Below are 72,089 nucleotides of genomic sequence, written 5' to 3' on the forward strand. Positions count from 1 at the left end.
AATGATATATGTGTATGTGTTGTGTGTATACACACATATACATCTATACATATATAAGGATTATTCACCTAAGAGCTAGCCAAACATTTTCTTTACTTCAATTTCATCTTACCTAGAAGATAAAATGATGATGTTTGCTTTTAGGACCTTCCTCCACCATTCTTGTCACAGCCCTTCTTCTGGATGAAGGATAAAATTGCTCCTCCCCCTTTCTTCAGCCTGTGAAAATCAGTATTATCTCAGTTCTCAGAGTGATCTGATAAAATAATTCACACAAGTGTTAGTCACTCTCTTCCAGGTTTAACGCATTACCTGCTGGGTGGTTTTTTCCTTGCATTTTAAAAGAACACAAGGAGAACTTATTACTCATAGACACTGATGCTAATGGTGAAATCTTCAAATGCCACTTAGAAGTGGGTGGGAAGTTATACGGGAAAGGGAGCCTTTTCAATGGTCTTTATTTCAAATCAACCACAAATAATTACTCCTAGTTTTAACAGGAACTAGCAAAGTGAAGTTGTCACCTAAATCTGTCTCGTGATGTAGTCATTGTATTTCCTTGGATCTAATTTTATTCCTCAGTAAAATGAAGGGGTTGTACTACTGTCTCTGAAGTCCCTTCCAAGTAAAATCTATAATTTTTTGAATCTACAAACTGCCTATTTAATTTACATATAATCTGATCCTATCTGGAGTTGAATTAGTAAAATGTATATTTGGATAGGGAGAAAAATTCCTTAAATACAACAAATCTCCAATCCCAGGGATGCATGGTTTACTCCTGGTCATATTCCTTTATGGTGAACAAATCTGCAGAGAAAATATGGATACACATAGAGAATACAGATTCTCTCTCCTTGAGAATCTACCCATGTGGGGCAGCTAGGTGACTCAGTGGATAGAGCACCAGCCCTGAAGTCAGGAGGATCTGAATTCAAATTTGATCTCAGACAATTAACACTTAACCTAGCTTGTGTGACCCCTGAGCAAGTCACTTAATCCTAACTGCCTCAGCAAAAGAGAGAGAAAGAGAGAGAGAGAGAGAGAGAGAGAGAGAGAGAGAGAGAGAGAGAGAGAGAGAGAGAGAGAGAGAGAGAGAGAATCTACCCATGTGTCCAGGGGCAGAACAAAAAGAAAAGGAAAATGTATATGAGAGAACAGGAGTCTCTTCCGTTAAGATTGTCCCCAGACACTATTAAGAGACTGATGTTTTTTTTTTTTTTTTCCTGGTGGCTACTTCCTTTCTCCCTGTCCAATTGGGATATCCAGGTGGGCTTTAGCCAGAAGCACTGATAAAATTATAATACTCCCTGGGCAAGCAGGGCACTGATAGGATCTTAGCCTCAAGGGGGCCTTTTGTTCTTAAAGTAAGCCTTTTGTTCAACTGGACTGCCCAGTCCCAGATAGAGGTATCTAATAATCACCATTACTGTATTCAATCAGAAATTCAAGTTATGATGTAACAACCCTCCTGCCCCCCCAATTATACTTCCTCTATAAAATGCATTGGATTCATAGGATAGTTCCTCTCTAACATCTCTTGGAATTTAGCCTATACTTAGCAGCATAAGTTGCTACTTGATTTGTTCTTTTATTTGGAGGTCTATGTTTACAAATTCTTTTGGTATGACTTGAAATATCAACCAATAATTTCAATGTACTTTTGAAATCTCATCCCATTCTCCATTATTTTGGTGGGTTGATATGGAAAGAGTCTGATTATACCATCCCTCAAATCTTATATCTGCCCTCATAGTTCCCACAATGAGCAACAGACTGCCCAGTCTTCTCAGGTGCACCAAAACTATCAAAGGCAGCAAAAATAGATCAGATACAGCTGGGTATAATTAAACATTTAGAAATATTATGCTTACAATAGAGTCTAGCTTTCTTAGTCTAAAATTCTCTGTCCAGACCACTTTTAATTCTTTGCTTCTTTTGCCCATATATTTTAATCCCAGTTGGTTTCTGCTCTAGGTCCATAATTCCTCTGCTTATCTGCTAAATATGTAGTTCCTAGTTTTTAGTTTCTACATTTCTTTTCCTCTAACTGCCCTTGGCCTCCCAGATTGCTGAGATTCCCCTTTGATCTGTTGATTTCTCACTCAAAACTACTTGATTTCTGCTGCCTAAGATAGACTTTTCTTATTTACCTATTAACAATTAACCATGTACACATAGAAGACCTTAGTATGATTACACAAATGATATCTTAACATTCAGACATGTGCCCTGCTGGTTGATTTTCAACAGGAATAAAAAAAAAATTACGGTAACATTGCAAAATCAAGAAAAGTTCCTCCAAATTACAAAATGCCTTTAAAAAAAAGATATGATTATATATTTTTACCATGTTTAACATATATTTGATTACTTCCCATCTAGGGGAAGGGGTGGGAGGAAGGTGAGGAAGATTGGAACACAACTTTTTGCAAAGTCAATGTTGAAAAATTATCCTTGCATATGTTTTGAAAATAAAAAGTTTCCATTAAGAAAATAAAGATATGATTAGATCTCCATGGGCAAAGTAAATTTAGAGTAAGGCAATAGTCCAGATTGTCTGCCTACAATGTACCACCTCACTCATCATTTCATATAATATGATACAGAAGTTTATCCAAAAAATAAGTCACTTGCCAAAATTTGTCCAGATTTAGAGAGAAGCATGATATCACCAATGTTGCTATTGTCCATCTTGTCTATTGGTGTCATTTTTTGAAATGCTGTCATATTTTCATATATATACATATTTATACATGTGTGTATATGTATAATGTATTTTATATATATATATACACAATAAAATACATTATACATATACACACATGTATATATATATATATATATGAGAGAGAGAGGAAAATAGATGGTGGAAACATTTCTTTAAGTTTCCTACTTGAGCTTTGGTAACTTGATGCTTCTTCCAGTTTTTGATTCTGGCCTTGAATTCCAATTGAATTAAAATCTATATTGATATACTTTCTTCAGAACTTTTCACATAGGCTTATCAATCAATCAACATTGTCTACTATGTAGGTATTATGCTAAACATAGGAATACTGAAAGATAGCCTTTGTCCTCAAGTTGCTTATAATCTAATGAGTGACAAAAGGGCTATCAAATTGTGCATGTCCTTTGATCCAACAGTGTCTCTACTAGGTCTGTATCCCAAAGAGATCATAAAAAAATGGAAAAAAGATCCACCTGTGCAAAAATGTTTGTAGCAATCTTTTTTGTAGTGGTAAGAAACTGAAAACAATTGAAGCCCATTAGTTGGGGAATGGCTGAATAAGTTATGGTATATGAATGTGATAGAATATATTGTTCTATAAAAAGGCAGGAAGATTTCTGAAAGGTCTTGAAAGACTTACATGAACTAATGCTAAGTGAAGTGAGTATAATCAAGAGAACATTGTAAACAGCAAAAATAAGATTATGTGATGGTCAGCTGTGCATACTTGGCTCTTTTCAATGATGAGGTGATTCAGGCTAATAGATTTGTGATGGAGAAAGCCATCTGCATCCAGAAAAGAGGAGTAGGGGGACTGAATATGGATACAACATAGTATTTTCACCTTTTTTGTTATTTGCTTGCTTTTTTTTTTTTTTCTACTTTCTGATTTTTTTTTCCTTTTTGATCTGATTTTTCTTGTGCAGCATGATAAATGTAGAAATATGTTTAGAAGAATTGCACATGTTTAACCTCTACTGGATTACTTGCTGACTAGGGGAGGGAATGTGAGGGAGAGAAATTTGGAACACAAAGTTATGCAGACTATTTTTTCATGTATTTTGACAATAAAAGGCTATTATTATAAAAAAATCCAATCTAATGAGGAAGACAAACAAATAAATATATTAAAATGAACTATATACAGAATAACAAGGTAAGAATTAAAATAGGATAGGCACTGGAATTAAGGATTGGGGGAAGTTTCCTCTTAAATGTTTTAACAGCTTAATGTTTTGGAAAGTGTCAGAGTGGGAGTTCTATAGTCTTCTTAACACATTGTTTGGTACTGGAAAAGTCATTCTTTAAATCTTTCTATGTCTGTAAAATGAACATATTCATACTTGCATTAAATTCTTCATTAGTTTGTTACAAGGAAAGTGCATTATAAATCTTAAAGCTTTTAGAAATGTAAGTTGGTATTGTCAATATTAAAAGTTGTGTTGAGGCAGTCATTGAAGTTTCCTTTATATTGTCAAGAAATTCTTGTCTTGCAACTTTGAGATACCACTACACACCTGTCAGATTGGCTAGAATGACAGGGAAAGATAATGCAGAATGTTGGAGGGGATGTGGGAAAACAGGGACACTGATACATTGTTGGTGGAATTGTGGAATACATCTAGCCATTCTGGAGAGCAATTTGGAACTATGATAAAAAAGCTATCAAACTGTGCATACCCTTTGGTCCAGCAGTGTTACTCCTGGGCTTATACCCCAAAGAGATTTTAAAGAAGGAAAAGGGACCTGTGTGTGCCAAAATGTTTGTGGCAGCCCTTTTGTAGTGTCTAGAAACTGGAAACTGAGTGGATGTCCGTCAATTGGAGAATGGCTGAACAAATTGTGGTATATGAATATTATGGAATATTATTGTTCTGTAAAAAATGACCAACAGCATTATTTCAGAAAGACCTGGAGAGACTTACATGAACTGATGCTGAGTGAAATGAGCAGGACCAGGAGATCATTATTTACTTCAGCAACAGTATTATATGATGATCAATTCTGATGGACGTGGCCCTCTTCAACAATGAGATGAACCAAATCAGTTCCAATAGAGCAGTAATGACTTGAATCAACTACACCCAACGAAAGAACTCTGGGAGATGACTGTGAACCACAACATAGAATTCCCAATCTCTCTATTTTTGTCCGCCTGCATTTTTTATTTCCTTCACAGGCTAATTGTACACTATTTCAAAGTCCGACTCTTTTTATACAGCAAAATAACTGTTTGGACATGAATACATATATTGTATTTAACTTATACTTTAACATATTTAACATGTATTGGTCAACCTGCCATCTGGGGGAAGGGGTGAGGGGAAGGAGGAAAAAAGTTGGAACAAAAGGATTTGCAACTGTCAATGCTGAAAAATTACCTATGCATATATTTGTAAATAAAAGTTTACAAAATTTACCAAAAAAGCTATTAAAAAAAAATTCTTGTCTTGGATGAAGAGTCATCTATTTCAAATCTTCCTTCAGAAGTATCTTGATGATATATATGGGTATAACTAGCTAAACACATGTCTATTTTTTTCTTTTTTGAACTATTTTTTTAAATTAAAATTTTTTATTTACAAAACATGCATGGGTAAGTTTTCAACACTGACCCTTGCAAAACCTTCTGTTCCAAGTTTTCCCCTCCTCCTCACCCCCTCCCCTAGCTGGCAGGTAGTACCATACATGTTAAATATGCTAAAATATATAATAAATCATATACATATATATATATGTATATGTATATATATATATGATGTTCTCTTCTTTTTTATAATATGATTGTTCTCTCTGGGAGCAGGTTTCTTGGGGAGGTTTTCTGGAGGCAGCCTTAGTTTCTCTTCCAAGTCTTGTCTCTTTCCTTGGGCCTGGGCAACTTTCTTAGAGGCCTATCTCTCTGCTTGGTTCCAAAAGCTCTTGCAGCTTGTCCTTTGCCTCTGTTTTCTTCTGCCTCCAGCCAGCACAAAGGTGGAAAATGGAATGAATCTGACTCTGCCTCGGAGAGTGGGCTTGTGGGCTTCTGTGTTTCCCAGAGTGCTCTCTGGCCCTGAGAGCTTCTTGCTTATATGCTGTTCACTGAATACACACCAATCATTATATCACCGGAAAACCATTATTTGTTATATGATTAAATCAATGCTAAATTAGATTTAACCATTGTCTCCTCAATTACACGTAGTACTTTGTTTCAAGTTCTGGCCCATAATATCTCCTCATACTATCAGATCAATCATACTGAACCATGCTAAATTAGATAATTATTGTCTCTATCAACTCTAATGAGTTAACATTTTGTAAGGATTCCAACACATATACAGTTATCTTGCTGCACAAGAAAAATTGGATGAAGAAGGAAAAAAAAAAAAAAAACCTGAGAAAGAAAACAAACAACAGAAAGAGTGAAAATGTCATATTATGGTCCACAGTCCTCTCTCTGGATCTAGATGGCTCTCTTCATCACTGAACAATTGGAGATGGTCTGAATCATCTTACTGTTGAAAAGATCCATGTCCATCAGAATTGATCTTCGTATAGTCTTGTTGCTGTGTATGTATAACGATCTCCTAGTGCTGCCTATTTCACTTAGCATCAGTTCATTTAAGTCTCTCCAATCCTCTCTGAAATCATCCTGTTGGTTGTTTCTTACAGAACAATAATATTCCATAACATTCATATGCCATAATTTATTCAGCCATTCTCCAACTGATGGGCATCCATTCAATTTCAAGTTTCTTACCACTACAAAATGGGCTGCCACAAACATATTTGCACATGTGGGTCCCTTTCCTCCTTTAAAATCTCTTTGGAACATATAGGCCCAGTAGAAACACTGCTTGATCAAAGAGTATGCACAGTTTGACAACTTCTTGAGCCTAGTTCCAAATTGTTCTCCAGAATGCTTGGATCCATTCACAGCTCCACCAACAATGTATCAGTGTCTCAGTTTTCCCACTTCCCCTCCAACATTTGTCACTGTCTTTTCCTGTCATCTTAGTCAATCTGAGAGGTGTGTAGTGGTACAGACAGAGCTCATCTCTGCAAGATCATTTGCTACTATGACTGGGTGACAGTCACATGCAGAGAGCTAGAGTATGAACTAAAATGGCCCAGGACAATCATCATTACAGAATGCTTTTAGATGGAAATCAAAGGAGAACTAAGTAATACTTGGAATGTCAATTGAGTAAGACAAAAAGGAATCTTTAGGGTTTAATGCTTTCAAGAGAGAATCTTCCCACAAGAAGACTAAATCTCATGTCTGAGAAGTATTAATCCTCAGTTTTACATGATTTTTTTGGTGTATATTATTTCCATCCTACATGCTAGAAGCCTGGACTTCTCCCAGATAAAAGAACTGTCATATGGTCATGTGACTTAATTGGCAAGTTTCAACAAGAAAGTTTGGCAGATTCTTAGAACAGAATTAACATATGTTTTATATATGTGTGGGTAGGTATATATATAGCTATCCATCTACATCCATATATGTATATTATTTATTTATAACCTTGAGTTAAAGCTTTAAAATTAATTTAGATGCATTTAGGTAAGTTATGCAAATTAGCATTGGTTTAAAGGAAACTACTGACAGATTATCTGGCAGTGGAGAGAAAGCTGACCTTAAAGTCTGTCCAGACTGAATTCACGTCCACTTCTGATTCATGCCAGCTTTGTGATTCACCCAATCTCTGGGTGGCCCCTGATAACTCTCTGAAGCTGGAGGAAATGTTCCTCTGCTTATGTAGAGGGAATTTCTTCTCAAAGAGCTCTCTATACCAAAAGACATCACAGATATTTTTCTCTAAAAGAAAAGAAACTGATTATTTAAATTTCATTTGCTGTTCCTCTCTCACTAAAGACAGTCACGGACACCGATTGGGCTTTTGTTTCTGTGAATCTGAATTGGTCATAAGATCATATGATCTAATGGATTTAGAGTTTAGTGATTTAGCTTAACCTTCCCTCATTTTGAAGATGAGGATTTAGGTTTATTGACTGTCACTTCCACTTCACATCTCCCCTCACCTCCACCCCCCCTTTTCTTTGAGGCAATTGGGGTTAAGTGATTTACCAGGATCATACAGTTAAGTGAGACTGAATTTGAACTCAAGTCTTGTATAACTCCAGGACTGGTAAGCTATCCACTGCCCCATCTACCCACTGTTCTATACTACACAGAAGTTTTAAGGTAGCTGTTTTGTGTGTGTGTGTGTGTGTGTGTGTGTGTGTGTGTGTGTGTGTGTGTGTTGTTTTGTTTTAGATCAGAGAGTGGATCTCGCGATAGTGTATGTTGTTTTTGTTATCAGGATTTTTAAAAGTCATAGGATTTTAGAACTAGAAAGGACCTTGGAGACCATCAAGCCTGATCCTCTGATTTTATAGGTAGGGAAACCGAGACTCAGAGAAATTGAGTTTTAAATATTAGCAAATCTAACCTACTAAACACATAGATTGAAAAATTGAGGCCGAGATCATGTGACTTGCTTGCGGTCACACTTAGGGTCAATGGAAGAATAGGGACTGGAACCTGGTTTTCTGATTCCTAATCCAGTTCTTTTATTATTAATATATCAGATTTTTTTAATGCTTCTATTACTCTCTTGAACTAAACCTGATGTCTACTTTAAAAAAAAATTAACTTTTTTAGATACTGGAATATAATTTTGTGCACTTCATTAGTAAATGAAAGTACCTAATTTGCTTCTTGGTAGTAAGTACTGGCAAGTTGGTTTGCTATTTATCACTTGTTAGAGTCCAATTACATGGGATATTAATGAGCCACGGACCTTGCTTTCATAGAGATTGTGTTCTTGGCCTTCAATCTATGACCACTCCAAAAGGTAAAGGTTTAATTCAATTACATGCTATATTATGTATCATTAGCAACCAAATTAACCTATTTCCATTCAATTCCAAAACACTTTTTAAATGTCTTTTTTCCCCCACTGCTTTATCCTTGTAGGGAAAAGGTTTTTGTTTATTTGTTTGTTTGTTTTTTGGTGACTAAAGGTGACATTTTGCTGCTCATAAAACAAGGATGAACCCTACAGTTGTGATCAGAAAAAACTCACAGCTATGGAATAAATTATAAACTGATAATGACACAAATACATTTTCAACAGGATGTCATTCAATCCCATTGTTTAATAAATGGTCATTGAACAGTGGATGAATGATGCACACAAGGAAAGAAAGAAGATGGAAAGAAGTGTAAAACAGTGTAATCCCCTAAAAGTGTTAGCCTTTAAACATTCATGTCTCTCTCCATTAGTGATTTTTGAAATCTTTCTCTTCCTTTAAGCTCCTTTGTGAAGTTTTCTCTGATCACTCCAATTAAAAGTGCTTTATTTTTGTGTTTTTCACATTTTCCCATAGGAATTGGAATCTCTTCTTTCCATCTACTACTATTACTTGTGCACATTATCAAATCACAGAATCTTTGATGTAGGAAGTATTTCAAAAGCTCCACATCATACTTCAATAAAAATTTTCCCTCACAAACAGACTTATCAAGAAGTTGGTTGTACAGAATTTTCTTATCCTTATTTTCAATTGTAAACTCTCAGAAAGGAGTATCTGGATTGTTTTCATTTCACATTCCAAGGCCTAATAAGATGCCTTACATATAGTAGGCACTTAATATATACTTGTTAAGTGTAATTATTAACTTATGCATATTACTTTTCTTTTTAGTTCACTTGAGGGAAGAATAGAAAATGAGGAAGTGAAAGATAATAAATACTTGTTAATTTAAAACTTAAAAAAATTTATTGTTAAATCTTGGACCACTTCTACTTGAGCTTTCCCTGTTCTGACACCTATTCTCTTTACTTACTCTAATGTCTAGTCATTCCAGGTCTCCCTGATTTCCCAGGCCCTGCCCTTACTTTTCTTGCTTTAAAATCTCCAATTCGTAATTAATCAGATCAACTTTATGTTGTTCTTGACCCTTGAACCTCTTGCCTCTTTGTCTCAGTTTAGTTCATTACTTTTCAGACTCTAAATTTGGTCTTTGTGACCCTGTGGACCATAGCATAACAATACTAACCATGGGCTTTTCTTGGCAAAACCACAAGCATGTTCTGCTCTTTCCTTCTCCAGTAGATTCAGGGACTTCCCTGACATCAAGATCCTCTTCAAAAATGAAGAACAGATTAACAACGAATCTGGCCTCAGATATTTATTGTGTGACCCTGGGCAAGTTACTTAACCCTGTTTGTTTCCTCATCTGTAAAATGAACTAAAGGAGATGGAAAAACAGTTCAATATCTTTGCTAAGAAAACCCCAAATGGGGGTCATAAAGAGTTAGACAAAACACAACCACCAATTCTTGATTTTATCTCTATTGCTATATCTCTTGGAGCCACCTAGCTGCCTCAGAAAAAACCTGGTTGGCTCCAATTAATTAACTCTCTATCACTCCCCATAGCAACTGTTTCAAAATTCTTGTCAAACCACCTGCACTATCATCTGCCTTTCAACAGAGGACCTCACCTCATACTTCACTGAAAAAAAAAATGTGGCCATCTGTCCATAATTCCTTCTCCTCCAATTCTATATTTCAAAATTCCTCAGCACCATCCCTATCCTTTTAAAATCCTTTTTTTTTTGCTCCAGGTTCCAAAGATGAGATGATCCTTTTCCTTGCCAATGACAACCTTCTTACTTGTGCTTTATTTCATCCCTTCTTGCTTCCTCCAGGAGCTTACCCATTTAAAGATTTCCTTTTCCTCTCTAGTTTTCTTTCCCTCAAGAAACTAGAATAGTATTATTTACTCTATCCTTAAACAGAAATAACTTAGACCCAGGCTGTGGAAAGTTGAGACATTCACTTTCCTCCTCACAACTTCCTAAAAGATTATCCATTGAGTCTCTTTGATTCATAGTACTTTGTGCAGCTCTGCCTCACTCAAATTCAATTTATGTGCAAGTAAGGCAGGCTCCAAATGCCATTGGACAAACAACAACAAGAAATTATAAAGGCAATTAAGTACTAGGCCTGGAGTTAAGAAGACTCATCTTTCTGAGTTCAAATATGAGCTCATATATTTAGTAGCAATGTGACCCTGAGGAAGTCACTTAACCCTTTTTGCCTCAGTTTATTCATCTGTAAAATGAACTAGAGAAGGAAATGGCAAACCACTCCATTATCTTTGCCAGGAAAACCCCAAATGGATTATGAAGAGTCAGACACAACTGAAATTTATACTGCTCCCATGGGTGGGACCCCAGTAAGGAGAAAGACTTTTAGTTCACCACGTACTTAGATCAACTGTATTTCATTGCTCTTCCCCCCCCCCCAATTTTAAACCTTTCCTTATCCACTAAATCCTTTTTTGCTATCTAAAAACATGCCTATACTTTTCTATTCTTAAAAACCTTGTCTTGATTCTGCTATACCTTCAAGCCACTTTAATTTTTGAAATCAAATTTGTACAAAAAATCTGTATTCTCAATTTAGACTTCTTCGCAATCTGGTTTTTCCTCTATTCATCTGAACCTAGTTTATTCAGAGTAACCTGTGATCTCTTTATTGTTGGACCCAGTGGTTTTTTGGTCAGGACTTGTTCTTCCTGACTTTTACAGAATTTAGCACTTTGATCACTTGCTCCTTTGGCATAATATCTCCTAATTTTTATTATGATACTCTTCCATTCTGGTTTCTGTGGAGAGTACCTTCATTTTTCTAGTTACCCAAGATTACAACCTAAGAACCATCCTTTATTGTTTACTCTATTCTTTCTCCCTCCTTCATATCTGATCAAATGCCTTTGGTCCAGTTAAGTGATTCTATTTCTTAACATCTCTTGTCCAACTCCAATCTTCTCTGGAGAGAAGATTGCTAAATTTTCAAGGTGAGCATTTATCCCTTGAAAATTGATAAACACTGCCAGTCAGGACCTAATCTACTATTTGATTGTCTAGATTAAGAAATTAGTGGAGAAACTGTTAATGCAGATTAAATTTATAAATGACATATAATTCCCCCATGCTCGCTCTCTCCCCAAATCAGTTGTTAAACTTACCAGCATACCCATGTTAGGTTTCTCAACTCACATAATCACTAACACTAATGGATTATTGCAATAGCCTCTGAATTGGTCTCACTGTAGCTGTTCTCATGTCTTTAATCCAATATTCACACTGCCAAATTAATATTCTTTTGAACACATCACTCTTCTGCCCAAGAAATTTCATAGGCTTCCTTTTTCCTTTATAAGATACAAGATTCTCTCTTTGGCATTTAAAACCTTGTATGATCTGGGTCCAATTTATGCTTTCAGGATTATACATTATTCTCTCTCACTCAATCAAGTATTCAGACAAACAAAATCCAGACAAAATACATGTCCATGTTCCTTGGACATCTATCTATTCTATATTTTATCTCTGCGTCTTTTCACAGGCAATCTCTCATACGTAAATGGATATAACCAGGGGAATCCCATTTTCTTTGTGGATCAGGTATCTAGTTTCCTTCCAGTGACCCTTCTGGTGACATATTTACCATGGCCCTTCTCTGTGGGCCTCTTGATAAAGACATAAAAAATCAAATATTTGTTTGGTTTCCATATGTCCCTTTGCAACGTCCATGAGGAAAGCCAATTCAAAGGGGCATCAGATTGGTCTTCAAAGACCTTAACTTATAAAGGCCAAGGTCTTTCATTTCATCCAGGGCTATCTCCAATCGTTTTGATCTATATCTTTCCACTGAGCCTAGATGGCTCTGGAAGGGAAAGTGAGGCAAGTGACCTTGCACAGGTCTCCCTCACTTAAATCCAATTCATTTGCATGTTATGGCATCACTTCTCTGATGTTAGGGTCCTCTTTGAGAATGAAAGATAAACAACAACCACCACCACCACATTATAAATTTTCAAAAGAGTAATTGCTTTGTTGCTCTTTTTTCTTCCACTCTCATGAATGTGTGGCTTGGAGCCCTATAGAAATGGTAAATGCTCAAAATTTGCAACTAGAACTCATGTGTTCATCCACATGAATCAGAATTTCAAGACTCTCAATGCCTTTTTAGCTTTCTGTTTCTTTGCTTGAATCCAGGTGACCAAAACATCCATCCTGAGATGTTAACAGAAACTCATGAATTCTAGAGGCAATGAGCTCTTGTATCCTCAAAAAAGAAGATCACTGACCAGTACTAAGAGGAGATTTCTGAAGCTACACACTTCTTGGAAAAGATCACTGACAGAAGGAGGGACTCAACTCCTGGCCTGACATTCCTAGAAGATATGGACTGAGAGAGCTGTTCATTCAGTGCTTTGTTGAAGTGAAGGTGAAAACCCAATTCAATGGTCCCCCAAAATGTTCTTTTTCTTTTTTGTGCTGAGGCAATTGGAGTTAAGTGACTTGCCCAGGTCACACAGCTAGGAAGTGTTACGTGTCTGAGGGCAAATTTGAACTCAAGTCCTCCTGATTTCAGGGTTGGTACTCTATCCACTGTGCCACCTAGCTGTCCCCCATACCTTCTTTTAATTTAAAAGTAGTTTTAAAAATTCAATTTTATTTTTAGTTCCAAATTCTCTCCTTCTCCTCTTCTTCTTATACCCATTGAGAAAGCAAGGAAAACCAAGTCCATTACAAATATGTACAAATAATGTATAATGTATAATACAATGCAAATTACAAATATTTATAATCATATAAAACAAATTGCTATTTTAGCCTTGTCCAAAAAAAGAAAGAATAAGAAAGAGAAGGAAAAGAATATACACTTCAATCTGTACTATAACTTATCACTTCTTTATGTGGGAGTGGATAATATATATATATATATTTCATTGAAAGTACTTTAGAATTATGGTTGATCATTATGTTGATCAGGGTTCCTAAGTCTTTTAAAGCTGATTGTTTTAAAATATTTTTGTTATTGTATAAATTATTCTCCTAGCTTTGCTTATTTCATTTTGCATCAGTTCAGACAAGTCTTCCTAGATTTTTCTGAAACCATCACTTCTTCATCATTTCTTATAGCACAATAGTATTTCACTGCATTTATATAGCACAATTTGTTCAGGCATTGCCCAATTGATGAGAATCCTCTTAGTTTCCAATTCTTTGCTGCCACAAAAAGAACTGCTATAAATATTTTTGTTTATTAGACCCTTTTCCTTTTTCTTTTATTTCTTTGAGGGACAGACTTAGCAGTGGTATTGCTTAGTCACAAAGTATGCGTGTTTTAACAGTTTTTGGAGCATAGTGAATACTTCATCCATTCCTTTCCTCATATCTAGATTGATTTCTTAGAAATTATGAAGGCTTTCCTAATGCCCCAAATACTAATGCCTTTTCTCCCAAATTCCTTTCTAACTTTTTGTTTTTCTTAATTCACTTTAAGTTTTATTAGTTTCTTCCTGCTTTCCCCCTCTTCCCCATTTAAATGTATCATCTTTGTACACAGGGATTGCTTTAATCTTTGTGTTTTTATCCGCAGCATATAACCCAGTGTGTGGGACACAGAAGTAGGAGCTTAATAAAAAGCTTGTTAACTGATTAAAGAAAGAGGCCTTTCCTGATCTTCAAATTATTAGTGATTTTCTTCCAAGCATTGATTTTTTTTTACATCACTTATCAGTATGTTATATCCCTCTAGTAGAATAAAAAAGTACTTGAGAAAAAGGATAGTTTCATTTTGCTATTTGTATCTCCAGTACCCAACAATGTCTGATATAGCAGCTTTTTAATATATTATCATGAATTGTTTGATTAATAATGTACTGAACCAGTTTCTCATCAATGAAAAGTAAGGAGAAGGCCTCTTTTTTTCTCTCCTTCCCCTGCCAGCTTCCCCTCACTCCCTCAGTCCCTAACAGGAAAGAATATGTTATTAAAAGCAGTGGCTGTCCTTTAATGTGTCGATGAGAACCTCAGCATTACTGGTGGGCTCAGTCAGCAGGCAGCTAGCCATTATAGCTCAAGACAAATAAAGATGTTAGCACTCTACCACTGAATGTAGGTAAGATTGCCATTAAGTTTCCTAGGGTCTTTAAAAAAATTTTTTTTTTTTGAAAATGCTAAGATGGTATCTTAGGAAAGGTTAATACTTAAAACAACAATCAATTAACAAGTATTTATTAAGAGTTTTACTGTATGTCACTCACTATGCTAAGCCCTATGAATATTAAGGAAAATCAGAAAAACGGTTCCTGAGCTCAAGGAGCTTATTTGTAAAATGTAAAAATGTAAAAAAAAAAAAAAAAGGCATGTAAATAAAGAGATATATACTCACATAGATAGAAAGTAGATGGAAATTAATTTTGAAATGAAGGTATTAGCAATGGGAAGGGGGTGAAGTGGAGAGACCAAGAACAGTCTCTTGCTGAAGATAATGTTTGAACTAGATCTTTAAGGAAGCCAGAGATTCTAAGAGGTGAAAGTGAGAAGGAAGAGCATTCTCCACAGGGAGGATGGAAGTTGCAGATAAAACTTGTGAGAGGAACAGTAAGGGCCAGTATGGACCAGAATGAATAGCTGCAAGTATTATGTAAGAAAACTGAAAAAGTGGGAAGAGGGTTCTTCTGGAGTTTGTGGAATGATGAGGTGGAAGGAGGAAGGTGATATATTCTTTAGCAGAATCACTGTGACAGCTGAATTAGAGGAATTGGAGAAAGTGGAGGAGATCTGAGAAAGGAGGTCCATTAGAAAGCTATTAAGACCCTGATCTAGGCTGCTGAGTAGGTGAATGAAAAGAAGGGAATATACATGAGATGTGGAATTAGAGACAACATTTAGCAACTGTTAGGATATAAGAGATGAAAGTGAGGAGTCTCTAAAATTGTGACACCGGTGATTATGAATCTGGGTGACTTGGAAGATGATCATATCTTGAGAGTAATAGGAAAGTTTGAAAGAGAGATGGGGTTTTGGGAAAAGATAATGATTTGTTTTGGACATACTGAGTTTGAAGTGCCTTTGGGACATCCAGTTCAAAATAATCAATAGGCAGCTGGGGATGTGCGACCAGAATTCAGGAGAGAAATGGGTAGGATATAATCATCAGTATAGAAAAGATAATTGAATCCATGAGAACTGATGAAATAATCAATTGAGATAGTATAAAGAGAAAGCGGGGAACCTTGGGAAAAACCTGTGGTTAGTGACATGACATGGATAAAGATCCAGCAAAGAAGCCTGAGAAAATACTGCAAAGATTATAAAACGCTGCATACATTTGATTCAGCAATACCACTACTAAGTCTATACTCCAGAGAGATTATAAGATAAAGGAAACAGATCTATATGTACAAAAATATGTTTGTGGTGCAAAGAATTAGCAATTAAGGGGATAGCCATCAATTGAAGGATGTCTGAACAAGTTGTGGTATATGAATCCACATAGAATACGATTGTTGTAATAAGAACTATTGAGCTGGTGTATTTCAGAAAAACCTGTAAAGATTTACATGAACTGATACTGAATGAAGTGAGTGGTACATAATAAAAGCAATACTATGTGATGATCAACTATGATAGACTTAGCTCTTCTCAGCCAATACAATGATCTGACACAATTCAAAGGAACTCAAAATAGAAAATTTTGGAATTCGAATGTAAATCAAAGCATATTATTTTTACTTTTTAGGTGTTTTTTTCTTTCTTGTGTTTTTTTTTTCCTTTTTGTTCTGAGTTTTCTTGCACAACATGACTAATATGGAAATATCTTTAACATGATTGTAAATGCATAACCTACATTAGATTACTTGCTTTGTGAAGAGGTGGAAGAGAAGGGAGGGAGAAAGAAAATTTTGGACCTTAAAATTTTACAAAGATAAATTTCCAAAACTATCTTTACATGTAATTGGAAAAATGCTATTAATTTTTTTTAAAGAGGGAAAAAGAACAAATATAGGAGAATCAAGAAAGAATAGAGTCATGAAAACTCAGAGAAGTTATAATATATTGAAAAGAAGATGATCAACAGTGCCAAAGACCTCAAACAAAGAGGTCAAGAAGGATGATTAAGACAAAATCCTAAAAATTTGGCAATTAAGAGATCATTGGTAATTTGAAGAGAGGAGATATAGATGAATAATGGAGTCAGAAGTCAAATGAAAATGGTTTAAAAGAGAGTGAAAGAAGCAGCCCTGGGTATAGGTACCAGTTTGGCTGAAAAGAGGAAGAAATATATACAATAGTAGATTGGATGATAGCATCTAATGGGTTTTCATTTCTTTCTTTCTTTCTTTCTTTCTTTCTTTCTTTCTTTCTTTCTTTCTTTCTTTCTTTCTTTCTTTCTTTTCTTTTCTTTTCTTTTTATAATGATGGGGAGGTATGAGTGTATTTGTAAGCAGCTGGAAAGGAACTATTGAGAGGGAGAGATTGAAGATTAATGATAGTAGGAATGATAATGGGAGTAATCTGTTGGAGAAGATAAAATAGAATGGGATGAGATTAAGGGTAAATTTATTTATCAGAAATTTTAAAATCACATTTTTTTTTTAGCAATATTTAGGAAGAAAAATGATAGATACAGGTTGATAGAGGGTAGGGGGAAGAGATAGATCCTGAACATGGGGAGTAATAATCTGAATGGGGAGATGTAAAGGGAAATCCTAAGTAGTCAAGGGCAACTTTATGATAATGGTGCTTTCCTAGGGATGGAAGTCTAGTTACAGTGGAAAATAAAAGAAAGTGTCAAAAAACAAACTCTTCCTCTTCCAGGTTTTGCTTAGGTTATGCTTGGCTGACCTGCAGAAGCCATAGCAGTCCTCCAGTTGTTATAAACAACCTCTTTGTCCTTCTCACATTTATATATTCTCATATTCTTTCCCAATTTACAGAGAAGCTTACTTGTTGCCACAGAGATAGTCATACCCACCGTATATGGTTTTGAATAGCATTACATTTAGGCCTCAGGCAGTGAAATAATTAACTGCTAATCACTTGTATTACCCACACAACAATCCATGTGTTATATTAGAAATCATAAAGTTTAAGTGAGAATAAGAGACTGTAATATACAGATCACTCACACAATACTACTTAATTTTACACAATTGACTAGCTCCAACCTTCCTCTATTGTAAGATGATGGTGATGATATTGATGATATAATTTGGTTGAAGGGTCAGAAAAGTAAGTCTAAAAATGTTATCTCTGTGCTCTGCATTTATTCTAGATGAATAACTTTCACATCAAATTTGCTCAATTTACAAATCAAAAATAGATTTTTTTCTGTCAGCACAGCAAGATCAGGCTGGTATCGGAAAATCAAGCACAGCTTGTATATCATCATTCACCGTAAAGGCTCGGAAATCAGAACTGAGCTGCCAATTTTGTTGATGATGCATGAGACAAAATAGAGTACAGCTGGCTCTTCTGTTCCTATACTAGTTTTGCAGTACTGACATTAGTAAGAAATCTGTTTGTTTTTTTTTTTTTTTCAGGAAATTAAATAGCTATGACTAAAAAGAAGCAGGGGGAACAGATATATCTGTGTAATAAACAGGTGCCCTCTTCTCCCTTCTCCCATTAATTTTGGTGACTGTAATCTCATTTTAATTTCATTTCCAAGACCTCAGAGAAAAGAGCATGAAACTTCTTTTAAAAGACCATCCAAGAAAGTCTCTTAATGACAAGAAATTATTCTGCTAAATATTCCTCATAGTTTAAATTTTCAATGCATAGTTTGATAGTGCAGCTTTCACACAAGTCCCTTCAAAGAAGGAACTGGAAAATTTCACCTTATACTTAATTGGGAGACATAAGAGCTGCTTTGTTAACTTCTCTTTTAAAATATACATTCCAAACTCCAATGCCTTAATTATTTGAGCTGATAGAAAATGAGAACTAAATAAAACCAAATAATTGTCTAATTTCTCCTTTACTTTGTATTATGAAGAAATAGCAAAAGAAATGGGGGGAAAACCTCTTTAAGTTAATAAATTTCATTCTTTTAATGATTTCTTATTTCAAGATAATTTCACATCATAATTTGAACTGATGGGATGGAGAGTTTGCAAAAAGGCTACTTTTTGAAAAATCTCTATTGATAATAGTCAATGTCCTGATTATGTATCTTTCTTCCCCTATTTAAGGGGATTTAAGATTGCTGACTACACTCTTCTGACGTCTTTCTCCTCTCTAGATTTTTCTGGTGCTACTTCTACTGTTTTTTCTCACCTGTCTTTTCACTCCTCAGTTTTTATTGGTTCACCATCCATATCATACTCCTACACTGTGAGTGCTCAACAAGACTATGTGCTCGGACTTTTTTTTTCTATTCTCTCTACATTCTCTATCCCATAAATTTAATTATATTTAAGAGTATAACCCATAATTATATTTAAGTATACTGTATATGTATGTTTATTAGCTGTGATCCTTCGTTGCCAATTATCTATTATACATTTTGAACTAGATATACTGGAGGCATCTCAAATTCAACATGTGTAAAACTCATTCTCTTTTCTCTCAAACCCATTCTTCCAAACTTCCCCATGTCTGTTGAAGGCAGCATCACTCTTCCAGTCTCTCAATTTCATTATCTCACTATTATTTTTATTCCTCATTCTCTCATTCCATATATTTAATCAGCTGCCTCTTGCCATTTATACCTTCACATCTATTGCATCTGATTCCTTTTTTCTATTTACAGGTGATTAAGTCCTTTCTCACATCTTGTTTAGATTATTGTAATAGTCTCCTTATTAATCTCCCTGCCTGAAGTCTCTTCCCACTGCAGTCTGTCCTTTTATACTGCTATCAAAATGATTTTCCTTAAATGTAGATCTGACCATGTTGTTCCCTTTTTCAATAAACTCAGCTTCCTTTTGCTTCTAGGATAAAATATAAACTCCTTTGTTAAGATTTTAAAGTCTTTTACTTGGACCCAACCTCTCTTTCTAGTCTTATATCCATTCATTCCAACTTCTGAAATAGAGCTAAACTAGCCTATTCTTCGTTACTTGACAATGACACTACATTTTCCATTTTCATTCCTTTTTATTGGCTATTCCTTATGCCTGAAAAGTATGTTCCTCATCTTTGTCTCAGAGAATGCAGTAGGCATTCAGGTGGCACAGTGGATAGAGCCTTGGACCTGGTCTTAGACAATTCCTAGCTGTATAATCTTGGACAAGTCACTTAACCTTTGTCTGCCTGTTTCTTCATTTGTAAAAGTGGGGATAATAATAGCACCTGCCTCCTAGCACTGTTTTGGGCATAAGATAATCTATGTAAAGACTGTGCAAATTACTATTACTACTAAGTGCTACTTAGCATTGTTTCTTTTTTTTCTTTCAAGATTCAGCTTTAGCACTTGAAGCCTTCTTTGATTCCTTTAACCCCTAGTCTCTCCTTCCAACATATATTTAACTTCTCTTATTTATTTGTACTTACTATTTTAATGTCTATTCTATATACTTATTTGTATATTTGTGATCTCTCCCATTGGAATATAAGCTAGTTGAGAGCAGAAATTGTTTCACTTCTTTGTATTTGTATCCCCAGTAACAAGTGCTTTATGTATTCCTATTGATTGATTTTTTGGACTTAATTGTATTTCCATTGGAAAAATTAATGTGAAAAAGTGTCAAATTCAAGTGACATGATTCCAAATTCTAAATCCACTGAAATTTTGGTGGAAATAGAACATCTTCATAATTTGGGAACTCTTATATAAGAATTAAAGATTTAGGGTAAAACACAGCGGTATTACCACCTGAAATCCTTTTATTAGTTTTTATTATTATAATACTGAATTCTTCTTCTCTCTCAAACTCAGCATGATTATCCTTCATCTAATAATAGAGCTCTGGTTGTAGTTCTGCAATTCACGAGAAATGAAATCTGTTACTCCTGCTGGGATCAAAACACAGTTGTCGGTAAGTGTGGGCAGCTTTGGGTGAGAATTTTTCAAATGAAAGGAATGGAAACTAAATACTGAACCTGAGCAAATTGGAGTGTCAATAAGGGCTTAAGAATGATCATTATAACACCAATGTCACTTGTGATGACTTCAGTGAGGAACTGCTCTGTAATATGTTTAGGACTTTTAGATCTGAAGATATAGCCTATGGCATAACTTAGTCATTGATCATGACAGATCAGTAATATGAAAGAAGAAAAGTCATCTGAGCTTAGGACTGCATCTCCAAACAGTTATGGGGTTCTACTTTTGTTGCCTTAGAAAGCTTGGCCTAGTCATATTTGGAGCTCTACTGGAATAACTATTTCCTAATATATCTAGGTGTCTTTTTTTTTTCTGAGAGTTTATAAATTTAATAAATATTTGAAATAAAGCTTTATTTTATTTTATTCAAACCTTGAATCATAACTTATAAATCATTCAATTATCATTTATTAAAACACATAAATTGTGCCAAAGCACTGTGTTAGATGCTAGGGATAGGACAATAGAAATGAAACTGCCCCTGTCCTTAAGGAACTTAACAATTTACTGGAAGAGACAATATGTACATATATAACTATACCCAAAATAAATATGAAGTAGTTCTGTTGGGAGGAAGAATAAAGTGTTTAATCCTGGAGTAAAATCAAAAAGAAATTCTTTAGAAACAAGCTATTTAAAAGGAATATTAAAAAGTTGGAGGGTTTTAAAAAATTTATTATAGCTTTTTATTTACAAGACATATGCATGGGTAATTTTTTAGTATTGACCCTTGCAAAACCTTTTGTTCCAACTTTTCCCCTCCTTCCCTCCACTCCCTCCCCTAAATGGGGGAGGTAGACGAATACTGTTAAATATGTTAAAGTATATGTTAAATGCAATATATGTATACATGTTTATACAGTTATCTTGCTGCACAAGAAAAATCGGGTTTAAAAAGAAGGTAAAAATAACCTGAGAAGGAAAACAAAAATGGAAGTGGACAATAATAGAAGCAGTGGAAATGCTGTATTATGGTCCATCCTCATTTCCTATAATTCTTTCTCTGGGTATAGCTGGATCTCTTCATTACCAAACAATTGGAACTGATTTGGTTCATCATCTTGTTGAAGAGAGACATGTCTATCAGAATTGCTCATCATATAGTATTGTTGTTGAAGTGTATAATGATCTCCTAATTCTTCTCATTTCACTCAGCATCAGTTCATGTAAGTCTCTCCAGGCCTTTCTGAAATCTTCCTGCTGATCATTTCTTACAGAACAATAATATTCCATAACATTCATATACTACAATTTATTCAGCCATTCTCCAATTGATGGGCATCCATTCTATTTCCAGTTTTTAGCCACTACTAAAAGGGTCGCCACAAACATTTTTGCACATATGGGTCCCTTTCCCTTTTTTAAGATCTCTTTGGGAGATAAGCCCAGTAATAACACTGCTGGATCAAAGGGTATGCACAGTTTGATAACCCTTTGAGCATAGTTTCAAATCACTCTCCAGAATGGCTGAATGTTTTCACAATTCCACCAACAATGTATCAGTGTCCCAATTTTTCCACATCCCCTCCAACATTCATCATTATCTTTTCCTGTCATCCTAGCCAATCTGAGAGGTATGTAGTGTTATCTTGGAGTTGTCTTAATTTGCATTTCTCTGATCAATAATGATTTGGAGCATCTTTTCATATGGCTAGAAATAGTTTAAATTTCTTCATCTGAAAACTATTCATATCCTTTGACTATTTATCAATTGGAGAATGGCTTGATTTCTTATAAATTAGAGTCACTTCTTTATATATTTTGGAAATGACGCCTTTACCGGGACCTTTAACTGTAAAAATGTTTTCCTAGTTTATTGCTTCTCTTCTATTCTTGTCTGTAGTTTTGTTTGTACAAAAACTTTTTAAGTTGATATAATCAAAATTTTCTACTTTGTGATCAATAATGATTTCTAGTTCTTTTTTTGGTCACAAATGCCTTCTGGAGGGTTTTTTTAAAAGAAAAGAAAGGCAGAAACATTTTAATAATGAACATATATGATTATATTCAGAAAATTGAAAATATTTAAAATGTTATTCTATGAGAGTTCTTCTCATAAGACAAAGTATTTCCAGTCATTAGGAAGCTCACCTTAACTGGTTATGTATTGCATGTAGATACTCAAAGCAGGACACATGATATGCTTTTGTAGGTAAACAAAAGATTAACCCCAAGCAAAATTATGAAATAGATTTTATCCTTGGTGCTTCTTTTTTTTTTTTTAAACAAATAATTTTCTCTTTCTTCTCTTCCCCTTCTCTGTTAAAATTAGATCTGATGCCACTTCATCTTTTTAGTGCCTCCCCTAAGAAGCCTTAAAAGATGGGCTGTCCTGTTGCCCAAGTATGAAGCCTGTCCTCCTAGGCCCAAGCCCCTCCGATTATTCTTTTTAGGGCTCCTGAGAACAATTTTGTGTATTCTGGTTATTACTTTTATCTGCCTCAGATATTACCCAGAGTTTGCTAATACTGTTATATTTACTCCCTACTTGCCAATTTGACTCATACTCTCCAGTCTTATTTTTCTGTGTAGGATCTAAGTAAATAGAGGATAACACTGAGATTATGAATTTTGGCGTCTAGAACAGTGATGTGCTTTCTTTTTTTTTTTTTTTTTTTTTTTAGTGATGTGCTTTCAACAGAAAAGGAAGAATTTAGAAGAGGAGTTTTTTTTTCAGTTTTGAAACTATTGGTGTGGAATGTATTATATATTTCTTTTTAAAAATAATAACCTTTTATTTTCAAAATGCATGCAAAGATAGTTTTCAACATTCACCCTTGCCAAACCTTATGTTCCAAATTTTTCTCCTCTTTCCCCCCTCCCCTTCCCTTAGACATCAAGTAATCCAATATAGATTAAACATGTGCATTTCTTCTAAACATATTTCCACATTTATCATGCCGCACAAGAAAAATCAGATCAAAAAGAAAAAAAATGAGAAAGGAAAAAAGTAAGCAAACAACAACAAAAAAGGTGAAAACATTATGTTGTGATCCACATTCAGTCCTCATAGTCTGAGGGTAGGAGGAAAAAATTTACATGTTGAATTTGAAATGGCCTCCAGAATTAAAATAGAAAACTGGTGATACACAGCTAAAGCTCAGAATGAAGGGTAAAGATCTGTGGGTTACATGCATGGATAAGAATCACATGGAATTAGAAGATATTTGAGGGTATAATTAAAAATTCAACTAAATAGCAGCAGTATTCTCCAATCTTCTTAACCTTATTATAGGGCTCCCATTTATGCTTCAGTCAAACTGGATTACTTGCTATTTTTCTGTGTCATCCTCATCTCATTTGACTATCTCACAGCACTTGCCACTTTCCATGTATGGACATCCTTTATAGCTCAGCCTGTGAAAATACTTCCCTTTCTGCAGGATCCAGTTCAGGTGCTATCTCCTTTATAAAGTCTTTTTTTTTTTCCTTAATTTTTCCATTGAGAAATGATGCTTCTCTCTTTGAATCCTTGTATCCTCAGCAGCTAGATTTTAGAAGCACTTAATAAATAGAATTTTTATGTTGATCAGAAGGATAAAAATAAGCTTCACAAATCAATGCAGGTACCATTATTTCTTCTTAGCTATCTACTGAAGTAGTTACATGAGACATCACTTGCCATAAGAAAACTGCAAAATCAACAGAAAATCTTCTATCATATATAATGTATCTTTCATATACATTGCTCTCAACTTGTTAATCACTCGCAGAAATGTTGATCAACTGCTGTTCAAGAAATTCACCACTAACTAAAGAAAACTCGGACAATTCTATCATCTTGTAAACCAGAAACAAAGAAATAAGGAAAAACTAAAGACTAAAACTCTGAGCAATTGATCTCTTCTTTTAAATAGGATTCTTCAATATTTTGCTGACTGGTAGAGTTTATGAGCCTATACCCATTTGGTTTTTTTGTGGTACATTGGAAAGAACATTGTATTTCTTCTCAGAGGACCTGGCTTCAACTCTCAGCTATTCCACTAACTATTTGTGTAGACTATGGCAAATCACTTAACTTTTATAAAATTATTTCCTAAATCCTTTAAACTTCAAATCAGAGGTTCTTTGAGGTAGTTCTGAATTTTTGAAGGTTCTTCTCATGGAGTGTAAGTTCATTCAGATTTTATTAAAATTGAAAAGTTTTCAGTAATAGGTCCACGATTAGAGTGTATCAGTTATCTCAAAACCAGTCTAGCTAAATTCAGAGCTGCTTATTGTTAGTTACTGGGTGATGAAAACTTTTGGTTTTGGATCATAACCATTCATAAATTAAAGACTCTTCTTGTAAATAGAATTCTTGCTGAAGGTGTTGGACTAGATGACCTCCTCAGTCCTTGCTAATGCTGAGATTTTATGATTCTATAAGAAAGAGGTGCTGTGATATATTTTGGTAAAAGAAGAGTAAGCACTATTGAAATCATTGATCCTTGCTGTATTGAGTCCTTGAAGTAAAGATTAAATTTGCATTGAAGCAATCCTTGATGTAAACATTAAGACATAGCATGGTGTAACAGAGGGAGGTCCAGAGGGTTGAGTGCTGGATTTGGAGCAAGGAGAACTTTTTTCCTGAATTCAAATATTGCCTCAGCCATTTACCAACTGTGTAATCCTGGGCAAATCATTTAACCTTGTTTACCTCAGTTTTCTCACCTATAAAGTGAGTTGGAAATGGAAATGACAAACCATTCCAGTATCTTTGCCTGGAAAACTCCAAATGAAGTGATGAGGATTTGATCAAAAATGACAGAAAAACAACAAAAATGGTATAGTGGAAAGAATACTGAACTTGGAGTCTGACAGACATGGTTTCAAGTCCAGGTATTCTGGCATTTCTCATTGAGGTATAACCATGGTCATGCTATTTAATTTTTGAAAGCTTCTTTTTTCTTGTTTGCAAAATAAATATAATAATACTAGTTTCATTGATCTCACGGCTTGTTGGGAAGAAAACAAGTGCTATATGAGCTGTAATTATTCTCTTCCATCTCACTCTTAGCTTTTTCATGCAGAAAGCTATAGATCCTCACCTGGGTTGTATTTTTCCTAAATAACCTTCCTTTTAGAATTCTGAGAATCCTAGGACATTTTTCCTGGCAAGTTTATACATTGGAAGGTTACTGAGCTTTGTTTATACTATAACTTCAATGATATTTTCCAATATGAATTTTCAATCACCAAAAAAGTACTGTACAGGAGATGGCAAATATTTGTGCTCATTCCTTTGAAGCCTCAACTGGGCTGGCATCACTATCTAAATATAGATCAGGATTAACTGAGTAATAAGTCAAGAGTACACAGCAGTTTCTCTAATAATTCCTTCAATACAGTAACTGTAGTGTGGTCTTTTCAAAGGATTTAACCTTAGGTAGACAGAAACTTCTGGAGGTATTGGAAAATGTCCACATTCTAAAACATTTACTGTATTTAGAAACTGTAAGATGCCCTAAAATAACAGAGGGAATTTAAAATCATAGATTTCATATATTTGTAGTCTCCTATTTCACAATTTCAGCATAAGTGTCTTTGCATTTACTTCAAGGATCCTGTTACTTGAGGGTATATTTTTAAGCTAATCTGAAACTAGATTCTTCATTGTAATAAGAAAAATTTACTCCTGAAGTAGAGCTTGGATTGGTTATTTAAACTAATCAGTGGATGCAGAGATAAAATGTTTTAATTTTGAAACAATGAAAAATAAATTAGAATGAAACGCAGTTTGAAAAAGGAAAAATGTGATAAAGAGATACATTAAATTTTTTTTTTTTTAAGAGGGGGTGGGAGGTCAGATCTTTTTCAGATATACCAGATATGAAAGAACAATATTTCAGGAAAATGGATGGATAGGAGAAAATACTTCAATATAAATTCAGAAGAAGAAATAAACTTAACATGAAATGAAATTATCCACCTACCTTCTCTTTCTATGAAAGCTAGGTGGAATAGTGGCCCTATAGTCAGGAAAACCTGAGTTCCCAGACTATCTCAGCTGTGTGATCCTATGCAAATCATTTAATCTCCATTTGCCTCAATTTCCTTAACTCTAATAATATCTTACCTCACTGGATTGTTGTATGAATGAAATGAGATTTTTGTAAGCTCATAATGAGTATCTGATTATTTCTATATCTTTTTTCTTTTATAGCCCAATTCCTAGAAAAAGTTGCTTGCAATCACTATCTCTACTTCCTTTCCTCCACTAATTTTCAGCCCTTAGGGACCTAGTTTCCAACTACTATATATTTTCATAGTAAATTAATCTGTTTATTTTGGTTTTCATCCAACTTGACCATCATGCAACTTTTGGAGTTTGACCAGACTCTTTCTATATACTCCTCCCTTTGGATTCCTAGGAATTTCTGTTTCCATCTACTCATCATCTACTCCCCAGTTTCTCTTGAATGCTATTTCCACATCTCTAATTGCTTAAAGTACATCTCTGTCTGTATATCCTGTTTGCTATTTAGCATGATGTAGTAAAAAGAATGATTGTTTAGAATTACCAATATTCTCAAAACGTGATTCTGCTATTTAGTAGCAGTGTGCACTTGGTTAAATCACTTCAGCTTTTTGAGTTTGTAAAGTGAAGAGGCATGAGTGGTTTGGATGATATCTTTGATCTACGATCCTGTGATTCCATGTTCAAAATGAAACTTTATCTACCTCTAAGAACTTGTCTCTCACCATCCTCTTGCTATCCAGATTCCCAATCTCAGAGTCATATTTGACTGTTCTCACTGTATCATCTTCCATATTTGGTCAACTGCTAAGTCATGATTATGCTTCTGTTCTTGCATCCTCCACTTCTCTCCACTCACTGGGTCTTTTCTATGGTTAAAATATTTGTAATTGGATTAACCAGTAACCTTTTCACTAAGTTATAACTTCTCAATTGCTTTTGCTATCTCCGATTCAGTCTCCAACATATTCTTTACACAACTTCCTAATCATAATACTTCATTGCCCAAAATCTTTCAATGGCTTCAAATCCCAAGTATTTGGAAATCAGCTTATTCCCTCCATTATAAGTGAAGAAGAAACTATATTTCTCCACACTGTAATTTGCAAAAGCAAAACCTGTAATTTTTTTTAAAAAAGGTTTCCTCAGTCTTTTACTTATCAGGCATATATGTGTGTCTAGTCAAGATATCTTATGAAATACAATCAGAGTAAGTATTTATAGAGTGCTTCCTATGTGCTTATGCAAAGTGCTTTAAAATTATTATCTCTTTTGAGTAACAAAATAACTCTGAGAGGTAGATGCTATTGTTATTTCCATTTTATACTTGAAGAAATGGAAGCAAACAGATTAAATGACTTGCCTAAGATTATATAGCTAATAAATTATCTGAGTTGGAATTTCAACTCAAGTCATCCTGTCTTCAGACTCTATGCATTGTGCCACCTACAACCTAAGGAGCTGTTAGAGGAAATTTAAAATCAGAATATTTTTCCAAATTTCAGGATAACTTCTAATTAACATGATTATTCACAGTTTTCTAAATTAGTTTTTAGGATTAAGTATGGATATCTTAGTCTGGCATTTAAGATCCTCTTAACATGGCAATAATTGTCTTTCATATAGGTACTTCTTCATTGCATAACTGCCAAATCATTATAATGTATTTTACTTAGTCCAACCTTCTTGCCTTCTCTGCAGTCTTCTATTCACAAATTTATCATTCCATACAAACTAGGTTATTTGTCCTTTCCTAAACTTGTCATTCCATTTCCCTTTTCAAAACCTTTGTACAGACTATCCCCAAGCATGGAATATATTTCCTTCTCCATGTTCCTCTTTCCCTCTCAGAATCTTTATCTTACAGATTCATCTCCTGTGCTATTCTTCTCTGTTAAGTTACTTTGTATCCTAAACTTTATCTTCAAGTTACTTTGTATTTTTACATCTTGGTACATGTTTTGTTTTGCCCTAGTATTCCTAATGGCTAATTTAGTACCTTGTGCATAGTGGTCAGTAAATCATTAAACATTTATGTGTCTACTATGCCAGGTACTACTAAGCACTAGGAATACAAAGAAAGGTAAAAAAAAAATTTCCTTATCTCAAGAAGTCCCTGATTTAATGAGAGATCATATACAAACAACTCTATTTCTTTCTCTGTTCTTCCCTCTCCTTTTTTTCCTTCTTCCTTCTCTCTCTCTTTCTCATCAGAACTAGCAGTGTAGATAAGCTAGAGAGAAGAAAGAAAGAGGATATATAAGAGTCCCAAAACACTCAATGAGCATTTATTAAGGGCCTACTGAGTGCCAACCATTATGGCTGCAGAGAAATCAAAAAGAATGAGGACTAAGTAAATGCCATCTAGATTTGGCAGTTATACAATGAAAAAGACATTACTTTTTTTTTTTTACTTAATTTTTTTTATTATTATAGCTTTTTATTGACAAAACATATGCATGGGTAATTTTTCAACACTGACCCTTGCAAACACTTCTGTTCCAACTTTTCCCCTCCTTCCCTCCACCCTCTTCCCTAGATAGTAGGCAGTCCCATACATGTTAAACATGTTAAAGTATATGTTAAATACTGTAGAGAGCTGAAACTCTTGAGTTGTTGCACTGAGGAACATTCAAGCATTGAGGCTAAGTACCGATTGGACAATACTATATGGGCATGTGCTTTGGGAATGGCTCTTCCCACTGTCCTGGGCTGGCTCGATAATTGGTGTTTACAGAGAATTGTAGGAGGGACTAGGGGATGGAGTAAGATGAGCCAGTCTCACTTTGGCAGTGGAAGAGGAAGAAGGCAGTTCCAAAGATCCTGCTTCCATCCCCTTCACTTCTACCCCTAAAGATTAAGAATAAAGACTAAGGACTTTTGCTTATCCTGACTCCAGCTGATTCTGGGGTGTCTGGGGTGCTAGCGCGGTCGTCACAAAATACAATATATGTATACATATTTGTACAGTTATTTTGTTGCACAAGAAAAATCGGATTTAGAAAGAAGGTAAAAATAACCTGGGAAGAAAAACAAAAATGCAAGCAAACAACAATAGAAAGAGTGCAAATGCTATCTTGTGGTCCACACTCATTTCCGGTGTTTTTACACTGGGTGTAGCTGGTTCTGCTCATCACTGATCATTTGGAGCTGCTTTGGATCCTCTCATTGCCAAAAATAGCCACTTCTATCAGAATTGATCCTCATATAGAATTGTTGTTGAAGTATATAATGATCTCCTGGTTCTGCTCATTTTTACTTAATCAGTTCATGTAAGTCTCTCCAAGCTTCTCTATATTCATCCTGCTAATCATTTCTTACAAAACAATAATATTCCATAACATTCACATACCATAATTTACTCAGCCATTCTCCAATTGCTGGGCATCCATTCAATCTCCAGTTTCTAGCCACTACAAAAAGGGCTGCCACAAACATTTTTGCACATACAAGTCCTTTTCTCTTTTTTAATATCTCTTTGGGATATAAGCCCAGTAGTAATATTTCTGGTTCAAAGGATATGCACAGTTTGATAACTTTTTGAGTATAGTTCCAAATTGCTCTCCAGAATGGCTGGATCTGTTCACAACTCCACCAACAATGCATCAGTGAGACATTATTTTTCTTGGAAATTCAGTCCCTTGATACTCAACAAGTCTAAGACTTAGAACTATGCTACCAGGAAAAAAAAAAAAAAAAGAGTCTATGATGAACTTGACAAAGAAAGTACATTCATTAGCTTTTGTGACTAAGGCAAAAACTTTTGGGCCCCAAATTTCTTTCTGTATCATATTTACATATTTCTGGAGATAGTGTCAGAATTAGGCAAAGGTTAGCATTGACTCATCACTTCGAGATATTGATAATCAGAAGACTCTAATAAAAATGACTTGGAATAATTTAGACAATTAAGACTCTATTATCTCTAAAACTTGATAGGAAGCAATGAAAAAAAAGGAAAAATAGTTAGCTTTAAAACATTATTAACTATAATCATTTGCAGCTTTTAAAAATGTATTATTAGGACAGCTAATTGATGTAGTGGATAGAGCACCAGCCGTGAAGTCAGGAGGATGTGAGTTCAGATTTAGCCTGGGAAACTTAACACTTCCTGGCTGTGTGACCCAGGGCAAGTCACTTAAGCCAATTGCCTCATTAACAACAACAACAAATATATATGTAACTTGTGAAAGTGTTTATCTATGGTCCTGTAGATGGGCTTTACGATTACAGTTCTCTCATTAGAAATTTGTAAATTATTTGGTTGAATTAATCTTTCTGCAGAATCTGTGAAACAAAAATGAATCATCAGAGAATTTTACCCTTTCACCTGTTTGGTTTGATCATACATTAATTTGATTAGCCTTTATAGATGAAAGGTACAGTTTTTTTTTCCCAAAAAGATTGAGACATAAGGAATGACTATTTTTAACCCCTTTAACCTACCTTATTCTTCTATAGGCTTCTCAGATATTTCTTTATAATCTTTGAAATCTTACCAGTTAGGTATTTCAAAATGTCTCTGACCATTTGTCAGAGATGTTTAAAAGTAAACTCTTGTTCAAGTATTTATTGTACTAGATATCTTCTGATATCCCTTCTCAATTCTGATGTGTGATTCTATTGAATGTTAATTTATTTTTGAAGCGGGACCAAAGAAGATCAGGAAAGCAGGAATGCTCTTTAGCTTATATAGATAATTGGTAGAATAATTGTGAAATTAGGTGTCATGACAAGAAGGACTAGTGTGGGAAAGGTGGAACAGAATTTCTGAAGAAAGTGTCAGTAAATTTTAATCAAATTGTTGGGGACAATAGGGATCAGGTCAGGATTGTCCTGAAATGAATAAGATATAAGGCTCAAGGTTTGGGAAGTAAGTTATGAGCTATAAAATTATAGATTTAAAGTTGCTGGGGATCTCGGGGACTAGTACAAGGCATTCCTTTTACAGGTGAAGAAACTGAAGCCCATTAAAGTTGTAATTGGTCCAATGTCACATGGATACTACATAGTATATTTGGAATTGTGAACTCACGTCAACTGATTCCAAGCAACAATAGTTTTTTCACTTTTCTCAGAAGGATCTTTTGCTGTTTTAAGACTAATCTAAATCAAGTCACACAGCCGAAAATTAAATAAACATACTCATACTAATCTGAAACTGGGACTTTGGTGGTTTTTACCTTTTTAAATAACCTTTTGTACCTGCTAGAGCCTCCTACTTGCACTGAAGCTCGCTTTACCAGGCTGGCAAAAGCCTATGGACTAGGTCTCAGAATTAACTTTTTTTAATTAATTGAAGGAAATGTCAAATTTCCGTCAGAAAATTGTAAAAATCATGACATAGCTCCCCAATTACCACACACCCCCGATTAAGAATTCTAGAATTAAATAATCCCTGACTACTTCCACTCTTCCCCCATCCACTTCTTTGGATGCAATGTCCTTTTTGTAATATCCTTTTGTACCCCCTCCAACTTCTAATTGAGAGATCCTTCAAAAACTTTAAAATATGCTAAATGGAAAAAAAAAATCCAGGATTTTAGTGTGTGCATATTTTAAAGTGGAATTTAATAAACAATTCTCTAAAAAATCTGATGTGTTTGGCAGAAACATCCGAAACCTAGCAAAAATAAACTATTTGGGATGGGAACACACGAAAGGTTCTCAAACCTCGCTCCCTTCTTTAGGCCCCTTCCCGTCAGACTCCTCAAGTAGCCTGGAGGGCGGAGCTCCTAGGGTTTGCTTGGCCCCAGAATGGAATGAAGTCGGGGTGGTTAGTTCCTTTCTTAAGGAGTGGGAGTAGAGGAGGGGAAGCCCTGGGGCAGAATAGGAGGGAAAGAGGGAGTGGAGCGAGGTAGCAAGTTTATTGTTTCCTTTCACCTTCTCCGCCCCCTTCCACCTCTTCTACTCCTTCAGCGTCAATGGAAAAAAAAAAAAAAAAACTCGGCGCGCTCTGGGACCTGGCTATTTATAGCCGCCGCCGCCGCCGCCGCGCGCACGTCACGGAGCTTCGCGCCGCTGACGGGGCGCTGACGCTCTTGGCTGGCGAGGCCGGAGCTGCTGCAGGGCTGCGCGCTGGGCGGCGGCGGCGGCGGCGGCGGCGGCGGCGGCGACAACAACGACGACGACGACGACGACTACAATGGAACTTCTGTGTGTGTGTGTGTGTGCAGCTGCCGCCGCCGCCTCCCGCGGGGATCCGGGGAGGGAAAGTAGGAGGAGCAGGCACCCCCCTTTATTTCCCCCCCCCTCTCTCCCCCCTCCCCCCCCGCAAGAGCCTCCTCCCCTCTTCCAAAAGTAACGGGCGAGAAGTGAGCGGCCGCACGCCTCCCCGCCCATTCCGACCCCTGCCTTGGCCTTTTCTTGCCTTTGTTTTCTTTTGATTTGTTTTCAAAATAAGTCCCTCTTCTCTTCTAGACCCCTATCCTATCTCATCCCTCCCGTAATAACCTCCACTTTTCCCTCACTTTCCCCATTCCTTCCTCCGCTCACTCCCCTTACAGCAAAGAGAGAAGGGGAATCCCGGCCTACTTCCTTTTCCGGATGGGGGCGACCTCTTTGTGCGAACCAGGGAGCGTGACCCGCACATCTGGCGCACATCTGGGGATGCGGCTGCGAAAGGGAGCGCGGCGGCGGCGGCTGAGGAGGAGGAGGTGGAGACGACGGAGCTTCGGGGCGGGTGGGAGGCCCTGGCAGGTAATGTATTTTTGGGGGGGAGGGGGAGTAGAGGGAGGAGTGGGGAAGACTAACTGGGTAGATAGTGAGGGCTGCCCCTATATCCCACCCTCCTATCCTACTTTCTCCTCCCCCGCCCCCATTTGAATCCGCCATCCGCCACTAGTGTGCCGAGAGAAAGAAACTTCTCTTCCGAGACTGAATCGAATCTCCTCCCGAGAGTAAAAGATTAATGCAGATTCTCCTGCTGCTGCTGCCCTCCCTCTTCTCCCTCCCTTCCTCGACCACTCCTTCCCTTCCTCTGATTTAGCGTCCCCCTCTCCCCCCACCGGCAAGTGGAGGATGCAACCGATTTCCATCCCTTGTTAAGGTTGTCTGAGCCCCCCTGCAGGAGGAGGGGCTTGCAAGGACTTTAGGGACTCTCCGGATGCGGAGACCTTCTGGCTCTGAACAATCCTGTTGAGCCGGCAGGAGGGGGAGCTTTTTTGGTGCCTGCACACATGGCAGGCAGGCAGGGGACTTGCTGTGCCTTCTAGGAAATTGCAATCGATTTGTAAAGCAGTTTCGCTAATTGGGAGTTCAAAATTAAACTTTAATAAAGCGTTTGTCTCGTCTTCTCTAATTGTGAAAGCTTCCATTCGTCCTGGTAGGCAGACTACATGTCTAGAGTTAATGGCGTTATGCAAGGTTCTCTCTCTTCTCTCCCTCCCACCCCCAGTACAATTCCATCAGTAGTCTTATGCACAGCTGGATTTCCGTTGGGTGCAGATGTTGCTAATGGCAGCTTAAGCACGGATGGGCAGATAACATACGGAATGCAACATGTTGCCATATGGTCCCTTTAGCCTTTCACCTCCAAGAGTATCAATCAAATATATTCTAGGAAAAATGTAATGACTCTCTTAGTGGCAAGATGAATTGCTTGGTACGATTTATATCCCTTGACCTAATACAACAGGACTATAGGATTTTAGTTTTTGTCTGTAAATTGACTGAAAATATTGAAACATCTATTTAGATCTGAAGATCTTGACAGCTGTCAGATCATTCTGACTGTGAAATATGTCCTGGGGACCCCTCTTCCAGCACCACACTCACAATACCTGAGGGATGATGCAAACTTCACTAAAAGTGTTAACTCAGAAACTTACAGTGAAATCACCAAATACTGGATAAAGGTATACAGATAAATAGGAACTTAGATTTCCAGTACAGAGTACTGGAGTAGTTGTACAGAGAACGATTTTTAATATAACCGGAGGAAAAGAAATTACCATGAGTCCTTAGAAACAACATAATTTGAACTCAAGATTAAAGCTACACTAATAAAAATGTTCTGGGTACTTTAAAGTCATCCCCTAATTATGTAGTTTTTACTGTGGTTTGACTTTATTTTTTTAAAGGACTTCATTATGCATGATAAAATTTCAATGTTTTTTCAGAAATTAAAATTTTTAAAAGTATTCACTACTGAAGTATGTATATTCCGGTTGTACACTTATTTAAAAAGCATATGCCCTCGTGAAATATCTGTAACTTCAAACCATGTCATATGCTGGTGGTTTGTTTTTCTCCAGGATCAATGACAGCTTATTGAGATGACTTCTCCAGACCCTAATGGAATGATTCTGTAATTGTTCATTGGAATTTTTTGTAAATATTCAGAAGATCTAGTATAATAGTTGAATTCGCCACTACTAAATTCAAAAGATATAATAAAAAGGATTGTCCCTCACTTTTCCTTTAACAATGAGGGCAGACCTTAACTGAAGAAAAGAGAGGTTTAATAGTAAAAAAAGCTACACATAATTTATACTTTTTCATGTATCAGTATTTTTTGTTTGTGGTAGAAAAGAGTTCATTAGTTAGAAATCCACAATTTAATTTTTTTCTTAAATTTTGTCTTATATAAACATTTAAACTTACTGAGTTGTAATTAAAATTTTGTATTCTAAAACATGGTACCAAAAGTGACCATTCTAAAAATAAATGCATATGGATTGTTTCAGAAAATGTTATTATTTAACATGGAAAGTTACTAAGTTGTTTTTATCTGTTTTCATATAACTCAATAATTTAATATACTATAACTCCAATTCATTTTCAAATTTGGAATATAAAAACTTTGTGTGGAAGCTTGTGAAAGCAAAATTAAAATGAATAAAAAGTGAAATAAATCACAATCAGTGCAACTTTTAAAAAAATGAAATTAAAGGTCTAAGATAATCTTTCAGTTGTCCCAAGATGATGGCATTAATTTTTGTTTTAACTTATTTGAATAATGAGCATAACAAAATAATCTTTTTTTCAATGATATATCAATAATGATTCCATTTTTCTGATTTCTAGGCAGGTGGCAAATGTTAAAATTATTTTGCTTTAATCAGTTACATATAACTTCTAAAGCTGTTATTGTTATAAAAATATATTGAAATCCTTTGTTAAGCCTAGTGTTTATTAATGTACTATTCCATTCAAAATGCAGGCAGAGGATTCCTTCCTGCTGTGTGCTTCACTTCAAAATTCAGGTCTATCAGTAAATAACAACCCTAACCCAGCTGCAAACCTGTTTGCTTTTTCTCTAGTTACATACAACATTGCATAAATTTCATGAATAATTTCAGGTCTTTGGTAGAAGTTGTAAAGCTTTCTACCAAGATGAGCTGACTATATAGATAGATAGATAGATAGATACATAAAATATATCCTGTACATACGACATCCACTACTCAGTGCTAATCACATATAGGTGACAATTTTCCTGTTTTTATTTTTTAAAAAATGATGATCGTAATTCCTATTTTAAATAAAATATTTGTCTATTTGATCCCAACAGAAGAAAAGAAGGGAGTTATTCTCTGTCATTTAGTCTGGGAGGGAATTACATTCTGTCTCTAATAGCTACCTCCACCCTATCGTACAATTCCTCTCATATTGGTTTCTGAAAATCAGTTTGGAAATTGGGGCTTTTTGAACATTGAGTTATGACAGCCAATAAATTTATTAGCTATATTTGATATTTGTATGTTGCTCCCCCCCCCCCTTCTTTTTTCTGACTTGCAGGCTTTAAAAAAAACAAAACTGAACTTTAAAAATTTTTTTATAAAGATCTGGAAGGTTTACTTTATCTGGAACCCAGGAAGATCTGAAAGAATTTTAGCACAACTTGGATTTCCCACCCTGTAATTCATTATTTTAATTGCACTGCAGACACAGCTTCTTACCTCTTTTGTTTCACCTTACTAGATGTCTGTCTTTCTATACGTCTTATATATAATGTTTTATCTATATACATACACACGTTGTCTAGAGCATAAATTTGATTCATGCTTCTCTTATGATCTCTAATAGGTGGCATGCTATTCACATAAGTATCAAGCCTCTTTTGAAAGTATTTTAATTTTCATGAGGTTGGAAAAGATGTCCCTGGGATTGGCAGTAGAATGATAGTTATACTAATCTTTCCTTTTTTTTTTTTTTTTTTCTGAACCTGAAATCCTATCATTGTATGAATAACTAAAAAGCTTGTTCCTCATTGTTTTTACATCCTCTGATTTTATTTTTTAAAGGATAAGAACCATTGTTAATCTATAGATAATTTAAACTGTCAAGCAGCAAGCTGCTCTGCTATTTGCAATTTTCTGTTTATCTTATTGGTATGATTACCATATAAAAATCACATAAAAATTCTACCTTGCTTTAAAATATTTTAACTTAAGATTGACAGTGACTTGTTCAATTAAATATGTATTTTCTTTTGATATTCCTGTATTTAGAAATTGAAATATAGTATTTCACTATCTTTATAAGATTGTGTTTGCATTTATTTAATTTAGAGTTCTTTTTAAAAGCATGTAGCCTTGAATGTTTGTTCTACATTTTTTTTTTTTTTCCCACATCATTACTCTGGTACTGCTTGATGTAACTTGATTAGCTCCCTCCCCAGTCATGATTGGTAATTAAAATAGGCATTAAAATTAGTCACTTAGCAATTTTGCTGTTCAATTGGCAATTAAATTACTTAATTGCAATTAAAGTCCTAATTTTAATTGGCAAAATGATAGATGTAGATTTAAGATAATATGTATAAATACTTTAATAAGTGTCTATATAAGGATTACTTAATTACTCAACTTCAAGTTTATGCTGTTAACTTTAGAACTTTTAAGTGAGCAATGAAATTTATATTACATCTATTCAAAGGATATGGTAATTAGATTTATTACTTATCACTATAAGGGTCTTTGCTATAAGTTACTTTTTGTAGTGTGGAAATTGTAGGCTTAATCATAGAATCATGATGAAGAGAAGCATATATATCTACATAGATACATACATACATACATATATATACATGTATATATGTGTGTATATATATATATATCCTTGTCTGTATATCTGTATATTTATGTGCCCTTTTCTTAGTAACTGTACCTTGTCACGTTTTTATATTAAATTGAAGATTTTTCCTCCTCAATAGGTATTAGGAGACTCAAAAAGTGATTATTTTATCATGTTAGAGTAGATCAGAAATGAAACATAAATTTAGACATGCAAACACTGTTGCAAAATATATTTATTTCACCTTTCTGTAGGAATGCTGTGTAGTACAGACAGAATTGTAAACATCATTAGTTACTTCCAGAATTCCAGGTCATCCTGAAATATTTTTGGCTCATTTGCAAGAGTATTATATAGCTTAGGAAAACAAAACAAAACATCTCCACAAAAATCTTGCCCTGTTTTAATGAGACAGTTATTTACTATATATTAACAAAGAAATCAGAAACCAAGGTCACTATTCTTCGGGTTAAAAGACTTCCTAAATTTAAAAATGTTAAAACTGTTCAATTAAATTTTATTTTGTCCATACTTGCTATATGTATATATGTATGTATGACTCAACAGACATAATTTATTTTAGCAGACAGCATTTTTAAATGGGATTAAAAGATTTTTTCATTACCTTTCCATTTTACATTTATAGTTTTTAAAATGGATATTACTTTCCTCAGCACAGATTCTCTCTATATTTACATATACCTGTGTTGCAAATCAAAATCAGAAAGCTTTCTTTTAAAAGATAAATTGATGTAGAAACGGGCTAGAAAGTATGTTAGACTTTAAAAATATAAATAAAAATTATCCAAGCAGCTCATTTGTATAGGAAAGGAACAAAACAAAAACTGTATTATATCTTGTCTTCAATTGAAATGACAGAAAATCTTAAAAGAGTAAATACACTACCTCCCTCCCCACTCTCACAAGTCTCTTCAAAGTTTGAAAGTTCATTTTGCCTTGCTTCCAAAATAAAGTTTACTCTGGAGTAGCTATTTGTTACCTAGTTGTCAATATCCACTTTAGAATATCTATGTTTGAAATTGACAACTGGGGAACATGTTTTACATTTATTTCATTTATTCATGGGACAGAACAGTTACATTTTTCAATTCCCCCCACTCTAAGTCTGTTTTGTTAAGGTGTTTAGTGTAGTAGTTCCTGCTTATATTTGGGGATCTCATAGAAATCCCCAAAGACTCCTTTAACATAACTGAAAAAGAAAATCTCTTAGGATTTAATTCAGGTTTGCTTTCTAGAATAAAGATCTGTATTAAATTCAATGTCTAAATGTGTGTGTGTGTATATATACATATATATACACACACATTATCTATAAGTGTATATATGATCTAAAGCAACTCTTTTTAAAAATAAAATTTTATAATTTTTATTTACATGGCATATGTCCTGTTTTAACATGTGGTCAAGAATATAAGATAATACAGGAAGGACATCTAACTATATTTTTCTGAAAAATTTTCTTGAAAAGGTTATGGTAATTTTGTAATTTTTCCCACTTAATTTCAAAAGAAGTCTCTAGTTGGCTCAAGTATATAGACAATACATTTTCATTTATTTATTTTATTCCAAAATTCTTTGACTTAGATGTTGAAATGTTTTGATAAATTTCTCATTTTTGCATGTCGTTTTAAAGGTAAGTCTGATGCTGGACTCAAAATCTCAAAATTGTCATTTTTAACTGAGTCACAATAGTTTGTGATGTTTGTATTCAACAGTCATGTAAGGCTGCAATCATTTAAATTCAGAAGTTCAGTTCCATTTAGCCTAAAGCATCATTTTAACATTTTCTAAAAGGTTGTTCAATCCTGCATTTTGACTCCATTATATATGTGTAATTAAACCTCTACACACAAAAGCATTCTATGTACCAGCAAATACACCCACAGGAATCCTCTTCTAAACTGTAATTTATTTAAACATGTAATCATAGGATTTTAAAACATGCTTTCATTTTTCCAAACTATATGCCAATCTGAACTGCTTGGTGATAAAATGAGTTTATTACCAGCTAGCATTTACCAAATACTCAGTGAACTAAACATGAGCAGGATGAGGAAATGAATTGTAAATCCAATTCCAGGTGTATCAGGTTCTGGTTTCTCTATAAAAATAGAGGAGGACTCATAATCTACGCGTTTATGAATTTCAGTTTTTGAGCAGCAGAGAAATGTATATTTGGCCTGCTATAAATCTTAAATTTTATGTGGCTTTTAAAGCTTAAAAAAAGTTTGTGGCATCAGGCCCCCTACTGACAGGATCAGTCTATTACAGAGATTGTTCTAATTGGACTTTTATCAGTTCAATACTCATTTGTACTGGGGGAAAGATTTAAGTTTGTTGCTTCATCTCCAGCTTCAGCATTTACTGGCCTGTGTGAGCAATATAGAGTCCCGACAAGTACTGTCAGGCCAACCAACCTGACCAGTTATAGGTTTATTTAATAAACTTTTGTTAACTTTACTCCAGCTTTCTTAGATTGTGTTCTTAATGAGGATCTCGACCTACAGGAAAATCCAGAAATTTGAAAATAGTAACTACAATTCAGTTAGGAATAGAAGAAAATTGCTCCTATCTCCTTTTAAAAATCGTTATCATCATAAAGGATACTGTGAAAATTTGCTTAATTCGACCAAAAGCTCAGTCATCAAGAAGTCAAAAACAGGATTGGACAGTGACGTAAGGGACTCCGTGCAACTTTCAGACTATGAAATTCACTTCCCTAACCGAAGACTTTAACTCACTTGGAGTAGAGGAGTATATCTCTCAGGTTCTTAAGTCATCCCGGAGTGTGTTTTGCAATGGTAAATGGAAGAGAACTAAGTTGTCCGATTGGATATATGTGTCTGAGTGGTGTGTGTCTGCAACCTTAAAATACTCCCAGTCCTCGCTTTCCTAGGGCTAAATGAAAAAAAAAAAAAAAATTGCCACCAAGTCTCAGACGTTGCTGCGCTAGAGTTTCCGACGGCCTTAAAATAGCTAGTGCTAGCCCTGCCCACAGCCGGGATCAATGAGAGTTCCCCTCCTCACCCCGCCCTGCCCCCTTACACACTAGGGGAAAGGGAGCTGGGGAGCACGCCGCAGGCTGTGCAGCGGCTGCTATTTTTGGCCGCACCCGGTTCGGTGCGTCAATGACTGCGCCTCTGCGTCACGGCCACCCCTTCCCCCTTCCTATCTCCCTCCCTTCCAAACTCTCACTTTTTCCCTTTCGTTAGCTTTGAATCTCTCCAGCCCACGGGGTAGCTGACGCTGCTGAGCTCATGCTAATGAGCTATTCTTCCCTGTTCTACCCCTTTCCCCCTCCCCCTCACTACAGCGGCTTCTGCTTCCCCTTGGTCTCCCTCATATCTCCTCGCCTTATTTTTTCTCGCGCCAGCTCGGGCACCGAGGTGCAGCGGCGGCGGCGGCGGCAGCGGTAGCGACAGCTGCAATGGCAGCAGCCGCCGCCACCGCATCTGGGAAAGCTTAAGGTGGTCACTAGGTTTCCCCTGGGCGTCAGGGTAGCAGCGTCAGCGGCTTTCCCAGGCAGTACGCGGTGCTTGGGACTGGAAGCTCACAGCCCAGGAGAAGGCGGGGCGGGAAAGGCGAAAAGGTGAAGGCTGAGGTGCAGTTTCAGGCTGAGGAACCACGACACTGGGTTAATTTTGACTGCTTTTTCTAATAACGAAAATACCAGTAACATATAGAAATGTGGAGGGTACAATGGGTCACTAGGAAGCGCGAAATCTTGCTGCTTGAGAAAAGAATGGGAGCTAAAAGCCGTAGTTCAGGAGGAAGAGTAAATAGAGATTATAGATACTCCCAACATTTTACTCGCAACTGATTCAGATTCTGTGCTAAATGGCTTAGGCTAGGGTGTCCCTTTCCATTTTGGAACAAGTGGACTTCTTCAACAAGTAAGCCTTTTTGGTCTCTGGGACTCGAACCGCTGTGCGTCTCTTCTCTTGGAAACGCCAGCATTTCCTTTACTAGAAAGCATTCTGCGTGATTCGCTCCCTCTCTGATGCAAGGTGCTGTCTCTGTCCTTATCCCCAGTCCAACCGATTAGCATGCAAAGCAGAGCTCAGCCGGTGACAGCTTTCTGGTAACTCACCGAACTCAGCATCCACAGACTTCAATATTTTCTGAATTCAGATCCATTACACCAAGATTTTCTGAGGAAATTAGCGTGTTACTCCTTTTTCTTTTCTTACTCCATTTCTTTTCTTTTTTCTTTTTTGAGAAGGGGGTGTCATTTTCCATACTACCCAGTTAAGGAGTAATACTGTGTTTACTTGGAGTTCTATGTTCTAGAGAAATATAGTTTTTAAAAATACTCGGGGAGAGTACAGTTCTGAAGTTGAAAAGAATTTACCTGAGGTGGAAATCACCTTTCTTTGGGGAAAGCACACCTGTTGCGTGAAACTCTCTTGCATTGTCAGGAGAGGGGGAGCTATATTTCTCAAATAGATTATGGTTTTATAAGAGCAGATTTGGTCCAGTGCCCATCCTGTCTCCCTCGTCCCATCCCCCTTTCCATACCAGAGTTACTATGTCCTTCCCCCTACACGTGGGCATGAGGAAAGGGCATCACACAAAATAAAACGACTTTTTTATTCTCCCAAGAGAAAAATATGGGAGGGGGAAGGAAAGCACCAAGAAAGGGAAACCCCAACTTAGCAGCCTAGTGGAATAGGCTTCTGTACACAGTTAAGAGCCTGGGGATGAGTGTAGAAGTGTGGAGCGGGCGGAGGGGGACACAGGGCGGGGAGGGGGGGGGAGCGTTAGAACAATGAAAGTAGATATCACCCAATAAATACTGTCTCCTACAGGTACGGGTTACCTGGCATATACAACCCCTCTCAGCCATCCTTTCACTCTCTTTCTTAACTCCACCCTCACCCCATCCCATCTTCGTTTTTGTTGGTACTCTTACACATCTGGACTGCCAAAACTGGAGAGTTTTAGAAAAGGCGGGGCGAAGTGAGCTTTACTGATTTTAGGAGAAAGGGTAGGTAGATTTCACCTATTTCGGAAAAAAAAAAAGAAAAAGGAAAAAAAAAAGGAAGAAATGGAAAGAAAAAAAAAAAACCCAACTAGGCTAACAAGGTGAACCCAGAACGGTTCCCACCTTAAAATCTGCCCTGCTTGTGACGTCAGGTCGGAAATTTACCAAAGCGAGAGCTGGCCAACTGTATGGGGAGAAACAGCCCAAAGGAGCTGGGATTGGGCAGCCTGCACTGACGTGTGCTGACGCTTGGAGACTAGGTGCATGTTGGCTGTGGAATACGGAGCCCACATAAACAAAGGCACATTGGAGGGAAGGGCCAGTCTGTCCGGCTGCTCTCACTCTGCTACAAGAGTACTGCACTTCCCCAGCAGCGCTTGTAACTAGCAACTTCTCTCGACCGATCGTTATTTTTTTTTTTTCCCTTTTCACCGATCTAACCCACCCCCTCCCCTATCCCCCCGCCACCCCACCTCCCAAAGGAAACTGCACTTCAAGACAGTTGAATGAATGAAAAGAGACGTGGAGAACCATTAAGTAAGTCTCAGTCTCTCTCTCTCTCTCTCTTTCTCTCTCTCTCTCTCTCTCTCTCTCTCTCTCTCTCTCTCTCTCTCTCTCTCTCTCTCTCTCTCTCTCTTCTCTCTCTCTCTTCTCTCTCTTTCTCTTTCTCCCTCTCTCTCTCCCTTTCTCCCTCTCTCCCCCCTCCGCCTATAGTATGAGATCTGTAAATTGCGTGTTCTGGAAAAAGGAGTGAAGAAGGGAAAGGGGGTCCGGAAGGGTGATGAAAGGGAAGTTTGTGAATTGCTCCAGAAGGCGTTTCTCCTAACTACATGACTGGTGCTAGGGACAGTACATTCTCGGTAGCGGCTTCTTAGTCTGCTAATTGGGAAATGCGGAAGGAATACTTTTTACAGTTCTAGGAGCTGCTATCTTTCCAACTTCGACTTTGAAATTTCTGCTCAGTCTTTCTCCAAATCGTTTTTTCTTAGAGCAGATGTGAATTGGTCGTTTGGACACAAAGGTCGTGTGTATGTATAGCAAGGTTTGAACGCTCAAGGAAAAGTGACAGGAGGAAAACTTCAGTTTATGTGTTGCTTGGGAACTGTATCACCATGGTTAGCAAACGTGCTGGTGCTTAGAAGACTGCTGTTTCAATATGGGGCTGTTGTTACAGTATCCTCTTATTTAATTTTCCTAAATTTCTGTGTTCTGACATATGTAATTCATGAATGAGAGACAGGGGAGGAAAAATAGAAGAATAAAAGGGAGTGGAAGAGAAGAATGGAAGAAGAGATAGATTAAGATAAGTTCTGAGTGAATTTGCAAACCTGCTGTTGGTGGGGGTGAAGGCGATAATTCCACCCCCCTCCCCCAATCTATTCTCTTGGCCTTCTGCTTGCAAAATATGAAGTCAGAAGCAAGATAGCTATAAGTGAACAGGAATGGATATCTAGCTTTTTTTTTTTCTTTTCCATTGACATACTTGTATTCTCAGATGCCCTAAAAATGGGAACATCTGAAAGTTATGTCTTGTTTTATTAAAGAGGGAAGTAACTCAAGCTGGTAGTAGTAATGGGTCATCTTGCCATATGTTTAAGTAAATCCAAATGAATCGACTATCTTTACTGTTTTGCTCTTTGCCTGCATTCTTTCTGTAAAAATAGGTTTTCCTCACTTAAATGTACATGTCAAAATATGCACAAGAAGTTTCTTAGAAATGTGAAAAGAAAGTATCCTGTATCTTCAAAATAGAACATTAGTCATTTTTCTATATGTAGAGGGGTTAGCCCCTTTCCAATTGCATTCCCACAATGTAGGCCTGTAGCATACTTTGTAACTTTGAAGATGTGTTTTTTTTTATATTTTTATATTCTTTTTTCTTTGTTTAACTTATTATTACATTTAAACTTGTCTATTGAAAACATCTCACTTGAGGGTTGCAAGGTGACTTTTTACAAAACTGATCTTTTACACAGTGTTTAAATAAAATTTTGATAGAGACAGCCCATTCTCTTTAGCTAGAACAAGGGGTGATGGTGGTGGTGTCAATTCATGACATAATAAATGTTAAATGACAACTTTCCATAAGTTTTTTCTTCTTCATAAAAGGAAAAAAAAACAACCTTGGTGTAATTAACATATGCCAGATTGTTATAGAGGAAAATTTTTCTTTAATTTTAAATATATCTCTTTCACATTTATATGTGGTAGATTTTATTTATCCAAAGGCCATACTATGTATACAGATTGGTGTAGTTGCTTGTATCCAATAAATCCCTCCACAGTAATCTGAACATATCACATCTGTATTTCAGGGAGCAGGCTGGACATACTGGACTACTCACTTATTTTTTAATATCTTGGAAACTTTGTCCTCCATTGAATTACGACACTGTCCACCTTTAATTTCCTCCAAAACGCCTGTAACTCGGCTGAAGGTTAGTGGATTTGATTGATTTTCAATTTTCACATTCTTTTCTTTCTAACACTTCAAGATCCCTCAATCCCCAAAAGCAGTCAATGCAGTCAGCAAGCTAGTGCTATTACCGAATGTTGCTTTCAGAATAACTTGTCACCTGGCAGATCCCAATTTCCTCAGGTTGCTCCAGAACAAACAACCTGAACACATATTAAATAAGTGATTATTGGGTGGGTGGATGGGATTGAAAAGGAGACACAATGGAAATAAGGGCATTTCTTGATCCTTTCCATCCTACCTGTCTGTATTTCTTCTTTTAGATATCCTTCTTCCCCTCCCTTTTTTTGAAGGTCAGCGCCTGCAACATCGATTGTCTTTTCCTCTTTTACTCTCGTTTTCTTCTCCTAAATTTCAGTGCTGAGTACAGCTTATTTAATACGGAACCTCCCTGTGGTTGATCCAGGTGTGCAAAAGGTGTACAAAAGCAGGAGAGAAAGTGTTCACTTGACCAGGCTGAGTGTCTATCACCCTGTTTCATTTCCAGCCATGCCCTGTGTTCAGGCTCAGTATGGGTCATCGCCTCAAGGAGCCAGCCCAGCTTCCCAGAGCTACAGTTACCACTCTTCGGGAGAATGCAGCTCCGATTTCTTAACTCCAGAGTTTGTCAAGTTTAGCATGGACCTCACCAACACTGAAATCACTGCCACCACTTCTCTCCCCAGCTTCAGTACCTTTATGGACAACTACAGCACAGGCTACGACGTCAAGCCACCTTGCTTGTATCAAATGCCCCTCTCCGGACAGCAGTCCTCTATTAAAGTGGAAGACATTCAGATGCACAGCTACCAGCAACACAACCACCTGCCCCCACAGTCCGAGGAGATGATGCCGCACTCAGGCTCCGTTTATTACAAGCCCTCGTCGCCCCCGACGCCCTCTACTCCCGGCTTCCAGGTGCAGCACAGCCCAATGTGGGATGACCCAGGCTCCCTTCATAACTTTCACCAGAACTACGTGGCCACCACCCACATGATCGAGCAGAGGAAAACGCCGGTGTCTCGCCTTTCTCTCTTCTCCTTTAAGCAATCTCCCCCTGGCACCCCAGTGTCCAGTTGCCAGATGCGCTTTGACGGGCCTCTCCACGTGCCCATGAACCCCGAGCCGGCTGGGACCCACCACGTGGTGGACGGGCAGACCTTCGCTGTGCCCAATCCCATCCGCAAGCAAGCGGCCATGGGTTTCCCGGGGTTGCAGATCGGCCATGCCTCGCAGCTGCTGGACACCCAGGTGCCCTCTCCTCCTTCTCGGGGATCACCGTCCAACGAAGGACTGTGCGCTGTGTGTGGGGACAACGCAGCCTGCCAGCACTACGGCGTGCGCACCTGCGAGGGCTGCAAAGGTTTCTTTAAGGTGAGTTGGGATGGATAGGCTTCCCAAAGAGTTTGGTTAAAACTTCAGTCTTTTAGCTTTGCTCTGTGTGAAGGAAGATCGGAAAATCAGCCTCCTTGCCTCCAACGGCTTACCTAGGCAAGAAACTGCCCCCAGGATCTCCACAAGAATTTCCTTGGGGTTCTGGGGTTCGGGGTGGGGGCGATGGAGAGTTGCTTTTCAGAAGCTGATGCTAGCAGGGGCATTACTGAAGGAAAGAGAGCTAGGGTTGCTTGCAAAACCAGGCCTGATCCTGAAATGACTTACAGTTCCTTGGGCAGAAAGAAGTTGCAAGAGGGACATTTGCATGTGCTAGGGGCTGCCTTCCCCCTTCAGATTGAAATTGGTTAGGACAGAGAACCGTGTCTAAGCTAACCAAGTGGAACAGAATTCCCTGTGGTAAAATTAAGTGATCTCTTTATTTCGCCATCCTGATTGAATAATCTTATCATTTTAAATAGAGAAGGTCTCTAAGGAATGTAAATAATATGAATGCCCACGGATTTGTATTTACTGAGCGTCTCCTTCTCCTTCTCTTGGCATATAAAACACAGCAAGGAGCTGCAAGGTTAGCTCAAATGTTAACGCTATCAATTTTCTTCTGTTAAATGCCCTGGGAAAAAAAAAGGGAAAGAAAGAAAAGAAAAGAAAGGGGGGAAAGGGGGAGGGAGAATGTCCCACCAGTTCAGAGTTCAGAGATGCTTTTCTGGATTCTTTGAGCTGCTGGGTTTTTAAAAAATGAAATTAGTTCTCGGTCTATAATCTCTCTCTCTCTCTCTCTCTCTCTCTCTCTCTCTCTCTCTCTCTCTCTCTCTCTCTCTCTCTCTCTCTCCTCTTTCTGCAGCGTACGGTCCAGAAAAATGCGAAATACGTTTGTTTAGCTAACAAAAACTGCCCGGTTGATAAGCGGCGCCGAAATCGCTGTCAGTATTGCCGATTTCAAAAGTGCCTTGCTGTTGGGATGGTTAAAGAAGGTAGGACTTGGAAGGTGTCTTCCTGCCTCTCCTCCCCGAAGGCTTATCTCCTTCTGTCTCTCTTTATTTTTCTCATTCTCTTTCCCAAGTCCCTTCCTTCCCACTTAACTTCCACCTCCCCACAAGCCTTATAACCCCAAAAGGGCTTTGTATCCTAACCCGACTGCTGATCTCTCTCAGAGAACCGTCAGAATTTCCTTGATATAATTGTTATGACCCTTTTGAAGGAAAAAATAATATGAACCCATATTTTTATGCTTTCCCCTTGTAACTGCTTTACAAGTTCGGGGTGTCTAAACGTGATGCCCGATTCCCCTCTTGAATTTGCCTCTCTTGGGGGTGGGTAAAGGTGGAGGTTATGGGGCCATGCTGGGTAGTTGGGAACTGAGCAGTGGCGGGAGGGAAGGTTAGAGAATTTGAAGGTCCTTTTCCTTTTCAGTGGTTCGTACAGACAGTTTAAAAGGTCGGAGAGGTCGTTTACCGTCGAAACCGAAGAGTCCCCAGGAGCCCTCTCCCCCCTCTCCCCCGGTGAGTCTGATCAGTGCCCTGGTGAGAGCCCATGTCGACTCCAACCCGGCTATGACCAGCCTGGACTATTCCAGGGTAAGCTGGAGATAATATTAATATAAAGACTGATAGGGCTGTTCACACACACCCCATCCCCACAGAGAAGAAAAACAGTTGCAAATATATATAGGAGAAAAGTTGCAAAAGCAGAAATGTATGTACAGGTCAAGTCAAAGACTACATAGAAACATCAGAAATCAAGGAAAAACAGCAAGATAAAGATAAGTATTCACAAAGAAGAAATAATTCTGACCGAATCTTTTCACATCCTTATCCTCTTAGTAAACAAGGATGCTTCCCAATACACACACACTCTTGCTCTAATTTGCAGCGTTGTACTGAAACATTGTTTTCAATAAGTTTGTAAAAAGCCTCAATTGTGTAAAATATTCTCTTCCCTCCCATTCCTAACACACTTTACCCAATATTTTTCTAGCTAAGTTATATTAAATTTGCATCTGCTTCCATTACCATCCCAAATGCGATGTGGATGACCATAAAAAATAATCCCAACATCTGTTGTGAAATACTGAAAAGATCGTGAAGAGCACGGGGTTGGAGGGAGGAGGAAAGGGAAAAGAGGAGTGAGGGGGGGTGGGATGGGATAAGTAGCCAGAGTCATCTATTTTATTCCAGCTGTGAGACATATACGTACTGTAATTGGAAGAAGTATATGGTGAAGCATATAGGCTTCTGATTTTTTTTTAAATTATTAAAAGATTTGCAAATGGTAACTGTTCTTAAGACTAACTCCCAGATTGGCATGAATACTAACGTGTCAATTGTTTTGTGGAGATAAGAGTCAACATTTCCCCATACTGGATGGCACTGTATTTAGTCTGTATAGAAATGGCAATTTACATATTTAAAGCAGCGACCTCATAGCACCATCCCTAATTGAATTAATTGCCCTGGAACATCTAATTTCCTTACTGGTCAGAGAGAGGTTTAATTGTTATAAAAACCTGGCTCCCCTACTAGAAACGGGGTTAGCAATTTCACGGGTTATATATTTTAGAGAACCTCATTAAGTGCTTTTTAAAATGAAATTCCAGTTCCAGGCTAACCCTGACTATCAGATGAGTGGAGATGACACTCAGCATATTCAGCAGTTCTATGATCTCTTGACCGGCTCCATGGAGATCATCAGAGGATGGGCAGAAAAGATCCCAGGCTTCACTGATCTTCCCAAACCAGACCAAGATCTACTTTTCGAATCTGCTTTCTTGGAACTGTTTGTCCTGCGGTTAGCATACAGGTAATGAGGAAGAAAGGGAAGAAAGGCAAGACAGAAAAGGGATGAAGAAAAGAAGGTAGAAAGAAAAGAAGAAAATAGGGAAAGAAAAAGTAGGGAAGGATGAAAGAAGAAAACAAAAGGACAGGAATGGGCATTTATTGTAGAGAAGCAAAGGAGGGAGGGAGAAGCAAAAGGAAGAAAGAATTTAAGATTAAAAAAAAAGAAAAGGAAGAATGGGATGGAGATGGGGTAGGGGGCGTTCTTGATTGTTATGAAATCAAACCCTTTCAAGGTCCACTGATCTACATTTTATTAACTCCTCTATAATTAGGTGCCTTTTAAATCCCCCATTTATTGCTCTTCAAGTAATTAGTTGTTTAGCTTTTCTTTTCTTTCTTTCTTTCTTTCTTTCTTTTTTTTTTTTCCTTTTTTCTCTCTTTGGTATTAATTGCAGGTCCAACCCAGTGGAGGGTAAACTCATCTTTTGCAATGGGGTGGTCTTGCACAGGTTGCAATGCGTTCGTGGCTTTGGGGAATGGATTGATTCCATTGTTGAATTCTCCTCCAACTTGCAGAATATGAACATTGACATTTCTGCCTTCTCGTGCATTGCTGCCCTGGCGATGGTTACAGGTCAGTCCTCTTAGTACTTTCCCATCATCAAAACTGCTCTGGGTGCCCTTACTGGTTTTTCCCTTTTACGGGGGTTTTCCTAATCTTGTCAAATTGCTAACTTCATTTTTTTTCTTTTCTTCTCTTCTCTTCTCTTCTCTTTTCTTTTCTTTTCTTCTCTTTTCTTTTCTTTTCTTTTCTTTTCTTTTCTTTTCTTTTCTTTTCTTTTCTTTTCTTTTCTTTTCTTCTCTTCTCTTCTCTTCTCTTCTCTTCTCTTCTCTTCTCTTCTCTTCTCTTCTCTTCTCTTCTCTTTTCTTCCTTCCTTCCTTCCTTCCTTCCTTCCTTCCTTCCTTCCTTCCTTCCTTCTTCCTTCCTTCCTTCCTTCCTTCCTTTCTTTCTTTCTTTCTTTCTTTCTTTCTTTCTTTCTTTCTTTCTTTCTTTCTTTCTTTCTTTCTTTCTTTCTTCCTTCCTTTCTTTCTTTCTCCATTTCCTCTTCCCATCTCCCCCTTCCATCCCCCCAGAGAGACACGGACTCAAGGAACCCAAGAGAGTGGAAGAACTGCAGAGCAAGATTGTAAATTGTCTCAAAGACCACGTGACTTTCAATAATGGGGGTTTGAATCGCCCCAACTATTTGTCCAAACTATTGGGGAAGCTCCCAGAACTTCGCACCCTGTGCACACAGGGGCTACAGCGCATTTTCTACCTGAAACTGGAAGACTTGGTACCACCTCCAGCAATAATCGACAAACTTTTCCTGGACACATTACCTTTTTAAGACTTTATCCAGCTTATTTCAAATGAACTTGAAAGGAACGTGAATTGTCTGAGGGTGGGAATTCCCACGTGCACAAAAGCACCTCTGGGTGCCTCTGCTCCATTTCCCTCCTCTTCCCAACTTCCTAACCCATCCCAAAACCTCCTGCTCCCACATCTCCCCCACCCAAAACAAAACTGTTGCTATTTCCTAACCTGCAGGTAGAACGTGAAAGGGCATTTTGGCTCTGGGGCATCCTGGATTTAGAATATGGACTACACACAATACAGTGGTATAAACTTTTTATTATCGGCTTTAAAAAAGAATTTATTGTTCAGAAGAAGGACTCCTATTGTAAAATGAAAAATGTCTAGTCACGTCGGGTGCTGCAGCTAAGACAGATTGAATACACATACAAAAGTATTAAGGTGACCCACAAAGTATCGCCCTTTTAAAGACAAAGTTTTCTGCTGTAAAAGAAAGCTGTAATATATAGTAAAACTTAATGTTGCGTGGGTGGCATGAATTAAAGAAGGCAAAGGCTTGTAAATTTATCCAATGCAGTTTGGCTTTTTAAATTATTTTGTGCCTATTTATGAATAAATATTAAAAAAATTCTAAAAGATAAATGTGTTTGCAAAAAAGGAATAAATTACACAAAAAGGGACAGCATGTTGATTCTAGGTCGAAAATGTTATAGGCACTTGCTATTTCAGTAATGTCTATATTATATAAATAGTATTTCAGACACTATGTAGTCTGTTAGATTTTATAAAGATTGGTAGTTATCTGAGCTTAAACATTTTCTCAATTGTAAAATAGGTGGGCACAAGTATTACAAAACTGAAAATCCTGACAAAGGGACACATAGTGTTTGTAACACCGTCCAACATTCCTCGTTTGTAAGTGTTGTATGTACTGTTGATGTTGATAAAAGAAAGTTTATATCTTGATTATTTTGTTGTCTAAAGCTAAACAAAACTTGCATGCAGCAGCTTTTGACTGTTTCCAGAGTGCTTATAATATACATAACTCCCTGGAAATTACTGAGCACTTTGAATTTTTTTGGTTTTTTTTATGTCTAAAATTGTCAGTTAATATATTATTTTATGTTTAAGTAAGATTTTTAATATTGCCATATTCTGTAGTATTTTTCTTTGTATATTTCCAGTATGGCACATGATACAAGTCACTGCCTTTTTTTCTATGGTGTATGACAGTTAGAGACGCTGAATTTTTTTTCTTGATAAATTCTTTCTTTGAGAAAGACAATTTTAATGTTTACAACAATAAACCATGTAAACGAATATAATTTTGTCTTTTTTGTGTCAGGAGAAATACTAAAATACTGGCGTACAATAAATAATTGGTAGAGTGGGGAACAATAGAAGGGTGACTGGTTTGGAATTCACAACTTTCTAGTTAATTGGAATATCGTAGGTTTTAAATTTAGACCCTCTTTACGAATTCTCATGCTAAGTAAGCAGGCCTTTAAAATGATTACATGGAGAACTAAGAAAAGATGAAAAAAAACTCTAAAAACTCAGAATCATCCCAATTAAAGGTCTACAATTATTAAAATCGCTGAAGAGTTTCTCAGTTTTTCCTGAATAGAGATAGATGAGGATTTCAGAGAACAAAAGCAGTTGGACCTTTATAGCTGATAATCTCAGTCAAGCTTCTGTCTTGTAGAGAGTTTAAGCAACTTTTATAGTATTAAACATCATTATGGATTTATGGCATGCTATATTACCTTTCAAAAGCTAACAACTTAGCCTTTTTCACAAATCCATACTGATTTGTTAGGGAGAAAATGCTTTTGAGGAGATGAAAAGCATTACAGATAATTTTGTTTTCTGGTCATTTCTAATATACATACAATATTTAGATTATTTAAAAAAGTCTTCCTCTTTCCCTTGTCCATCATTCCACTTTGCCTCCTCCTATCCCCCCCAAAAAAGATAGGGTATGGAAGGATAAGGAGAGACTTAGCCTTAGAATAATGTTCTTATCCTAGAAGTTTTTGAGATAAATAATACAAGACCTATTTGCCATGATCTAACTGAGGCATAAATAAGTTATGATACAGTCTAGTAGAGTCTACCCAGCAGTAACTTTCTCCAAATAAAACAACAGATACAGAAGTCTATGTAACTATTCAGATCATCATCTACATTTCTTGTTTTTCTGAGCAAATGGTTGGGATACAATGCTTTGTCACAGTTGTGAAGCCAAGGAGTCTAAGCGATTATCAAATAATATCGCTGGCAAATTCCAAATAACCACTTGTTTACTGGAATATAAAGGATGCAGTATTTTTATTTCAGAAATTCTGAGTTGGAAAAAGTAGGTTGCCAAGTTAGCTTTCAGGATATCACTTCTTACCTTTGTTCCTTTGTTTTCCCTTAAAAAAAAAAAAAAAAAAAAGGAAAACTATGTTAGGATATGAAAATAAAAATGAATAAAGAATGAACGTCTGAGAGATAATTTAAAAATCATTTTTTGGTGTTTTTTGCACACATATTAATAAGCATGAATATGGATGGATAATTTTTAAAAGTAGAAAACTGAAATGTCCCATTTTCCGGATTTCTTGAAAAGGTAAGTCTAGCTATTTCCTTCCATTTCCAAAGCAGTAGGGCAATCGGAAGCAGAAACTAACTTAGCCAACGTTCTTTGAACTGAAGAGGTCGGAGCATCTGTGTTGAATTGTAACATTTTACCAATGGACCTACCACTGCTAGGCAAAGAAGGGTGGATAAAAGGAAAGTATTTTGCGAATGTGCAGGCGTTCTTTCCCCAACCCAATCTTGTCTCCCAGGTGCAAGCCGCCCCTTGCCAGTTGAATTTAAGCTCAAATTCTTGTCTTGATTTCCCTGAGACCCAGACTAAGAAACGAACTCAATTGCTCTCCTCCCTAAGGAGGACAGGGAACCAACGAAGGCTAACGGGATCTCGGGTCTTTGAATCTCTGGGGAATTTGGGGGTGAAAGATAGGAGGCGTGAGCTTTTCCAACAGCTGAAGGCACATTGAACAGACTCGGCTTACGGATTTAACTGAACCTTTAGGAAGAAAGTACTTAAAGCTCTTTTGTCCTTTTTCAACTCTAGCTTCTGTCTCTCCCAAACTCTGAGCTCTGCTCTGGATGCTCAGTGGAATATCAGGCTGTGCAAAGAAAGCTCACGCCCTTTCCCCTTGGCTATCTCCTCAAGTTGGCGCAGCGAGAATCATTTCCTATCTCCTCATTTTTATTTAAAAAAAAAATTTTAACCAAAGCATAGGAAACTAACTCCTACAAAAGTAAAATAAAATAATAAATAATAATAATAAAAAAATATAATGGTCTGCACTCTGAAAAAGTCCAATAGCATGAATTCAAATTCCCTTAGAGGCAGTTAAAAACTTTGCACCAGAGATTTTTTTCTTTCCTTTTTTCCACTGTCCTTCCCTCCTACACCTTGCTACCCAGAGCTTCCTCAATTCTAAATTGCAATTGTTCAGGATATCTTTTAGTAAATTGATTTATAGGAGACACGTTTCCTGAAACGGTACTATTTATGCATAAATGTAACCAGTGTCTATGTTTCAGGGTAACTTTTCTGGAAAGCACTAGATTGATGGAGTACCCGGATAAAGAAAAAAAAAATCACTGGTGAAACTATCCTGTACCCGGTCCTTGCCTTTTTCTGCCTTTCTGACTTGCTCTGGGTCGGGGGGAGAGGGGGAAGGGCATATATCCATTTCCTCCAGTCTTATAAGTCAGTCTAGTATGACCTTCGCTTTTATTGAGAATATGCTTAGAAAGTCCATCTTCTAAATAGAGAAATTCAGCCCGGGTAACTGATAGCACTGTTCTGGTGACAACCGCACCTTGAGATCTTATGCTGTCTAGTTTTTGGTGACTGGCTTTTTATCGGATGAGTCCAAAATTGTTCTTCCTCTTAATTTTTAAATAGATTTTCAGGCTTTCAAGCTTTATCTGACTAGGCAACTCCAGTGTCATACAAAGCCAGATGTGGAGGAAACATGACTTGACGCTCAGTATTATCCGATGGAAATGCATATAAAATTTAAGTATACCACTTGAATGTAAAACTTAAGTGTGGCACTTGATCCTATGGATCTCCGCAGGCATACATTTTCTATGTGAATTTATAATTATATATGCATATATATATTTTAAAAAGCTTCTTACTAGTCACACTTCGAAGGGGCAAGTGTGTTTATTAAGAGGAAGATACATTTGAACCTTTTTCTAATCAAAGACATATTTTACAAAGATAGATGCCACTTCCGCCATACCTAACTCTCCTCAGTGATGGTGCCACAGAGCTATTCTCTGAGGCACTCTTCTTTTTAAACGTTCTTTTTCCCTTTCTGCAAGCTCCCTCTTTATTATGCTCACTTTCTCCGTTTTCATTTCTTAATCCAGAGCTCATTTCTTTTCCGCTATGTGAAATATGCTGAATAGAAAGATCCCCGTGGGTAGAGGTTGCTTACACTCTCTCTTCTGCCTAGAAGAGACTGGTCTGCAGGGCTTTGGGTACCAATGATTTTCCAGAGAGATTAAAATTTCTGAGCCCGTGAGACCATCAAAACTAGAAGGAAAGAAAAGTTTTTTATTCTTCTCCACAACTATTCAAACGCTTTTTTATTTGGGGGGAGGAAGAGGATGTAATGGGACTAGGTAGGAGGTGGGAGAGTGATGCTATGTGTACTAGTTATGCCTCTCTAAAATATGGTGAAAATGAATGATTTTGTTGGGTTTTAAAATAAAAGATGGAAACTTCTCCCCAGTCCAAGCCTTCCAGTTTGACCAAGACTATTTTATAAGTCTGTGACTGAAGGGATTTTATTAGTGAGGCAGAGATGCACACTTCACCCGAAGTGCCCTTATGGGGCTAAAGGAAGCTCACCCAGATGGCCAAGAAATGCAATATCCCATTCTCCTCATAAAATGTGTATTACGAAGTCTGCATTTTTTTTTGACAAAGAGAACTTAAACTTATTGATTAAGCTTAATACAATATGGCATAATTATCAGCCAAGTTTGAATTCCAATTATGGGATTCATTTTAAGTCCCAAAGTTAAAATTATGTATGTATGTATATGTGTATATGTGTGAGCCCTACAGGCTCTTTATTTGTTGAGGATAGGGCAAAAAGCCCCAAATTAGGGAATTAATTACATTTATAACCATTTTTAAGATGCTGACTTAGTCATTTTTATTTAGCCCTTTCTCTTTTCTTTCAATTTCTTACGGCACGTCTGTTTGTCTCGGCCAAATCACTGGGCAACTGTTTCTGATTTTGTCATTCTTTCTTGAAAATCACGATATAAGGGTATATCGTGCCCTTATGTTGACACTGGTATTTCTCTAAGCAATCAGTAATGAGGGTTTTTTGGCCTCCTCTCCACCTGCTGACGCCAGAGGCCGCTCTCACTGCCCACCCCCAGGGTCCCAATAGCTTCACATCTCCTCAGTTTCAGAGGTGAACAGAACCTTTACTTGGACTTTAACTTTACATTTCTTGGATAAATAACGTTAGGAGTTTAGGACCTAGACTGTCATTACTTTTTTGTTTTGTTTTGTTTTTGTTTTTTACCTCCCTCTAACTTGAAATACTGATAAGCCCTGAATTGATCCACTCGATTGAGGACAAATGGTCTTTTAGCCAGTCCTTGGAATGGGACGATTAGTTTCTCTCTTTGCCCGTTTGACCTTCTTGAACCAAAGATCAATTAATTTGGACGTAACTCGAAAAGACTTCATTTACTTCAGTTCTCTTCTCAGTCTCTCCTTTTCTCAATTTCGGCCTCGTCTTTCATTACCAACTATTCACAGGCTCAAGGATCTCCAGGCATTTAACAATCTACTTGTGCTCCGCTATTGATAAAGTCGGCCTGATCATCTGCAGTTATCAGTGAATCTATCAGTAGCAGACTTAGAGATGGGAAACGAGCTTTCCCTTGGAACCAGAGCCTTGTTGTTTCTGAGATCCATCTCCGATCCTAGGGAAAGGAGTGTAAGGAGGACCCATGAGTCTTTGAAATATTCCCGCCACTGGAACCTTATTCTCCAAAGGGGAAAAGGAGTGCACGGAAAAGCGGAAAATCGAGAACAGCAAGACTGGAGAGTTGCCACAAGTGGATTGGGCTTGGAGGCTGACTGAGGGTCCCCAATGGATGGCGATGTTTTTGTACTTAGGAGATGGATCTAAGCGTTTTAGAAAGCGGGTTCACCACACACACACACACACACACACACACACACACACACACGGAGTGAAAGATTACGGTCAGTCTCGGTCTTACTATCAATTATTTCCCCAACACATTTAATGAACCCTCTCTGCCCGCGCGGAAGTCTCGTCAAGTCTCCAATGAAGTGTCGCATAAAGAGTGGCTGGAGGAGGGGGCCCTCGAGTCATTAAAAATCATCTTCTCCTGCTCCCCCTCCCTTTCCTGCTCCTCCCTGGCCCGCCCCCTACCCTCCTTGCCACTTAGCCCCAGCTCAGCCTGGGGCGCTGGGTGCGGGTATTCTTTGCACCGCGTTTAGCAGGCACGCGCGTGCCGGGGGCAATTTCAGTCTTTCCCTCCTTAAGCCTTTGCTTCTGCAAATGCTTAGGGAAACTAGAGGTCACACACCGGGTTCCACTCATCCTTTGAGCTACACCGTTCAATTCAGCATTGGACACACAGGTAGAGGAAAATGAAGAAGTTTGCCTAAGTAAAGAGCAGTGCTGGGCTTTTGGAACCATTTGTTTGCGACTCCTCCTAACCTCCTACAAGGAGTCTATGAAGGACGGGCATGTGGAGTACTCTATAGGGTTGGCTGGGTGTGGTATCCCACGAGTATTAAATCAAGTGACACTTTTGGGAGACCAAAAAAAAAAAAATTCTCCCGAATCTTGAGATCACAAATCCGTCTGAAAAAAATGGGGCTGCTATTTCAGCCTTGGAGAGAATCTTGGGTTAGTAATTTGAGAGTGGCAGATACTACAGGCTTTGACAGTACTGGTCAGAGGACTTAGAGACTGGATCTTCATCCCAGTTTTATGATGCAAACATGTTTGACTGCTTCTTCCCCTCCTCTATTTCCTCACTTGGTCCTTCTTATTGAACCAAATCTCATCAGTTTGAGTATAGACTGCCATTTCCTCTGAGCCCAGCTGGCTAGCAGCTGGGCTGCGAGAGGGCAACGCCCAGGGGACCGGCACACCAGTCTTTCTAGTGTCTTTCTGTAACCTCAATCTTGCTTTTTTCTGAGGCTGTGGAAAGGAGAGGAGAGCAAAGAGTAAAATCCTGGAAACCGGGTAAAAGAAGAGAGAGGGAAGGAAAATGTAAAGGATCATAAACAGAAATCAAAGGGGGAAATAAAAAGAAAAGGATGAAGGGAGATAAAGGAAAGATGTGTGAACATCTTTCACATCTATAGGGTAGCATGAGCATCAACTAATAAATTTAATGTGATTAGTCAGAATGTTGGAAGTGAAGGAAAAACAGACCTTGGAAAAGGGGGAGGGAACTCAAATGCCAGAAGATAATGTGGAAAGATTTAAAAGAAGGAAAGAAGCATTCAAAAAGAAATCACAGGAATGTTTTAGATAGGAATACATGAGAGATAAAGGGAGCAACTGAGCATTCTTGAAGCCAAAGAAAAGGAAAGAGAATAAAGGACACCCTTAGCAAATAGAGGAAGGAAAAAGTTGGGAAGTTCTTGAGAAAGTGGTGAAGAGATGATTTATTTATCACCTGGTGCTATTCTAGATTGGCAGGCCTGATGGGCTATTTTTATTTAGGAATATGGAAGAAAATGGGCAGCAATACCAAACCAAGGGAATAATTCCTCTGTCAAAAGTAATTGTTGTGTTTCCTCTCATCAGAATCTCAGAGTTGGAATGGACCTTTGCAATCATCTCATTTAACTTCTATTTGTGGAGGAATCCTTTTCTACAACATATGAACATCCTCCTTTACTTAGATGCTTCCAGTTATGAGGGATTCAAAATCTATTTTCCTTTAGATCAATTTTATTTTAGGCAAGGTTAATTATTAAGAAGTGTTCCCTTATTTTAAGCTAACATCTACTTCCCTATAATAGCCTCTTTTTAAAATTTCTGTACCTTTGGGGTCAAGGAGTCCATGTAATACTTGAAGAAAATGATCATATTTCCCAGCTCTCCCTCTCTCCTAAGAATTCTCTATTGGCTACCCTCACCAATTTCCTTCAAGAAAATCTTATTTGAATTACTTTTGAGTCTCCTTTTCATAGAAGGTTGCCATTCTCGCCCCTTATCATTTTTTGTTTTGTTTTTGTTTTGAAACTGAACCTGTGTGATATCATTGCTGTAAGGAATTCCAGGTTCCAGAGAAATTTCCTCTACAAATGCCAATTATCACCTTCTCTACAATTTTTAGCATTTGGTAGTTGTCTGGGGACAGTGTCCCCAGAGATTATGATTTTGTCCAGGGTCACAGATAGTATATATCAAAGGCAGGACTTGAAAACATGTCTTCCTTGCTCTGAGAATAGTTCTTTGTCCACTATTCCACACTGTCAATGGTTTGTAAATAATTCTAAAAAATATAGTGCATAGAACACAAAGCTACAAAAGTAGTTTTGGAATAATAAATTGTGACAGTCTTTTTCTTGTATAAATTTCTGAGAGTGTTAAGAGTTCTGGAAGATACTATAATTTTAGATACGTAAAGGAGCAGACAGATTCTATTTTTCTTAATTTGGAATCAATGAACTTTAAAAAATATTTTGATGACTATATTTGAATATAATTAATTTTCTTTGTAATCCTATAACATTTTATTTTGTATTTTAAAACATTCTTCTGAGAAGGAGTCCATGGACTTTATTAGACTATGAAAGGATGCCAGAATATAAAAAGAATTGAGATCTCTTATTCTAGAAAAATGAGCAAGTGATTTCATTGATATTGGAAACTCCTTCTAGAAATGTAGGTCTTTTCTTCAATTAAAAGTTTCCTAGATCCCTAAAAAATTAAATGATTTCTCCTAGGTGACACAGGAGACCAGAATCTTGGGTTTTCAAGACTTCAGGGGTAGCTAAGGGTAGCCTTTTAATTAGGCTTTTTTGTCTTCCAGGCCTTAGAGAAGTCTCTTAAAAAGAAATCTTATAACTGTAAATTATATATATGCACATATATACATATATTGTATTTAACATATACTTTAACATTTTTAACATGTATTGGACTACCTGCCATCTAGGGGAGGGGGTGGGAGGAAGGAGGGAAAAAGTTGGAACAGAAGGTTTTGCAAGGGTCAATAATGAAAAACTACCATGCATATGTTTTGTAAATAAAAAGCTATAAAAAAGAAATCTTGTTCTAATAAGAGTAGATGAAAATGACAAAAAACCAAAATCTCTCTTGAAAAAGATGACCACTACCTAATGTCAAGGCAGTTCTTTGAGAAGAGGAGATCCATGACTCACTTACTGATAAATCCATCAATCACTATGAGGCCTACTATGTGCCAGGCACTGAGAATAACACAGAAATTAAGAAGTTATCTAGTTTGTCCTGTTTTGCTGGCTTAATGGGGAAAAGGGGAATGATCGCTTAGGTATATTATATCATTGAAAAAAACCTAATTTAAAGTATGGACCAAGGGATAGGTATTTTTTTCTTTCATAAAAAAATATTCTAGTTTCTTTAAATTGGCCATTTCCTTTTCATCCAGTTTCTGTGATTCATATTCCATATACCTATTTGCCTTTGACTATGATAATGTTAGTTACCTTCCTTTCACATAGCAAACTTGATCACACTTTGTAAAACCTGGCTGAAAGGATTTCCCTTATTTTCCTACTATATACTATTCACAGCACTCATTTTAAAAAATTAACATTTCCTTAACAACCACTATATTCTAACAAAAACAGAGTTCTGAGCTTTAGGGAGGAGAAGATGCTATTTTTCTTCAAAAGACTATTGAACATTCATCTGTGTCTAACTTGGGAGGGTCATAAGGTTGGCAACATTCTCTTATTATTTTACAAAATTTATTAGGATTTATACACTCAACAAACAAAATATAGTGGATTTAGGTCAGGTGTTTGCTTATACAATAGACTGTGTTCATCTTTGACATTTAATTTAAGCTTCATTTTTCTGAGGGCCCGAATAGTATAAGAATCCTCTGCATGTTTTGCTTTCTGTGCTGTAAAACTGTACTTGTCTGCAGTTATTTGGAGATAATTCATGATCAGTGACTTAGGGACTAGAAGTCTTTGTCTTATGCTCTGCAAATGCCTTTCTGAAACAAAGTGCTGAAAAGTTGAGTTATTGTAGGCATAAGGCACTTACGGGAGTTTTTATTAGTTGAAGAATGTGGATGGCTGCATTCACTTTCTTGGTCTTTTGCTTAATTATCTTCATAGAATGCCGAATTGATACCTTTAAAAATAAGCTACTAGACATCCATAATTAACATATGGAAGACAGGGAAGTCTGTATTCGCTGCAATTTTCATCCTCTCAGCAATGCTCTAGTAGGAAATCCTGACCATATAATGTGGAAATGATATCAGAAAACATTTGACACTCCAGTGACTTATTTTTAATATATCTGAAAAAAATAAAGACTGCTGCTGTAAAATCTGCACTTGCAGATGTGTTAGCCCTAAATAACCTTTAAAATTGGTTGTGGTGTGGTGGGAGATGTTGGTATTCATGAATGTTTTGACATGTTTGACATTTTATGTATGGTGTGCTGCTCTGTCTGTCTTGATTCTTCCCCCCACCCCCCAATATTGCATATTTTCTTAGTAAAATGTAGCTTTCAGTGTTCATTGTAGGGGTCTGTAAGCCTGCTTATTGGACTGATGCTTTGTAGTTATGTATCAGAATGCTATTTTAATTAAATAATGGGGTGATTATCTCTTTACTTATTATGATAAAAACAGAGCTTTTTTTTGGGGGGGGAGATATGATTTGTACCTAGGTTTCTCAAGAAAGCCACATAAGGCAAAGAAATCAAATGCAAACCACATATCTCATACTTGCCATATCACTGGAATATCAAATAAATAGTTCCTGTCTCTGTGTTGATTATGCTCATAAAACCAAAGTTTGCCAGCACAAGAATCTGAGGAAGTGAATGGTGATTTTGAAATTGAGAAGCATTCAGAGTCTGATTTAATTCTCTTCTTTTGGAAGGGATAAAAGAGAAGGGACTGGGTTGCACTTGCATTGAAAAATCTGGTTGGATTTATGGTAAGTACATTTAAAGACAATATATATCCAAAGTAGTAGAGAATTCTATACTTACACATTATACTCAGAGTGATAGGTCAGCATGATGCCTTCATTGCTCTCTTCTGACAGCTTATATAACAAATGGATATTGTTATTTCTATAGTCAGGTAGTAATTTCACACATACACACATATGCGTATGTACATATGCATATATACATATATTCCAAATAATCAGAGAAATGTTTTATTTGAAATTCAAAGGAGAATTTTTCAAATTTAGGAATATAACACCACTGGACAAATTGGGATTTGGTACTTGAATTTCAGAACACACAACAAACATTGATTACAATGTGTTTAGAGCTACTTTTTTTTTTTTACTTACATGATCAATATGTCTTTTATTGTGTATTCAGACTTGTCTGAAAGACATGGCAGGAAGTTTTTAGATAATTCCCAACTAATGCATTGCTAATTACTCTCCATCCATCTTAATGCTAATGTTGGTAATACTGCAGCATTCTTTTAAATTTTGTTCTTTTTATAATTGTCTCTGTCTGTAAGACTTGACATTTTTTTTGCCCTAAATATTTCTTCTGCTTTATTTATTTATTAATCTCTGCTTATTTGCTGTTAGATTTTAGGACAGTTCTTTACCTCAAGGTAGGAGGACTGATAAGCAACTTTCTGTCTATGATGTCAGGGATACTTTTTTTTCCCAGTAGGGGACTTATGCAGCCTCTCCCTGGAGTCTTAACTTGTCACTATCATAACACACACAGCTTTCTTGGCCTGAGGTTGGTAGAGAATCACAAATATACTTTTATTAACTAAAGGCATTTAACTGAGCATGTGCTTGCAATATCAATGATTTAGGAAAATCAGTTTGTAAAAAAATATCCTGCATTTAGGATATCTTCATAATTTTTTGTAGCTAACTTCTTTGTTTAAAGAACTTTAAAGGTAGCTTATGAAGCATACCTCCAGCCTTTCAAAAAGCCTGTAGTAGAAGTATTTTTAAAATACATATTTTATAATAATATACATAATATCTTGGTAGTAACAGTAGTTAATTTTTAAAATAATGTTATGAGTTTATAAAATATAGCTACTTCATTAAATTTAAAGTATTTTGGATACTTTGTACTTTTTTTAGCATAAATATTTATTGACATTTTATTCTTGGGCTTTCCATCATTTAATAAAAAGAAATATGGGCTCAATGCTTGTTCTTTTGTTGATTTATAACAAAGATTTAAAATTAGTTTTTCAATGTAGAATAGGAAAACTAATTCACAAAACTTGATAATTATAGGAATATATGGGCTGGCAAGTATGTTCTTTATTCATTATGCCTGTAAATAACAATTGTGTTATGGAAAGGCAAAGAACTTTATGCTTGTGCATTTTTTAAAATTAGTAACTTGGATTATATAAATATTTTCAGTATGCAGACATGTTCATTAATTTTAAAAACAGTGAAATATACTTTGAATATGGAGACTAGGAGTAATACCAAGCTTATATGAGTTTAAAATGAAAGTTTATTATTTTTGAAAAAGTCCATGGTACTTTGGGAGAGAAATAAATCTTCTGATACTATGAATACCATAATATTTCTACTGCCTCCCCCCATCCCAGCAGCGAACAACTTTAATTTCAAAATTTGAAGAATAAACTATAACAGTCAAATTTAATGACCCTTTGATCAAATTACAAAATGAATGACTGAAAGTAAAGTAAAGCCTATGATACATTCTCACAAAATCTTATTTCAAATATTATTCTGATTGACTTGGACACTGTGATATGTGCTGAAAATTGATTGAAAGATCATAAATAATAGGAAATATTATACTACAATATGCTGACTTGTATGGAGGAATCTAAGGGAGTTGCTGCCTAGATGAGAATTAGGTGTGTTTTTCATTTAACCTCTTTATTAGTAAACTCTATAAGGAGCAATGGTCATATTAATTACATTCACAAATGATGCTGAATTGGAAGGTTGCTGCATAATTTAGTGAGACTAAAGAAATGCAGGAGTGCAAAGAGATCTGGGGAGGTCAGGCACACATGAAGAAAATAAAACAGTGCTGGGAAAATAAGAGCAAATACAGATAGTGCTCATTCCAGTAAAGCGAAATGGAAACTTAGTGAATCTGAGAGGGGATATGGAGAAAATGCTTATGCTAGAAGAAGCCTAGAATGCATACTGAATTACAAATTGGATTTGAATTTGTCCTAGAAAATCATAGAGGAAAAGCTTATGTGACTTTAAAGCTGCATGTACAGAGGCATCACATTGTGGACAAGGGAGGTGCTAATCCTTTTCCATATGAAGCAATGATGAGACTGCACCTGGGATATTGCATACAATACTGGGCTGCTGAGTACTGGAGAGATGTTGACAAATTGGACAGAATTCAGAGAACAGCAACAAAAATGATTAAGGGGCTGGAGAAATTGACTTATGAGGAAAGATTAAAAGAACCAATTATGTATTGCTTACCCAAACAAGATGAGTAGCAGAGGGGGAGGAAGGACAAGAAAATCATGTATGATTATTTGAAGAGTGTAAATACCAAGGAAGGAGATGAATTGTTTAGATTTGTCTAAGGTGGCAATATACTGGGAGTGGGGCAAAGAAAATAAGCATGGAGAAATTTGTCTATCAGAAAAAGAATTTCCAATGATCAAATTGGTGAAATTGTGGAATAACTTTCTAAGGGAATTATCGGAAATGCTATTTATTATTTAAAATTGGGATTATAATTGAAGGTAGGGTAGAAATAGGTCTGGGTTTGTAGTCAGAGGACTTGAATTCAAGTACTATTTTTGCTCTTACTATGTATGATCTTAGGCAAGTCATTTCATTTCTCTGGGACTCAGTTTCCTCAAAATAAGGGATTTGCATTAGATGATGCCTCCAATTTGCCTCTAATGTAGGGGCTCATAATTTTTATCTGTCAGGAATCCTTTTAGTGGCTGGCAAAGCATTTGAATCTTTTTTTCAGAATGATGTAAAAGTATAAAATAAAATATATATGAACATAAAGAAAATCAATTATGTTGAAATATATTTATTCAGAATCATTGAAAAGCAGATTTATGGACCCAAGAATCTCAGCAGTTTAGAATCCCTAGAACCCTCTTCTAATTCCAAAGTTGAGATTTTCTGACTATGCTATGGAAATCAGAAGTGTCATGAAATTCAGAGGAGGGGAAGAAAGAAAAGTTGATAGTTCTCTTCTATGGAATGTGAAGAACTTTATTGTAGCACATCTTCAAAGAAGAAAAATCGGAGGTCTTGCTTAGAATTTGCACTACTTCCCTAAAAAGATCAATGAAAGAAGAAAAGGAATCATATGCAAAATAATTTATAGCAGATATTTTTGGTAATAGTAGTAGTAAAGAACTAAAATGGAGAGGAATCAATTGGGAAATGACTAAACAAAATACATTTTTTGAATGTAATGGAATATCATTATGCTATAAGAACAATGAAAGGGACAATTTCAGAAAAACCTGCAGAGATGTAAATTTATGTGATAACCCACACATTAAAGACAACCAACTTTGAAAGACTTAAGTACACTGATCAATAAAACAACCAACCATGATTCCAGTGGACTGATGATGAACCATGTTACTCACCTCCTGACAGAAAGGTTATGGACTCAAGATACAGACTAAGACAATTAGTTTGGATGTAACCAATAAAGGCATTTGTTTTTGTTGACCATGCAATTTTTGTTTAAAGGTTTTCTTTTTATTTTTTGATTTAAGAGATGGTAGGAGGGAGAGAAAATTATTGTTGTTTTTTGTTAATTAAAATTTAAACAAACTTTTGTACTATTCTTGTTTCCACAGAAGAGGGACCATGGTGAATCATAAGACTTCAAAAAGACCCTGTCGTCAAAAGATGATTTGTTTGGTGGGCAGACTTATTTGGTCAATGTGTAAAAGAAGTCATTTTTTCTTTAGTTAGTAGGCACAGTGAATTGCCTAGGCCATAATTATATAGAAAGGCAATTATACATTGAAGACATGATTATTATAGGCACTAGAAAGTATGATCTAGTGAACAGCATCAACAAATCAAATCAATAACCATTTATTTTTAAACACTTATTATGCTTTATGCACAATAGTATAAGCTCAGGATATTAGTACAAGCAAAAACTAAGTCAATCCTTACTTCACAACATTTACATTCTAACAAATGAATTAAACACATGAAGAGAAGTTGAAAAGTGGGAGGAAGGTACCCATGGTGGTGACATGGTGGCAAAGTCTGGAGAGTGGGGGGATAGTTGTTCTTAGTTATTCTTCAAAATGGAGGCTCTAGGTGGAGCTCAACAATGGGAGAAAGGGACTATGGGAAAGAGAGAAAGGAGAACTGAAGCATGATGACTAAATCTGAGACAGTGCTAGATTTGGAGTCAGGAAGACCAATGACACTTGTTAGCTGTGGGACCCTGAACAAATGATATTACTTCTTTTTGACTCCATTGACTCATTTGCCAAAGAAGAATGATAATAACTTTGGGATCTAACTCACAGTCTTGTTGTTAATACTGAGTCAAATAGGAAAATGTCTATAAGTACTTTCCACACTTTTGAGTACTATGTAAATATCAGTTATTATCATTTTTTTCTACCCACTCTTTTTATTCTTCTTACCGATTTCAGAAAGAAACAGCCCTGGGATAAGTCACTCTTCTGTAATTACTCCTTCTTATGTAATGTTATGCAGATTTTCTTCAGGTAACTAATTGTTATCATGATCATCATCATATTTTTCTCTAATAATTTTAGGAGGAAAAAAAACTAATTTGACCTTATGTTGACATCTCTCTGCCATGCCATGTTCAAATTTGGCTCAGCTGTGAGGAGAAGAACCCAATGGGACTTGAAGGCTATCTTAAATAGCAATTAACAACCCCAGAATGATGAAAAAGGAGATCACAAGTCACCTTATTCTAGAAGCCAGGCAAAGGAAAAGACCCCCCTCCAATGACCACACTGAAGATTAGTGGATTTTAAAATATTAATGATAAAATAAAATATGTAAACAGAAAGACTTGAGGCACACTGGTGTCTCCCACATTACCAATATTAGGACTGCAGTAACTTTCATAGGCTGGGCAGCAAGTTTCAGCAGGAAGCCAAGGACTGGGCTCTCCATTAGAAGTTGCAGGATGGGAGTTCGTGGGGGTTCTGGAGCAAAATCTCATTAGCATGAGCTCTCCACTCCCTGTGCACTTTGAAACTGCCTGCTGTCAGACTGCTGAGAAGCCAACATATGCAGTTTTTCAGGGCTCTTGTGCTGCAGAAGGCTGTGTATAATTATTTCTGGTTGGGCCCCTATGATTCAATGATAATACTGAATTATATTTCTGTCTTTACTTGAGCTGAAATTTCCTGCACATATTATTTAAGCTTCCCACAGCGAGGTGTCATATTGGGGGAACAAACAGATATTTTCTCTTAATTCATGATTCTGCAAGTTGATCTCCTAACTCCGAATGATTTACTGTCTTGACTGGAAGAAAGGAAAACCCTGCATTTTAAACTTTTTGGTGGTGTTATTGTTGTTTACAGTGAGTACACACACAAAAAAAGGTTGTTTGTAGCAATGCAGATTCTAAAGATGGCTAAATCTGCTCTATATCTAAAATAAAACAAAACTGTCTTGTTTCTGATAGATATAAATGGAAATGAGTAATTTTTCATTGTAAGATTTAACAATTTTCTGTCATTACCTTTTCTTGATCTGTCATATAACAATGCTAATGCTTTTCTTTGTTTCAGGGTATAAACTCAATAATCAGTTTTAAAAGATGCATTGATAATGAAAACATTTTACCTTGATCAAAGTTCATGAAAGCTGCTTTTTATACAGTTTTATTCAACACGGAAAGAATAATATAAGTAACATAGTCTTCATGTTTGTAAGTGATAATGGGTTTTAAAAGTATTTATAAACACATGCATATATATATACTATATACAATATTTCATCTTAAAATCACCGATGAAGACATGACTTAAAGACCATTCGAAAAGTTTTGCTATTTAATAAATTACATTAACTGCATTGTTTTAATTTTGTTTTCTATTTTTGTTGTTTATGATAAAATGATGTTATTTTTCTTAAAAAGGGAAACTTAATTAAGGTAAATGAAGCTCCTATTCCTAATATTTACTCTTATAATAAATAACAAACTTTTCTAACAGTAACATTCTTCTTTCAGGGAACACTAGTTTCTGCATTTAGCTATTGGTAAATTAAAAAAAATATCACTTTCAAAAGAAGATGAATTTTATTTTTAGGCTTGTGATTAATTTATTTAATATGTAGTCAACTCTTCTACCTCATTGAATTTAGAGTTGGGGTGATGCTAAATTGTTTATAAGTAGATTCTAGTAGATTTAATAGGTATATTTCAGTTATTTTATATATATATGTTTTATATATATAATTAATTAGTATTATTTGTTATATATACTGTATATTCAGTATATATATTCAGTATATACAATAGAATATTAATTAGTATTAATAACTATATTATTTCAGTTTTAGTCAATAAACAAGAAACTCAATCTTTGTAAATTACATTGATTACATTGACATGGTCTAAAAAACCAAACTTCTTTAGCTTTGTCATGATCAACATGGTATTCTAGCTCTCTTAAAATGAAATATAAAGTCTTTTATTCATATTCACCTTAAAGATTAAAGTTATTTTAAGGCATCTTTTGGGTTAAAATTCAGTTTCCTTAATCTCTCTCCCTCTTTTTGTCTTTTTCTCTCGGCTTTTTATAAATTTATTTCTGTCCTTTAGTAGGAAGCATTGTGCAAATTTAACTAGAAATGAGTGATTAAAGTAGAGAAGTGGAAAGTTGTACAAAATAACCATGTTAATTCAGTCTGGTTCCTTAAAATTGACAATGAAGCAAAATAATCCCTTAAATTTCTTTGACAAGGATAACTTTTCTATGTTTTTATGACTTATTTTGGTATAATTTGTAAAATGTTCAGAACAATAATTATCTTGTGAATGAATTGAATTTGAAGTATTTTAAATTTTTTCTGCCTTTTATAGACTGAATGAGCACAGAATGAATCTATTATCTTTAGAATCAAGTGGAGCAGTAGATAGAGAGCTGGACTTAGAATTAGGAAGACCTGAGTTCAAATATGGTCTTGGACATTAACTGTGTCATCTTGGACAAGTCATTTAACTTTTTTTAAACTCAGTTTTTTCAATGTAAAATGCAGATAATAATAATAAGGAGGATTGTTGTGAGGATCAAATAAGATAGTATTTATAAAGCCACAGAGCAGATGTTGGCTATTTATGACAAAAGCTTAAAGAGTACATATACGTATATGTTACACATATATTTGTAAACATTTAAGTATAGATAGATAGATAACGCTGATTAAGATTTGATGGTTTGGTTATCAAATGTTATGCTCTACAAAGCTGGAAAGGATGGCTGACATAGAGGATGACAGAGTTAGAATCTCAAGGGATCTTGTTAGGAAAAAGCTTTGGGTTGGCTCTAATTAGATAAAATTCAATAGGGCTAAATATAGTCTTGCAAACTTGGATACAAAAAGTTAAATTCTTAAGTACGAGATAGGGAAGACAAAGGATTTGGGGGGTGGGGTCCATGAACTTCAAATTCAATATGAAACAAACATACAATGTGGCAGCCAAAAGGGCTAAAGTTTGCTTGACCTATATCAAGAGGCACAGCTTTCAGAAGCAGCAAGGTGATAACTGGACACTGCCTTTGCAAGGTCTCATCTAGAGTTATTATGTTCAATTCTGCTACTAAGGTTTCAAAAAGACATAGATAAGGTAGAGTGTCTAGAGATTGGAAATCAAGATGGTGACATATTAGAATCAATCAAAAGGAACCGGGAATATGTAGCTTAGAGAAGTCAGTAGACTAAGGAGGAGCATTTTAATTGTTTTCATGTATTTGAAGGGCTAAGGTATGGAGGAGAGAATAAATTTGTTTTTTATTGTCCCAGAAGGAATCAGTGGAAATTACACAGAAAGCAAATTTAGGCACAGTAAGGAAAAACTTCCAAACAATTAGAACTGTACAAAAGTGGCACATGTTGTCCCCTTTCTTGGAGGTCTTTAAGTAAAGACTGAACTATTTAATACTTCTCAGGCATAATGGGGGGAAGGGGGAGAGGAATAGGACAACTATATACAAAGGTTCCTCCTATTCCTATCCCACTGCAAATATAGGTTGGCCTAGTTTTTCCTTAAGAGGTGATAAACCTGTCCTTGGGACTTGATTAGCTAAGTATTAAGTTAAAATTGGTAGCTTTTGGCTATATTGATACAGCTTCTTATTCATCCAAGGGCAAAAAAAGGCTCATCTATTTGGAGCTGAGAGAAATATCAAGTTCTCAAAAGTCATGATACTCTGCCCTGATGACCAAATGAGTTTCTGTGTGGGGGTGAGGGTGGTATGTCTATCCAAATTAAGTGCTTCAGTGTTCTTGTTGAATATTATCTCTTTGCTATAGTTAAGAAAATCTAATTTTGTTAACTATTGAAATACCTCTGAGTGTCTGAATTTATTTCAACACCAAATGTAAACTACCAGGGGACTGATTTGACTCAAGCCAGCCTCCTAATATTTGACATAGTTAATAATTGGAATTAGATGCCATGGTGGCTCAACTCATGGTTAAAGTAGAGGAAGGGTGATGCAAATACTGAGAATGAGATGATTGGATGAGCAGATACAGCACCATAGGAATGACCCTTCTAGTAGTTTATGAATCAAGCTCCCACTGGCACAGAACAATTAGTTCAGTAGGTGTTGGGAGAGACTTCCAGGGATAGTAAAGAAAGTATTAGATCCAATATTTTCTGGTTGCAGGTTGATTGCTCTGCAGAAGTTGGACTGTCAACATAGTGATTAAAGTTAATTGGCCCAGCACATTTAGCAATTAGAGACAGAGCCCTTGGCTGTTCAGGATGGTATCGTGAAAGCTGAGGGGCAGTTAATAAGTTTGTGATTGTACAAGTAAAAGGGGCTCTGCTGATGGCAATAGGGGTCTCTAAGTTGAAGATGGGAATAATGGGCACAGGTTCCAACCCCTTTAATTGTGTGACTCTGAGACCAGAGTTAAGAATGGAGCTTGAAAGCTGGAGTGACAATTGGAGACTTGTGGTAAGAAAGCTTTGGGCTCATTTTATTACTGCTCCCTGGAGGACAATTTCTGCCATTGAGGGAGCAAGGTGTGGGAAGGCTTTCACCATCAAATAACTGGGGAGGTTGTAAGAGACTTTCAAATTGTAATCTGATGAATCAGTGGAGCAATGACTGCTGAGGACATGGTCCACTGGAACCAATACAGAGCAACTCTCCATAGCATTGTTCCACAGGTTTGGGGAGTCCTATTTCAGGACTAGTTAAACCAATTATATGTTGCCAGGGAGACTGTTATTTGTCCCTTTTTAAGTGGCTAAGAGGAAGAGTTACATATACAAAGCCCCCCAAAGATAAATTCCCATTGCAGCCCTATCTATAATAGAGTTTTCAAGGTAAAGGATGAAGTTCCTGAAGGAAATGAGTTAAACAAATTGGATTTATATAGAGGCAATTTGATAATGTCTTTTGGGCAGAGTCCCACTAGAATTTAGTTATGATTCTCCCTAATCAACAATTATACAGATGTGGCTAGTCATCTAGTGAAATTTGAGCTGGAGATTGGGACAACTATGGCCTGGGAAAACATTGCTGTCAAAATATAAATGAATGCCCTAGAGATAGGGGGAAGACACATAGAGACACTACTATCTTCTGGGTAAGCAGGGGGTAATGATACTCTCTTCTTGTGGGAACTTTAGGTAAGGCTCCTGAAACATGAGACTGATAAGAAGTCTAGCCTTTGGAGATGTTAGTAAAATTGTGCTGTGAAATTCAGCACTAGAGTAGCAGGAGACTTTTAGCTTCAGACAAGTAAATCTAAGGCATCTCCTAAAAGCCCCTATTCCCTGTGGATTATCTATGGGGGATTAGAGGGAGTAGAGCATGGATGGAAGGAGTATCATGAGCTTTTGGGAGTTATTACATGTGGGCACTTTTTTTGACAACTCTATGTAATTATGGTCAAATGAAAACCCTTAGAGTTTCCCAAACCATCCTGTGTGAGTAATAACAAACAATATGGGGTCTGT

General features: G+C 36.5%; 1 protein-coding gene and 1 long non-coding RNA gene across 6 annotated transcripts; both read left to right on the plus strand.

Moving 5' to 3' along the window:
- Positions 1-32,643: 32,643 nt before the first annotated feature.
- Positions 32,644-33,897, plus strand: LOC127554645 (uncharacterized). Its single transcript, XR_007952024.1, has 2 exons — positions 32,644-33,301; positions 33,447-33,897. It is a non-coding gene; the product is annotated as an uncharacterized LOC127554645 (long non-coding RNA).
- A 5,343-nt stretch (positions 33,898-39,240) lies between these two features.
- NR4A2 (nuclear receptor subfamily 4 group A member 2) lies at positions 39,241-51,932 on the plus strand. 5 transcript variants are annotated; one of them, XM_051986364.1, is made up of 8 exons: positions 39,241-43,163; positions 44,942-45,064; positions 45,768-46,455; positions 47,318-47,447; positions 47,887-48,050; positions 49,070-49,272; positions 49,706-49,884; positions 50,385-51,932. In XM_051986364.1, the coding sequence occupies exons 3-8, from the start codon at positions 45,781-45,783 to the stop codon at positions 50,639-50,641; spliced, it is 1,608 nt and encodes a 535-aa protein (XP_051842324.1). In that variant the 5' UTR covers positions 39,241-43,163; positions 44,942-45,064; positions 45,768-45,780; the 3' UTR covers positions 50,642-51,932. The 5 variants fall into 5 exon arrangements, with proteins under 5 accessions (XP_051842324.1, XP_051842322.1, XP_051842325.1 ...); XM_051986362.1 differs by having other exon boundaries at positions 39,243-43,163; positions 45,461-46,455; XM_051986361.1 differs by having other exon boundaries at positions 39,245-43,163; positions 45,590-46,455.
- The last annotated feature ends 20,157 nt before the right edge of the window (positions 51,933-72,089 follow it).

The sequence above is a fragment of the Antechinus flavipes genome, chromosome 3 (genome assembly GCF_016432865.1).
Source record: "Antechinus flavipes isolate AdamAnt ecotype Samford, QLD, Australia chromosome 3, AdamAnt_v2, whole genome shotgun sequence".
Classification (NCBI taxonomy): Eukaryota; Metazoa; Chordata; class Mammalia; order Dasyuromorphia; family Dasyuridae; genus Antechinus; species Antechinus flavipes.

What these genes read in the sequence shown, in the direction of transcription:
- NR4A2 (XM_051986362.1), top strand. Translation starts at nt 45,592, where the DNA reads ATGCCCTGTGTTCAGGCTCAGTATGGGTCATCGCCTCAAGGAGCCAGC. An exon ending in CCAGCCTGGACTATTCCAGG is followed by an intron (nt 48,051 to 49,069) that starts GTAAGCTGGAGA and finishes ATGAAATTCCAG; the next exon opens with TTCCAGGCTAACCCTGACTA. An exon ending in GTCCTGCGGTTAGCATACAG is followed by an intron (nt 49,273 to 49,705) that starts GTAATGAGGAAG and finishes TATTAATTGCAG; the next exon opens with GTCCAACCCAGTGGAGGGTA.